The following is a 72089-nucleotide window of genomic DNA, read 5'->3' as shown; positions in this document are numbered from 1 at the left end:
GCACCCACTGCATCTCCATAAATTTTTAATACAAGCAGAAATTGTTCTTAAAATAATATCTGAACCAGTTTCGTTTAAGGAGGATATACTTGATTTATTTTTTCATAGTAGATATGAAAATAAAATCTGAAATTGCTTTTCTCTCAATCTGTTTTGCATAAATTTCCTTGTGGATAGATTTGAAGTTCTCACCTAACCTTTGCAAATCACAGTGAGAACAAGAGCGCGATAAACATTGTTTTGGGAATTCAAAGCTCTTAAGATTGTAGTTACTGAAAGAATCACAGAGGAAATAAAATTCAAAGATAATCCTTTGTAAAATTGTTCTATGTACAATATCAGGAACAGTAAGTGCTCACCTCTATTACGATTTTTAGCTAGGGTTGATTTTGTCTCCCAGAGTACATTTTGCAATGTCTCCAGGCATTTTTGGTTGTCACAACTGGAGGGTGGGTTGTTACTGGGATCTACTAGGCAAAACATCTTCCAGTTCACAGGAGAGTGCCCAGCCCACAATATAGAATTATCTAGCCCCAAATATCAGTAGAGCTGCTATTGATAAATCCTAATTTATATTTTGAAAAACTGCTGCTGGTATTATGAAAATAAGTCTTGCTAGAGAACAGAGAGAAAACTTTGCTGTAATATGATTTAAAAAATCTTAATGGGTGTGGGCTTGATCATATTCATCAGTAATTTGTGGTGGGACAAATGATTCTGACCGTGTCATAAAGTTATTTATAGGCAGACATGTGTTCTTTCCTTTTATGATAATTCAGGCATACCAGCATTGCAGGAGCAGGAAAAGACAGCCCTGATGTGGTGACTCTTCATCTAAGACTTTACAGAGAGATGAGTGGAGAGTAGATACCTCAAGATGGCAGGGGGAAGGTGGGAACAGACTGGTAAATGGGTGCATAAGAAGAAACAGGTGGCACATCAGCTAGTTAAATATGTTTCAATTTAAATCAGATTGGTTAGCAGCAAGTTGCTCTATGTGGCAATTTGGTCAAAGCAACGATAGGGCCAGAAATAAATTCTCCCAGTCATAGTTTATTCTTTGTCTTAGTACTAATAATTATAATTGCAACAGAAAATAATCTTCAAAAATTATATGCATCTTTAATAATTTTTCATGAAATAAATGTACAATGAGAGGTATGATAATGTAAGACTCCACAACATTCACAACTGAGTCCGATGTACAAGATGTACAAGAAATAGCTCACTTTTATATATTTGAATCAGTTAACTAATCTTCAACCTCAGTTAATCTGGGGACCTTCCCCACCCAATCTCTCTCCTCCAACTGGTGCAAAGCTTCCATGATCCAAAGAAGAAAAGTCCATAGAACCAGAAAATTGGAGGACGGAGGATACCACTCGTGCTTCGGCACCTAATAATGCTGATTAAAACCAAGACACCCATAGGCTACATGGTCCACTCAACATCACAAACTGTGACTAGAGAGTGGGGGGTCTAAAGCAAGGCTAGGGTCCAATGAAGTGGATCACTTCTCCCAAGGTGCATACACAACCACAACTTGAAGCTGGCTCCCTTCCCAGGATACCAACACAAAATGATGTACAGCTCTCTGTTGCTCATGGGAATCCAGGCACACATCCCTGATCCCTACCTGAATGTCATTTAATAAGTACAAGAGAAGGAAATGTGATCGTTGAAGACTTTTAAATTACTGAAGGTGATCTATGTCTCTTATTCCTTGTACTTTCCAATCAAACATAAAAATATTACTAAATAGGCAGAGGGGTCATCATTGGCTTTAAATATTTTATTTAATAAGTTAGAGGGAAAAATACAAACTTTTAAAAAATGACAGATTTTTATCTCTGTTATATTTTTATATTTCCCTTTTTGTGTTACAAATGCATCATCATAGAATACCCAAAATATATAGAGCTAAAAATATATATCCATAATTCTATCTACCCAAGGACAATTCCTGTTAACACTCTTATGTATGTCCCTCCACATTTGATTCTGTTCATAATTGTAACAGCTTATATTGAGTGAATGCTTATATGTTCCTGGAATAGTCTGCATGCTTTTATATTTTTCAAATACTTATAATCTTATGAAGTAAGGGTTGTTATTATCCCCATACATCAACAATAAAACCAACATCACAACAACAAATAGCGACTACAATAATCCTTGGGGGAGTGTGTATCTGATTTCCAGAGTTACCACATTATAATTAAAAATGTCTAGTTTTCAACAGAAAAATTCTGATACATTCAAGGAAACATGAAAGCATAACTTTAATGCTCATATATACGAAAAAAAAAATTGACAGAAATTGTCTTTGAGCAAGCCCAGGTATTGGATTTACTAGACAAAGACTTTAAATCAGCTGTTGCAAATATGTTCAAAAAACTAAAAAAAAAAAAAAAAGAAGAAGCCATCTAAACAATTAAAGGAAAGTATGAGAAGGGTGTTTCACCACATAGAGAATATAAATAAAGAGACAGAAATTATTAAAAGGAGCAAAATGGAAACTTGATCATTGGCGCCACTCAGGCAATGCTGAACTGGGATAGAAGCACAACTGTTGGTTATTGGAGCCCATGATTTTTAGCCACTGTCTATATATTCACCCACACTATGCACACATACATACCTACACATATATACATAGAAATATAATTTGTTTCTTTCTAAGAAATCTTATAAAAGTTTGGAAACCTAATTTGATTTATTAGTTAAATCTGGCAATTGCTAGGTATACCTTTTATTGCATCTTTTTCCTATATAGGTATATATACCCTTACATTTGCTCTAACACAATATAGAACAGGAATAACTGACTAAAATTGATTTGAAAAGTAAAGGTGAAAACTTACATAAAAGTGTTACCACTTTAAGTTCAGGAAAAGGTGACAAAACCACAATATGGTTTCCTATGTGTATGAAAGCCAACGAATATATAGTTTAACCTTTCTATCAAATTGTTTTGATAGCCAACATATATTTGAAAGAAATTTAATTTCCATAAATAGTTTTTGACCAAATTTTCTAGGATCCAGATCACTTATAAACAAACATATTAGATAACTGAAGGAAACATTGAAGAAAGTCCATTCTTTGTGCTTTTTTTTCTTTATGGAAATTACTGATTCAGAAGCTGTAAGGGATCTAGAGCCTGGGCAAAAAGCAGCAGCTCAAAGCTTTTATCAGTTTCATAGGACTTAGAGAAACACGTTTGGAGTTAAGGACAACCAAAACCAAACCAAAACAAACCAAAAACAAACAAAACGCAGGACTTCACCTCACACAATTCTGCAGAAGACAAAATTGCAAAGAAGTGAGCAAAACTTTTTGCACTATTTTTCACCTTGAAACTTTCATGATTCTGAAACCACATGGAATGCTTTGTCTTTGCCTTTTAGCAGTTTAATTAGGATGTGCCTAAGTGTGGCTGTTTTTGTATTTATGCTGCATGGTATTCACAAGTTTTCCTGATTGTAATGGGGTAAGCCCTGAAAACAAGAGTCCTTCCTCTCACTTAGAAAAGATAAGGAAAAAGGAAAATAAAGTCAGAATTTGATGAAAAGCCTATCAACACTAAAGCAGTTCATAGCTAATGACGTCTTATTTTCAATGAGGTGCTCAGGAAGAACATCTACAGTGAAAAGGTGTTAGTGGAGGTATAAATTCTTGGAGAAAAGTATAACATCATGAGGAATTAAAAAATGCACTAACCAGGGATGAGTGAGAGGACCCCACAGCTGCCCTGAAGGTGCAGATGATGGGAGAACCTGAGTCCGGAATGGCTCTGACAGCAGCTCTTCACTTCTCTCCAGCATGACTCAGCATCCCAGGAATGGGTACCTCAGTGGGGAAAGTGCAAGGCAGGGAGGGAGATTCTACAGGGAGGTGGATTATAGAGCCTTCATGAGAATGAAGTTGCAAAGGTGAGGCGAGAGGCAGGTGGTTAATGGGAGAAGTACAGCCCAGAGAGGATGAAGGCCTAGAGAATGTAAGGAATCAATTTCAGCAGGTTAAGAGTGGGTTATGGTACATGGGGCAAGGGCAAAGAAAGGGGATTGTTATCATGGCAGGGAATTTCAGATCTGTTTCTTTCAAGGTGGAGCCATCCTGGGTAATGGCATCATCTGTGGTGTGGCCATGCCATTTGAAGACAATAGACATCAGGGGATAGTTATCACTGGAACTGATATCATGTCATGAATGTGGAGGCCCTAGTAAATCTGGTGCTGGCAAGGGATGAGGTGGAGGCAAGAACGTTGAACCAGGGTGGCATCCCCAAACAATAGAGGAGTAGTGAATTGAGGAGTAAGCCATGGCACCACTGGAGAATAAAGAGGGTATTGTCACGTGACATGGGATTCTCAAGAGAGAAGTGGGAAGACGATGACGCAATATGCTGACACTGTTCGCTGGCAGCCAGGAGGAAGAAACTTTCCCTCCTTCCTCCAAGGTGGGGGAAGAATTCAGGTGCGGAAGCAGCCTCCAGCAAACCTTGGGGTTTCTGTAAAAGTGTGATGGCTGAGGGAGCAGTTTAGAGAGGGTAAGGGGTTTCAGGAGATTTCCGTAAAATAGAGTGCTGGGCTTAAGGAGATGGTGGGGTCTCAGAAACAGGTGACCTGGATAGGGGAGAGGACTGGAAAAGGTGGCTGTCAGGATCCCAACTGAGGTGGGCATCCTTTGTGCCTGATCCTGAGGGAGACGAGTGGGAAACAAACAAGAAGGATTGGAACCAACCCCCAGATCATTATTTTATCTCATTAACTGCATACAGAGTTTTAGTTCTGTTTTTCTTTCTGAAAAAATGTAGTATCTACTTCTGAACTCCTTTCAAGAAACTAATAAATTGTTCTGTTTTTCTAGTTTACAGTGATGGTCCAAAATCTTCCCCAGATATAAGACAACACAGGGAAATGTCCTCCCGAGCACTGGAGGTGGTACCTGTGTTTCCAAAGAGAGATTCGGGCTTTCTGTATAATTTTTCTTCTAAAGAGTTAAAAGTATTAAATTGATCTATCAAAGTGCTAAAAAATAAGTTGAGAGATTTAGGGCTGTTTTACACAGCAAAACACATAAAGAGTGGGAAACGTTTCCATATTTAACTCAAGGTAAAATGGTATGCAGGTCTAGGTTGACATTATGAGACATTTGTAAGAGATTATCGTTACTTTTGCCTTTAAGTGAAGTGGTTGGTCTTTAAGACTTTATCATAAATGTTATAAAACCTAATGGTTTATAAAATTAAAAATCTCAATTCAGAAATTATAAGATACTGTGTACTTGGCACTATCAATTCAATAAATCAAAACAACCAAGCCCATACATTAGAATTTAAATATCTTACCTTTTTCCATTTTAGTGATTGAGTCAAGCTATGGAAAACACAGTCTCATTGTTTTCATTTAACATTTGAAATATCACCAACTCCTGGTAGAAAACTGCTAAGCAAATTAGTCTGCCAGTTCTAGACATATGCCAAAACAGATGTTGGCATTTTCTTGTTATATAAACAGTAATTCTAATGTGTTTATATCAATAGATTTTCTCTTTCTTTCTTTTCTTTCTAACTTGCAGATTGTCTTTTATGGAATTTAAGAGTGCTTGATGTTAAATTATCCACCTCTGGGGCTTTGACCAGATGAAAGGGAAGGACAGTAAGGCAAGGTGGTGCTGATCCTGGTAGCTAGTGGGAGGGACGGTCAGGGACTCTGAGATAAAAACAGGTGGGAGCTGATGGGGATAACATAGAAGCATCCAAAGAATTCCCAGAACCCGGGGCGCCTAGACACCAAGTACGTTTGGCTCTACAGTGCTCCCCACCCGGCATTTAAGGATTGCCTATTCCTTAAACCTCGCAGTTCATGGTCTTTCCCACGCTACTCACCCCCAACCCCAGCATCCTTGCCTTCTCTCTCTTTCCTCTTCTCTTTGCTCTGCCTCTTGACACTTGCATTCTGTGTTTAAGTGAACCAATGAATTTGCAGTAGGTCAATTCAGTCTAAGAGCTGTCTCACGGTCATCAGATATGGGATAAAAAATGAGGTTGCATCACCCACTTTGGAAGGCTCTCCTGATCTTTTGGAGTCATGAGATACAGTCTAAGTTAGACCTGGTCCTCTCTGGGTACCCTTCCCAGAAACCTCTCAGGCAGAACAGCTTCCTTCTGTCTTTTCTCGATTTGCTCTCCTGGTCATCCCTAAGCTGAGACCAGCACTATGGGCCCTCATAATGCTGATGCACCAGAGATCTGACCTGGGAGGAGGGGAGAAGTGTGCCTGATAGAGGGTTTGCCTCTGCCGCTCAGGACTTGTGAGACCTGTGTGCCATGAGGGTGTGGGCAGCAGCCCCTTACGGGACAATAAAAATCCACTCTGATTAGAACATCAACCTGAGCCGCCTCCTCTCGAAGCTTCAGTCACGGACCCTGGCTCTTTCTAGGGCAAATCCGGTATGCGTATATGCCCCTTCCTTTCCTAGGTCTTCTCCAGCTGTGATAGCACAATGTAGAATCCATTACACTAACCCTGTCATGGTCCGATGGTCTTCCTTGATCTGCATCCCACATCTGTCCTCAGAGCAGCTCCACAAGGGACTCGCTGCTTGTTGGACACGTCTGCATGACACATAGGCCATGAGAGAGGTAATCTGAACATTTCTTGATAGATATTTCCTAATTGAATAGCTCCCAGTACTTAAGTTTCTAGAGTGAAACGTGAACTTCATGTCTTCGGATAAGAAATTGAATGGGGCTTTCATTTCACCCCAGGATGAATCCTCATCACTGCAGATGTAATCAGGCTTCAGGGCAGTGGTGTGAAACGTCAGATCTTGTGCTGGGGTGACCAGATGTCCATCTAGAGTACATACGCTCTTTTATGAATAAACTCTAAAGACCAACACAGACGTCCTGATAATTACTCTACAGACACTGACAAAAGGCATCCAAAGATGTCACTGACTGGTTTTGCATGAGATGCAAATTCAATGAGGAATGAAATCCTTAAAAGAAAAGAGAAAAAGAATCTGAAGTGAGCATGAGTCCAGTGGATATGGTTAGAATTGGCCTCTAATGTCAGGAGAAACAAGAGAAAAGGAACAAAGAAAACAAAGTAAATCCTTAGCCAATAGAGATTTAATAAAAACAGGAAAAGTAGAGAATGCCAATTTTTGCAAAATTAATATATCATAGAACTTTTGAGGTTGACATAGTTGTGGGTAAAAGATGCTCAGGGGACATAGTTTATTTAGACGTGCGACATTTCCTCCATATGAAGGCCTTTTGCTAACTCGCTCACAAGAGACTAAGGAAGATGCAGTTCATAGAGAGCTAAGCAGGAGCAGCTGTCTGTGAGGGGGAAGAAGAGTCTGATTGAACAGCCAGTTCCTAGAGTACGAAGGTGAGGAGTGAGAAGTCACTGGGGTTGTCATGATGGATGGTGTCAATGCACTTTCTAACGACCTGGGGGAGGGCACAGGCTTCAGGGTGGCCAAGCCTGCTAGGAGCAGAGCGGTGTTTCAGAGAGAAGGGACCACGGGGAAGAAGAGAGAGGATACCTAGATCCCAGTACATCGTAAGAGAACGCAGAAGTGATTGCAAAATAACCAAGCATGTATTGATGCACGTGGGAAGGCATCCTCTAAGCCGTGGTCCAGGCTGGGGCATCCCCATCAGTTCAACCTCCCAGGAGAAGCTCCTGGCCTCAGTGAGATCAGCATTTGGCACCACCTGGGAAAAGTGTGTCCGTGGTTAGAAACAGCAAGAGGACTGCGGTTCTATTAAGAAAAGAAGAATCTAGAAAAAAAGCCAAATGCTCAGAGCAAGACCAGCCTCCATCAGTTATGAGGTCCATGTCTGGCTTTGCTTCTGAGTGGATTTTGACCTGAATAAATTTGAGGGAATCTGAAAACCAACTTGTACCAGCAAAGTGCCTGGAGCAGTAGAAATGAAGACACCCCTGCAAGTCTCGGCTTGAAGTGAAAATACACTTTGTGCCTGAATCTGCCAACCTCACTATGCTAATAGACGTCGGAAAGCTCTGTGCTCCTGGCGTGGGAAGTGCCAAGGAGAGGAGACGGAGTCAGTTCAAATCCACAAACTTTTATTAATTCTGGAGACACAGCACTGATACAAAGGAGTAAAGGATTCAGTTCCCTGCTCTCAAGAGGATCACAGAGCAGCTAGGAAAAATAGACCTTAGGACTGAACTATCCCTCCGTGGTCAGAGTTATGCCCTGTTAGCGTGAGCCGCGCAAGATAGGAAGCCTGGGGAGTCGGGGGTGGGTAATTGGGAGCTTCAGTGTAATTTCCTACACTGTTTGGTCTTTGGGGTGAATTCAGGTCTAGGGGCTATTTCACATTTTCATAGTTAGAGAGACTATGATCACATAGTCTGAACCATTTTTTCCAAACTTTTGTTACATATATTCAGTATTTTTTCAAAATTATTTAACTTATCTTTTTTTTTTTTTTTATGTTAGTTATTAACTTTAATTGGGCAGCTGCCTATTACCCATTTGGTTACATTTGTTTACTTTTTTTTTTTTTTTATTAACATCTTTATTGAAGTATAATTGCCTTACAATGGTGTGTTAGCTTCTGCTTTATAACAAAGTGAATCAGTTATACATATACAATATGTTCCCATTTCTCTTCCCTCTTGCATCTCCCTCCCTCCCACCCTCCCCATCCCACCCCTCTAGGTGGTCACAAAGCACCGAGCTGATCTCCCTGTGCTATGCGGCTGCTTCCCACTAGTCATCTATTTTACATTTGGTAGTGTATATATGTCCATGACACTCTCTTACCCTGTCACATCTCACCCCACCCCCTCCCCATATCCTCAAGTCCATTCTCTAGTAGGTCTGTGTCTTTATTCCCGTCTTGCCAGTAGGTTCTTCATGGCCTTTTTTTTTTTTTTTTTCCCTTATATTCCGTATATATGTGTTAGCATACTGTATTTGTTTTTCTCTTTCTGACTTACTTCACTCTGTATGACAGACTCTAACTCCATCCACCTCATTACAAATACCTCCATTTCATTTCTTTTTATGGCTGAGTAATATTCCATTGTATATATGTGCCACATCTTCTTTATCCATTCATCTGTCAATGGACATTTAGGTTGCTTCCATGTCCTGGCTATTGTAAATAGAGCTGCAATGAACATTTTGGTACATGACTCTTTTTGACCTATGGTTTTCTCAGGGTATATGCCCAGTAGTGGGATTGCTGGGTCGTATGGTAGTTCTATTTGTAGTTTTTTAAGGAACCTCCATACTGTTCTCCATAGTGGCTGTATCAATTTACATTCCCACCAACAGTGCAAGAGTGTTCCCTTTCCTCCACACCCTCTCCAGCATTTATTGTTTCTAGATTTTTTGATGATGGCCATTCTGACCGGTGTGAGATGATATCTCATTGTAGTTTTGATTTGCATTTCTCTAATGATTAATGATGTTGAGCATTCTTTCATGTGTCTGTAGGCCATCTGTATATCATCTTTGGAGAAATGTCTATTTAGGTCTTCGGCCCATTTTTGGATTGGGTTTTTCGTTTTTTTGTTATTGAGCTGCATGAGCTGCTTGTAAATCTTGGAGATTAATCCTTTGTCAGTTGCTTCATTTGCAAATATTTTCTCCCATTCTGATGGTTGTCTTTTGGTCTTGTTTATGGTTTCCTTTGCTGTGCAAAAGCTTTTAAGTTTCATTAGGTCCCATTTGTTTATTTGTGTTCTTATTTCCATTTCTCTGGGAGCTGGGTCAAAAAGAATCTTGCTGTGATGTATGTCATAGAGTGTTCTGCCTATGTTTTCCTCTAAGAGTTTGATAGTGTCTGCCCTTACACTTAGGTCTTTAATCCATTTTGAGTTTATTTTTGTGCATGGTGTCAGGGAGTGTTCTATTTTCATACTTTTACATGTACCTGTCCAATTTTCCCAGCACCACTTATTGAAGAGGCTGTCTTTTCTCCACTGTATATGCTTGCCTCCTTTATCAAAAATAAGGTGCCCATATGTGTGTGGGTTTATCTCTGGGCTTTCTATCCTGTTCCATTGATCTATATTTCTGTTTTTGTGCCAGTACCAAACTGTCTTGATTACTGAAGCTTTGTAATATAGTCTGAAGTCAGGGAGCCTGATTCCCCCAGCTCCATTTTTCGTTCTCAAGATTGCTTTGGCTATTCGGGGTCTTTTGTGTTTCCATACAAATTGTGAAATTTTTTGTTCTAGTTCTGTGAAAAATGCCAGTGGTAGTTTGATAGGGATTGCATTGAATCTGTAGATTGCTTTGGGTAGTAGAGTCATTTTCACAATGTTGATTCTTCCAATCCAGGAACATGGTATATCTCTCCATCTATTTGTATCATCTTTAATTTCTTTCATCAGTGTCTTATAATTTTCTGCATACAGGTCTTTTGTCTCCTTAGGTAGGTTTATTCCTAGATATTTTATTCTTTTTGTTGCAATGGTAAATGGGAGTGTTTTCTTAATTTCACTTTCAGATTTTTCGTCATTAGTGTATAGAAATGCAAGAGATTTCTGTGCATTAATTTTGTATCCTGCTACTTTACCAAATTCATTGATTAGCTCTAGGAGTTTTCTGGTAGCATCTTTAGGATTCTCTATGTATAGTATCATGTCATCTGCAAATAGTGACAGCTTTACTTCTTCTTTTCCGATTTGGATTCCTTTTATTTCTTTGTCTTCTCTGATTGCTGTGGCTAACACTTCCAAAACTATGTTGAATAATAGTGGTGAGAGTGGGCAACCTTGTCTTGTTCCTGATCTTAGTGGAAATGGTTTCAGTTTTTCACCATTGAGGACAATGTTGGCTGTGGGTTTGTCATATATGGCCTTTATTATGTTGAGGAAAGTTCCCTCTATGCCTACTTTCTGCAGGGCTTTTATCATAAATGGGTGTTGAATTTTGTCGAAAGCTTTCTCTGCATCTATTGAGATGATCATATGGTTTTTCTCCTTCAGTTTGTTAATATGATGTATCACATTGATTGATTTGCGTATATTGAAGAATCCTTGCATTCCTGGGATAAACCCCACTTGATCATGGTGTATGATTCTTTTAATGTGCTGTTGGATTCTGTTTGCTAGTATTTTGTTGAGGATTTTTGCATCTATGTTCATCAGTGATATTGGCCTGTAGTTTTCTTTCTTTGTGACATCTTTGTCTGGTTTTGGTATCAGGGTGATGGTGGCCTCGTAGAATGAGTTTGGGAGTGTTCCTCCCTCTGCAATATTTTGGAAGAGTTTGAGAAGGATAGGTGTTAGCTCTTCTCTAAATGTTTGATAGAATTCACCTGTGAAGCCATCTGGTCCTGGGCTTTTGTTTGTTGGAAGGTTTTTAATCACAGTTTCAATTTCAGTGCTTGTGATTGGTCTGTTCATATTTTCTATTTCTTCCTGGTTCAGTCTCGGCAGTTTGTGCCTTTCTAAGAATCTGTCCATTTCTTCCAGGTTGTCCATTTTATTGGCATAGAGTTGCTTGTAGTAATCTCTCATGATCTTCTGTATTTCTGCAGTGTCAGTGGTTACTTCTCCTTTTTCATTTCTAATTCTATTGATCTGAGTCTTCTCCCTTTTTCTCTTGATGAGTCTGGCTAATGGTTTATCAATTTTGTTTATCTTCTCAAAGAACCAGCTTTTAGTTTCATTGATTTTTGCTATTGTTTCCTTCATTTCTTTTTCATTTATTTCTGACCTGATCTTTATAATTTCTTTCCTTCTGCTGGCTTTGGGGTTTTTTTGTTCTTCTTTCTCTAATTGCTTTAGGTGCAAGGTTAGGTTGTTTATTCGAGATGTTTCCTGTTTCTTGAGGTAGGCTTGTATTGCTATAAACTTCCCTCTTAGCACTGCTTTTGCTGCGTCCCATAGGTTTTGGGTCGTCGTATCTCCATTGTCATTTGTTTCTAGGTATTTTTTGATTTCCCCTTTGATTTCTTCAGTGATCACTTCGTTATTAAGTAATGTATTGTGTAGCCTCCATGTGTTTGTATTTTTTACAGATCTTTTCCTGTAATTGATATCTAGTCTCATAGCGTTGTGGTCGGAAAAGATACTTGATACGATTTCAATTTTCTTAAATTTACCAAGGCTTGATTTGTGACCCAAGATATGATCTATCCTGGAGAATGTTCCATGAGCACTTGAGAAAAATATGTATTCTGTTGTTTTTGGGTGGAATGTCCTATAAATATCAATTAAGTCCATCTTGTTTAATGTATCATTTAAAGCTTGTGTTTCCTTATTTATTTTCATTTTGGATGATCTGTCCATTGGTGAGAGTGGGGTGTTAAAGCCCCCTACTATGATTGTGTTGTTGTCGATTTCCCCTTTTATGGCTGTTAGTATTTGCCTTATGTATTGAGGTGCTCCTATGTTGGGTGCATAAATATTTACAATTGTTATACCTTCCTCTTGGATCGATCCCTTGATCATTATATAGTGTCCTTCTTTGTCTCTTGTAATAGTCTTTATTTAAAGTCTATTTTGTCTGATATGAGAATTGCTACTCCACCTTTCTTTTGATTTCCATTTGCATGGAATATCTTTTTCCATCCCCTCACTTTCAGTCTATATGTGTCTCTAGGTCTGAAGTGGGTCTCTTGTAGACAGCATATATATGGGTCTTGTTTTTGTATCCATTCAGCCAGCCTGTGTCTTTTGGTGGGAGCATTTAATCCATTTACATTCAAGGTAATTATCGATATGTATGTTCCTATTCCCATTTTCTTAAATGTTTTCGGTTTGTTATTGTAGGTGTTTTCCTTCTCTTGTGTTTCTTGCCTAGAGAAGTTCCTTTAGCATTTGTTGTAAAGCTGGTTTGGTGGTGCTGAACTCTCTCAGCTTTTGCTTGTCTGTAAAGGTTTTAATTTCTCCATCGAATCTGAATGAGATCCTTGCTGGGTAGTGTAATCTTGGTTGTAGGTTTTTCTCCTTCATCACTTTAAGTATATCCTGCCACTCCCTTCTGTCTTGCAGAGTTTCTGCTGAAAGATCAGATGTTAACCTTATGGGGATTCCCTTGTGTGTTATTTGTTTTTTTTCCCTTGCTGCCTTTAATATGTTTTCCTTATATTTAATTTTTGACAGTTTGATTAATATGTGTCTTGGTGTGTTTCTCCTTGGGTTTATCCTGTATGGGACTCTCTGTGCTTCCAGGACTTGATTAACTATTTCCTTTCCCATATTAGGGAAGTTTTCAACTATAATCTCTTCAAATATCTTCTCAGTCCCTTTCTTTTTCTCTTCTTCTTCTGGGACCCCTATAATTCGAATGTTGGTGCGTTTAATGTTGTCCCAGAGGTCTCTGAGACTGTCCTCAGTTCTTTTCATTCTTTTTTCTTTATCCTGCTCTGCAGTAGTTATTTCCACCATTTTATCTTCCAGGTCACTTATCCTTTCTTCTGCCTCAGTTATTCTGCTATTGATCCCATCTAGAGTATTTTTAATTTCATTTATTGTGGTTTTCATCATTGCTTGGTTCCTCTTTAGTTCTTCTACGTCCTTGTTAAATGTTTCTTGCATTTTGTCTATTCTATTTCCAAGATTTTGGATCATCCTTACTATCATTATTCTGAATTCTTTTTCAGGTAGACTACCTATTTCCTCTTCATTTGTTAAGTCTGGTATGTTCTGACCCTGCTCCTTCATCTGCTGTGTGTTTTTCTGTCGTCTCATTTTGCTTATCTTACTGTGTTTGGGGTCTCCTTTTCACAGGCTGCAGGTTCGTAGTTCCTGTTGTTTTTGGTATCTGTCCCCAGTGGCTAAGGTTGGTTCAGTGGGTTGTGTAGGCTTCCTGGTGGAGGGAACTAGTGCCTGAGCTCTGGTGGATGAGGTTGGATCTTGTCTTTCTGGTGGGCACGTCCACGTCTGGTGGTGTATTTTGGGGTGTCTGTGGCCTTATTATGATTTTTGGCAGCCTCTCTGCTAATGGATGGGGCTCTGTTCCTGTCTTGCTAGTTGTTTGGCATAGGGTGTCCAGCACTGTCGCTTGCTGGTCGTTGAGTGAAGCTGGGTCTTGATGTTGAGATGGAGATCTCTGAGAGATTTTTGCCGTTTGGTATTACGTGGAGCTGGGAGGTCTCTTGTGGACCAGTGTCCTGAAGTTGGCTCTCCCACCTCAGAGGCACGGCCCTGATGCCTGGCTGGAGCACCAAGAGCCTTTCGTCCACACGGCTGAGAGTAAAAGGGAGAAAAAATAGAAAGAAAGAAAGAAAGAAAGAAAGAAAGAGGCTATAATATAGTGAAGTAAAATAAAGCTATTGTAAAGCAAAGCTATACAGACAAAATCGCACCCAGAAGCATATACATATACACTCACAAATAAAAGGAAAAGGGGAAAAATTAATATATCCTGCTCCCAAAGTCCACCTCCTGAATTTGGGATGATTCGTTGTCTATTCAGGTATTCAACAGATGCAGGCACATCAAGTTGTTTGTGGAGTTTTAATCCGCTGCTTCTAAGGCTGCTGGGAGAGATTTCCCCTTATCTTCCCTGTTCGCACAGCTCCTGGGGTTCAGCTTTGGATTTGGACCCGCCTCTGCGTGTAGGTCGCCTGAGGGCGTCTATTCCCCGCCCAGACAGGACGGGGTTAAAGGAGCAGCTGCTTCGGGGGCTCTGGCTCACTCAGGCCGCGGGGAGGGAGGTGTACAGAGGAGGCGGGGTGAGCCTGCGGCGGCCGAGGCCGGCGTGACGTTGCACCAGCCTGAGGCGGGCAGTGCGTTCTCCCGGGAAACTTGTCCCCGGATCACGGGAGCCTGGCCGTGGCGGGCTGCACAGGCTCCCGGGAGGGGCGATGTGGAGAGTGACCTGTGCTCACATACAGGATTTTTGGAGGCGGCAGCAGCAGCCCCAGCATCTCACGCCCGTCTCTGGGGTCCGTGCTGATCGCCGCGGCTCGCGCCTTTCTCTGGAGTTCGTTTAGGCGGCGCTCTGAATCCCCTCTCCTTGCGCTCAGCGAAACAAAGAGGCAAGAAAAAGTCTCTTGCCTCTTCGGCAGCTGCAGACTTTTTCCCGGTCTCCCTCCCAGCCAGCTGTTGTGCGCTAATCCCTTCAGGCTGTGTTCACGCCGCCAGCCTCAGTCCTCTCCCTGCGATCCGACCGAAGCCGAGCCTCAGCTCCCAGCCCCGCCCGCCCCGGCGGGGGAGCAGACAAGCCTCTCGGGTTGCTGAGTGCTGCTCGGCGCCGAGCCTCTGTGCGGGAATCTCTCCGTTTTTCCCTCTGCGCCCCTGTTGCTGTGGGATCCGCGCTGGTAGCTGCGGCTCGCGCCCGTCTCTGGAGTTCGTTTAGGCGGCGCTCTGAATCCCCTCTCCTCGCGCACCAGGAAACAAAGAGGGAAGAAAAAGTCTCTTGCCTCTTCGGCAGCTGCAGACTTTTTCCCGGACTCCCTCTCGGCCAGCTGTGGCGCACTAACCCCTTCAGGCTGTGTTCACGCCGCCAACCCCAGTCCTCTCACTGCGATCCGACCGAAGCCCGAGCCTCAGCTCCCAGCCCCGCCCGCCCCGGCGGGTGAGCAGACAAGCCTCTTGGGCTGGTGAGAGCTGCTCGGCGCCGCTCCTCTGTGCGGGAATCTCTCCGCTTTGCCCTCCGCACCCCTGTGGCTGCGCTCTCCTCCGTGGCTCCGAAGCTTCCCCCCTCTGCCACCCGCAGTCTCCGCCCGCGAAGGGGCTTCCTAGTGCGTGGAAATCTTTCCTCCTTCACGGCTCCCTCCCACTGGTGCAGGTGCCGTCCCTATTCTTTTGTCTCTGTTATTTCTTTTTTCTTTTGCCCTACCCAAGTACGGGGGGAGTTTCTTGCCTTTTTGGAGGTCGGACGTTTTCTGCCAGCGTTCAGTGGGTGTTCTGTAGGAGCAGTTCCACGTGTAGATGTATTTCTACTGTATCTGTGGGAAGGAAGGTGATCTCCGCGTCTTACTCTTCCGCCATCTTCCCGAGGCCCCCCTTAACTTATCATTTACCAAACATCAGAGAAGAAAAAATGTCAAAGCCCTCAATTGCACAAAATATCAGAGTACTATACTGCATATGTATATTGGCTTTTAAATCTTCCAAAGTGTACTTTGGCCCCTTAAAAAATAATACCCTCAAAATAATCTGGCAAGTTGTGAAAGGGAACTATGATTGTCCACTCGTGGGAATGAAGATTGTTCAGCTGAGTGGGCGGGCACAAGGGGGACTGCCTGGGCTCAACCTCTCTCTCTGCCACTTACTGGGACCTTAGGATGTTAATTGACCTCTCCGTGCCTTAGTTTTCCCTCTGCAAAATGGGGATAATTATAACACCTATAGGGACATGCTAATGATTCATTGAGTTGATATATATATATATAAAGCACTTAGAAAAATTCCTGGCCAGATAGGAATGTAATTTCAACAAAAGTAAGTTATTATTACTATCATTAGATTGAGCGTAAATGTAAATAATATTTCAAGGAGTAATATTTTATCAAAATGTCCTTGTGGCAGCTGGGAGCTTGTACAATTAAAAAGAAAAAAAAATACGCAGCTTTGAAGAGTGGAAGGATACTAGAAAAGCAGGAACAAACACATGTCAATAAAATTTGGGCAATGATATAACCTTGGGAGTCTTTAAGGGCTCTACAAAATCATAAACAAGTTACAATTCTCTATCGCAGAGTTGTCAATATCAAGGAAGCCATTTAGATTCTTCATTGTCCTGTGAAATACAGAGTAACCTGTCAGAGCAAAGCCATTTCCTGCCCTCCAGTGATGGAAGGACTTGTTCAAAACACATAACATTCATATAGCGTTTAGGAAGGAAGGCTTTCTCTACAACTAAGATAAAACTGTCGTTAATTAGTGGGTATGCCTCAAAAGAACAGTGTGAGATACTTTAATTCATTGAGAAATTATGGATAAGATAGCTGGGCTCAATGAGTCAAGATTGCTAATTATCTTAGACTCTGCCCTTGAGATCATCAGAAAGACATGAGTGCTTAAGGCCAGGTAGATTTGATTTGATTTTAGTTTAATTTGGCTTTTCTTTTGTCCTTTTTTTTTTTTTTGACAAAAGAGACAATGATGGAAGTTGAGAGTTTAGCAGCTGTGGGGTAAATAAATGACCTTTATATAGATCTGTTTTACACATTTATATGCTTTTTCTGGTTTTGAGGAGGAAGGCAGGTACTGGGGGGGGGGGAGTCTGGGCAGCCCTCGGGTGCTGAGGTTGGGAATACTGGCAAGGAGGGCTGATGCAGTGATGGGTCTATTTCCCCCTCAACCCTGGAAGTGAGAGCCCAGCTGATGTGATGCTTTGGGGCCGGCTCTGGAATGAACTCTCTCCCATGAGAGACCTGTGACTCTTTGGGGAAATTAAAACCAGTTTAGCTATCACAGTGAAGAGTGGTGGGGAGAATACTGTCTCCCCGCCTCTGTGCGGGCCCAGAGCTCTCCGTCCCCTGAGCCTTGGGGACCAGAGCAGTGCCCTGGGCGGGACCACTGGCTTTCTCCCGGGGGGGCGGGGTGTCGAGTGGTAGCAAGTGCAGAGGCAGCAGGAGGTGCCGATCTCAGGGAGAGCAGTGGTCCCAGGTGAGGAGAACGGGGCCCCTTCCTGCGGTGTGGCCACGGGTGGGCGTCCTGCCCTTGGACCCGGCCCGGGGCTCCCGAGGCCCTGGGGTGCAGGTGGCCACGGGCCGAGCACCTGCGGAGCACCTGAGGGCAGGAGAGGGCAAAGCGCTGAGCGCGCAGGTGTCCCTCAGCTGCGGGAGCGCATCTGCTCCAGCCCACCTGCTGCCGTCACGCTCGCGAAGGTACCCGGGCCAGAGAACGTTCACCGGGAAACCAGACGTGAATAGAAACGGGCGCGAGCGCGCTCCGGACGCACAGGAGGACAGCCGCGCATCGCCGGGCGCAGGAAGGAGTGCGGGCCGGTTCGTGCGTGATCACGACAGCACAGCCACGGCGCGTGCAGTGGGAGGGCCTGGAAACCCCTTCAGAGACGCCGGCACCACGTGGGAAACGCCTGGGTTGAGGACGGCCAGCAGGACGGCGGCGTCGGGCATCTCAGCAAGTTTCACAACTGCGCGCACCGAGATGTGATCGGCGTTCATCGGGAGATGCCCAGATTCGGCGCTCTTCTCCTTTCTTCTTCCTCCTCCCGTTCATCCCTAGGTCCCTGTCCTCACAAGAGGGGGACCGCGCGCCAGATCAGGTCGACCGACGGCGTCCAAGCGCCTCGTCCCTGGGGAGGGACCGGCACCTGCTCGGATAAACGTAACTCAGTAAAAGCATCCCGTTTACAGCAGCCGAATTTAAACACAAACCGACTCCTTCCTAGGAGCAATCTCATCGGAAGATGCCTTCCTGAAAATGCACATCTTTGTCTAAAGTTATGCGAAACTGGAATTCGTGGAGCTGGGGTGACTGCTGGCCCCGGCAAGCCGGCCACTCTGCGGCTGCTGCGGGCACAGGAGCGGCGAGGGGCGGTCAGAGCGATGCTCACAGCCCCGGGCGCCTTGAAGGAGGAGAGGCGTCGGGCTCCGCTGTGAAGTTGCCGGGACCAGGGAGGGGGGGCCCCTGAGAGATGGGGCCCCGCGGCCACCTTCCCAGCAGGTGGGGACTGAGCAGAGGAAGGGCAGGTGTGACAATCGGCGGGGGTACGTCTAGGCAAAGCAGCGAGTATTAGCTGGTGAAAGGAGGAGAGGATGCCTGGGGCACTTCGCAGTGAGGCTGGGAGGGAGGAAGGAGTTTGACGGGCCAGAGCGTCTCTGCGGAGCAAGGTGAGAGGAGAGAGAAGTTAGAGAGATCGGAGGGGCCCGCCACGGACGGCTCTGGGAGCCTTTGTCAAAACCACAAACAACGCAAAATGAGTGGCCTTATTTTTTTGTTTGTTTTAAATTGTGCAGCTCCTTTCTTTTTAAAATAAAATTTATGTGAAGCACAATTAGAACAGTTAAGAGTGGAGCTGGTACGGAGAGGCATAGGGAGACCTGCTTCTTCCGAGCTCTCACCCATGGCCAGGGCCGCAGGTACCGTCCAAACCCCCAACCACACGGCTGCCCTGGGAAGAATCGGCGCCCGGAAGACATCACCGGGAAGGGATGGTCCTTTCATAGACCCGGAGGCAGCAAACGCAGCACAGCTAGGGGAAAACGGCTTTGTGATCGAGAGGGAGAGAAAGAAGGAGGGAAGATGGGTGTGCTGAGAACACGGAAGGCCCCTTGGGCAGGGGCTGGGCATGTGTTGGGCCCTCGGTCCTTGGCAGTCAGCAAACGTCAGGTTGCCGGGCCTGGAGACCAGGACGCTCACCAGGGTGAGCTCTCAGTGCTTAGAAAACAGCCAGCCGTCCTGTTTATCTTAAAACCCATCACTGTGAACTTTACAGTGTGGTCAGGTTATTTTCTGGAAGCTTTTCAGAAAACAATTTTCAAGAGTGTAATAAAATGAAAATGGGACCTGGGTAAGAGCAGGTCCTCTTGTGGGACTGCATGAGATGCTGCAGCTTGTGGAAGTGGTCCTTTGTGAGGGAAGGCCACCATCATTTGGAGCCAACAATTAGTTGTTATCCAACCGAGGAGGACACAGAGTTTTACCCACTTGGCCCAAGTTTAATCCCACTAATATATATATAAAAAAAGATTAGATGTTGGGAAACAAAGGAGAGGAAGGGATTAAGGGCAAAAATCCAGAGCCCCTCTCAATCCTACATTCATCCTTCCACAATTGGACATTGATGTTTACAAAACTTTGACAGCCTGAAGCAGCAAACCAAGTCAATGTGTCTGTCTCAAATGCGTCCATTGGAAAGAAGGTTGCGATTTTTGTCTCTTTTGAGAAGTTTATTGTGTCTGCTAAATGACATTGGATTTTCTCCTTTGTGATAGGAAGGGTTTTGAGGAGAGAAACTATCTGCTGTGGGAAAGCTGCCTACATTGCTTTTGTATCACCTCCAAAGTATTGTGACCAGTGTGTCCTAGACCTAAGCCTGCCATTTCCCCGCAGCTCACTCTACTAAGACTCAAAGAATAGCTTTAAGAAAATAAAAATAAAAAGAAATTCAGAAAAAGTTTGGCTACCTAACACTTTACACCCAAAATGTTTATGAAAAAATGCCTAACGCCCCTTCAACTAAGTTGTATTAAAACGGAAGATTTTGCTAATTAGCATTAAGGCAGACAGTACTGAGCTTCTATTGATGAAAGCCTCTTGCTTTCCATGTTTAAATTACGGGTGTTTCATTGACTCACACAGTTGAAATGAAGAGTTAGCAAAGTCTCAGGAGAGTGACCTCAGGTAGATTACTAATTCACATTTAGGTATATGAAACTTTGGAATTTCATATGTATTCTTTCTGTAACACAGCAGATACCAATTTTTGCTGTAAAGAGTTGTTCCATTTATTTTGGACACTCTGAAAAACCAAGACATTTTTCAATAGATTCACATGAAGTCTCATTTAGACCCAAATCCTGTTGTCAATAGATCTTCCAGCACCCATGGTAGCCGTGAGTCTCTGGGACCATCTCCCTTAGACAAACAGCACTGTGAGAGTTCTAGTCCAAGGGAGACTGTGCTGGCCTGGAATATATTTCTCTTCAACCTTCCACCAATGGGCACATGTCAAAACCTGGCCCAGGGGCTGGAGAACCACTTGGCCCAGGTGGCGCAGTGGTTGAGAATCTGCCTGCCAATGCAGGGGACACAGGTTCGAGCCCTGGTCTGGGAGGATCCCACATGCCGCGGAGCAGCTGGGCCCGTGAGCCACAATTACTGAGCCTGCGCGTCTGGAGCCTGTGCTCCGCAACAAGAGAGGCCGCGATAGTGAGAGGCCCGTGCACCGCGATGAAGAGTGGCCCCCGCTTGCCGCAACTAGAGAAAGCCCTTGCACAGAAACGAAGACCCAACACAGCCATAAATAAATAAATAAATAAATAAAAATTAAACTTTAAAAAAAAAAAAGAAGCTTGAATTCTAACTCAGGCATGATGTTTCTTAAAAAAAACAAAACAAAACTGGCCCATGCTGAATAAATATAGTCAATGTAAAATTAAAATGCAGAGTTGAGATTGCAAGGGAAAAAAGCCACCACAGGTGCCTAAAAATGAGGGGGGATTTAAATGCAGAGCCTGAGTTGGCATTGAGTATATTGTACATGGGATATCAGAAACAGATATTGTCTTAATACCAGGTGTTCAATGTCCCTGCAGGGACAATATTCTCTTGATCTGGGTGGAACTGGAAATAAACTTTTTATAAAAGGCCAGAATATAAGGACTAGAAAAACCTCTGCTCACTCTTTAGGGATCCAGTGCCCATGTGGAGCTCTAGTTGTAAGCTATGTTTAGAAAATAGAAACCCATGAGAAAACAGAAAATCCAGCCTGTAATATGCATTGGTTTGGGGTTCTTAATTCATACTACATGTAATCGAAGAGATTAGTACAGAAATTATTGTTAAAAACTAGTCTATATAAAGTCTGCCATGGACCTACCAAAACATGGCTTAAAAGCAAGATTCAGAAGAATCAGATTGATCTAAAGTAACTGAACTGAACGCCAGAACTGAAGTCCAACACTCTATAAAGGAATATTAAAAGATAAAAAACCGAATCAACATCATAAAATAACAAAATAAAATAAAACTCATAATTTCTAAGATTCATTCAAAACTACTAAACATGCAAATAAGCAGGAAAATATGACCTCAAACCAGGAAAAAGAGCAATAATTAGAAATGAGAGAGATGCTGGAATTAATTACCAGACAATGTTAAAGACCTATTATAAATATTCTTCATAGGCTCTAGAACATAAAGGAGGACATGAATACAATGAAGAAATAAATGTAAAAAATTTATAAAGACCTACATGGAATTTTCAGATTTGAAAAATGCAATACCTGTGGGGACTTCCCTGGTGGTGCAGTGGTTGAGAATCCGCCTGCCAATGCAGGAGACACGGATTTGAGCCCTGGGCCGGGAAGATCTCACATGCCGTGGAGCAACTAAGCCCATATGCGTCACAACTACTGAGCCTGTGCTCTAGAGCCTGTGAGCCACAGCTACTGAGCCCGCATGCTGCAACTACTGAAACCCACACGCCTAGAGCCCGTGCTCCACAACAAGAGAAGCCCGCGCACTGCAACGAAGACCCAACACAACCAAGAATAAATAAATAAAATGATAAATTAAAAAAGAAAAATGCAATACCTGAAATTGAAAATTTATAAGCCAGTTACCCGCTGCAGAAGAAAAAACATACTAATAAAAATTATCCCAAATGAAACAAAGAGAGAAGAGGTTGTAAAAGAAATAACAGAACTCTGGTGGCTGGTACGAAGTGGTTGTTTATAATTGCAGTCTCAGAGGAGAGGAAAGGAAGGGGAGAAAAAAGTATTTGAAGAAATAAGTGGCCAAAATATTTCCAAATTTAGTATAAATGATAAACCTACAGATTCAAGAAGGTCAACAGAACCCAAGCAGAAGAAAAATGAAGAAAATCACACCAAGGGACATCATAATCAAATTTTTAAGAGACTATATTAAAGCAGCTAGAGAAACAAACACATTACATACAGAGAAACAAAAGTAAGATAGGAGTAGAATTCTTTCCAGAAACTATGTAAAGCAGAAGAATATGGAACACCATTTTTAAAGTACTGGAGGAAAAAAGCTATCAAGATAGAATTCTAACTTTAGCAAAGATATCTTTTACAAATAAAATAAAGGATTAAAAAAATTTTATTGGAGTATTTTTGATTTGCAATGTTGTGTTAGTTTCAGGTGCACAGCAAAGTGATTCAGTTATACATATACATATATTCATTCTTTTTCAGATTCTTTTCCTGTGTAGGTTATTACAGAATACTGTATTGAGTAGAGTTCCCTGTGCTACACAGTAGGTCCTTGTTGGTTATCTGTTTTATATATAGTAGTGTATATATGATATCACTCATATGTCAGAATCTAATTTAAAAAATGATATAAATGAACTTATTTACAAAATAGAAATAGACTCACAGATTTCAAAAACAAACTTATGGTTACCAAAGGGGAAACATGGAGGTGGGGAGGAGGGATAAATTAGGAGCTTGGGATTAACATACACACACTACTATATATAAGGGATTTTTTTTTCAGACAGAAGCTGAGAGAATTAATTACCAGTAGACTTGCATTAAAAGAAATGTTGAAGTTCTTCAGGAAGAACAAAAATAACACTAGATGGAAATACAGATCTACATAAAATGAGGAGGCATGCCGGAAATAGTATGTGGGTAAAAAATAAGAGATATTCTCATTTTTTAAACTCATCAAAAGAAAATGAGTGTTCAAGTCATAACATACTGAAGGGTTTTAACATGGGTAGAATAAAGAGGGATGACAATGGCACATAGGAAGTGAAGGTAGGAAATTCAAGTTACTGTTGTAGGTCTAGAAATAGGACCACACATATGTGCTCACACGTGACACAAAATTGTTGGTGATAAAACAAAATGGTATATAATCACTTTAAGAAAAAATGGACAGTTTTTTATAAATCTAAACATACACTCATCATACAACCCAGTGATCCCTCCTAGTTACTCAAAGAGAAATGAAAACATATGTCCAACCAAAGACTTTACATGATTGTTGATAGCAGATTTATTAATAATCTCCCCAAACTGGAAATAACCCAAATGTCGGTCCACTAGTGGATGGATTTACAAATTGTTGTACATTCATACAATTGAACACTACTCAGTATGAAAAAGGAATAAACTACATGTACACACAACAACATGGGTGAATTTCAAAAGCATTACACGACATGAAAGAAACCACACGCACACAAATTACACGATGTATAATTCCATTTTTACAAAGTTCTAGAAAGGGCAAAACTATGGTGACAGAAAGCAGAATAGTGTTTGCTGGAGGGTAGAGGGAGTGGTGAAGAAGATATTGATGGTAAGAAGCTCAAGGAAAATTTTTTGGATGATGTAAATGTTCTATATCTTGTGATGGTAGCTACATAAATACAAATAAACTTATTGAATTGTATGCTTAAAACTGTTGAATTTTATTTTATGTAATTTATAGCTCAAAAAATTGATTAAAATATCTAGTCTAGAATTAATATTAGGTGTCAAGGCAGAGGCAAATATCTCACAGTGAAGCCTCCACCACAGGGAGCAAAAGTGTCTCTAATTGAAAATGGGCAGAGCTGGAGTGTGGACGAGGGCAGAAACCCTCCAATCTGGGTTTTCAAATGACTGCAGAGGAGAGAACTCCCTGTACTCCCCTCCTGACCTGGAAGGATTTATCTGAGCAAAAATACAAAAAACCAGAAACAAACATAAATAAGAAAATATAACTTCAGTGGTGCTTGAACCATGGATTTATACAGATAGATATAAGCAGCTTTACGGACATGTAATTGATATAAAAATACCTGTACATATTTAATGTGTACTATTTGATAAGTTTTGACATATACAAATACCTGAGGCACCATCATCATAACCATGGTAATAGACATAACCAACACCTTCCAGAGTTTCCTTGTGTCTCATTTTTAAAAAAAAATTATTCATTTATTTATTTATGTATGTAATAATGCTTAGCATGAGATTTAGCCCCTTAAATTTTGCAGTGCACAGTAGTGTACTGTTATCTGTAGGCCCTGTGGTATACAGCAGATCTCTAAAACTTATTCATTTAGCTAAACAGAAACTTTATAACAATTAAACATCTTCCCATTCCCCCCACCACCCAGCCCCTGGCAATAACTATTGTATTCTCTGCTTTGTAAGACTGACTATTATTGATATTTCATAGAAGTGGAATCATGCAGTATTTTTTCCTTCGTGATTGCCTTATTTCACTTAGTGTAATGTCCTCCAGGTTTATCCATGCTGTTGCAAATGGCAGGATTTCTATATCTTGAGGCTTCTTTTTTGAGGCTGAATAATATTCCATTGTATGAATATACCACAGTTTCTTTATCCATTCATCTGTCTATGGACGCTTTAGTTGTCTCTGTATCTGGGCTAATGTGAATAGTACTGTGATGGACACAGAAGTGCAGATACCTCTTTGAGATCACTATTTCAATTTTCTTGGATATATACACCTAGAAGTGGGGTTGCTGGAGCATATAGTAGTTCTATTTTTAATTGCTTGAAGAACCTCCATACTATTTTCTATAGCTGCTACACCATTTTAAATACTCACAAACAGTTGGGATATTGGAACCCACAATGATTCCAATTTCTCCACATCCTTGACAACTCTTGTTACCCTTTTCTCTCTCTCTTTACCTTGTAACCATCCTAACAGGAATGAAGTGGTATCTCATTGTAGTTTTAATTTACATTTTCCTGACAATGAGGTTGAGCATCTTTTCATATACCTATTTGCCATTTGTGTGCTTTCTTTGGAGAAAAGTCTGAGTCCTTTGTTTACTTTTAATTGGGTTATTATTACTATGATTTTTTGCTGTTGAGTCATAGTAGTTTGTCCCTTGTCATAAACCTATGCATGTATGGTCAACTGATCTTTGACAAGGGTGCTAAGAATACGCAATGGGGAAGGGATACTCTCTTCAACAAATGGTGTTGGAGAAACTGGATATCCACATGCAAAAAAATGAAACTGGACTCCTACCTTACACCATACAAAATGGATTAGAAACTTAAACATAAGACCTGAAACTGTAAAACACCTAGAAGAAAACATAGGGGGAAAAGTTCTTGACATTCATCTAAATAATGATTTCAGGGATATGACACCAAAAACACAAGCAACAGAAGCAAAAATAGACAAGTGGGACTACATCGAACTAAAAATCTTCTGCACATCAAAGGAAATGATCAACAACATGAAAAGGCAACGTACAGAACAGGAGAAAATATTTGAAAACCATATATTGGAACCATTTCTTAAAGCAGTTAGTTTACCTTAACTCTCACTGAAACATCATTTAAAATTTTTCTGTAGTTCTACACAACATGCATACTAAGAATTTGGATACTGATTTCTTTTAAAAGAAAACTAGTGTTTTTCAATACTATTGTTTATTCAGTAAGTGTCCTTTTTATATCTATAGTGACACATAATGTTAAAAATAGCTGACTTTTATAAGAGGAGTTTGGCCTTACTGAACATATATATTTCTAAATGCTTGCCAATAAGAATCAAAGTTCTTTACAAAAAAATGCATATTATTTTTTATAGAGAAACATTCTATGTCATTGATTCAAACTCTTCAAGGTCACAGAGTCTATCAAGAATTCCAGTACTTTTTTTTTTTTTTAAATTAATAGCTACTTTTTATTTATTTATTTATTTATTTATTTTTAGCTGTGTTGGGTCTTCGTTTCGTGCGAGGGCTTTCTCTAGTTGCGGCAAGCGGGGGCCACTCTTCATCGTGGTGCGGGGGCCACTCTTCATCGCGGTGCGCGGGCCTACTCACTATCGCGGCCTCTCTTGTTGCGGAGCACAGGCTCCAGACGCGCAGGCTCAGTAGTTGTGGCTCACGGGCCCAGTTGCTCCACGGCATGTGGGATCTTCCCAGACCAGGGCTCGAACCCATGTCCCCTGCATTAGCAGGCAGATTCTCAACCACTGCGCCACCAGGGAAGCCCTCCAGTACTTTTAATGTCAAGCCCTTGTGAAAATCACTCTTGGCTTCATAGGAATTATGAATTGATGGGTTCATAGAAATTATACATTGATGAGAAATGAAATATATAAGTCTGCAGAATTCTCTGAGAATGACATTTCTTAAATACCACTAAGGAAAAAATCTTTTGAATAGTTAGGCCATGATTTGAAGATTTAGAAATACCAATTAGTAAACCTTTCAGAGGCAAATATATCTCACCAGGTTTGCACTCACCAGTGGCTCTGGTGACTTCACAGCATTCAGCTTAGATAAAACAGAACTGAAGTTAAGTCACAACTTCAGGGGGGGAAGCACTGGTACCCACATGTGGAAATTAATTAAAATCATACCAAATATTAGAATCATTCTGACGTTCATTTAGTAAAGTTATATTAAAACATCAAATTTTAAAAAGTGGAAATAATGGTAGGTAAAGTTGGGAAAGCAATTTTGAATAAAGATCTTTGGACCAGAAATGAGCAGATCCAGCTCTATCCCTAGACCAACCATTGTGAGATCCTGGACAAATACCTTAGTGTCAGTTTTTAATTTTTGCAAGTTCTTTGTGTTTTTCTTTCAAAATATTCCTTCTCTTTTTGTTTTATGGTGCACTATCTTTCTTTATTTCTCTGATGCAGTTATTTATTTTTTACATAATTCCATTTTGCTCCCTGAATTGTCTCTGTAGTTCTTATTTTCTATTTGTTGCCTTCCATATTACCTTTCATGGTAGAGGTTTTCTTCAAATCTTGGGTCTTTATTGATTGTCTACTCATAGTCACTAGCGAGTCATAAATAGCTACTGGGAAGTTCTGTGGGTAGGGACAGGGCTTATTGAGTGGTGGGCTTCACCACAGGATAATCATGCAAGAGCCCAACTCTTTAAGAGAAGAACTCTCCCAGCTCCTGCTTAGGCCATAAGGTCTTTTCCCTGTGCTTTCAGAGTTAAGCCAGAAAGGGACAGAGATGACTCACCATTTTATAGTAGACTTTCAAAATGCTCATCAAAAGTTAGTTAGTACAGGGACTTCCCTGGCGGTCCAGTAGTTAAGACGCCGCGCTTCCAATGCAGGGGGCGAGGGTTCGATCCCTAGTCAGGGAACTAATATCTCACTTGCTGGGTGGTATGGCCAAAAAAAAAAAAAAAAGTTAATTAGTACAATAAAGATGGCCACCAGGTGACTGAATAAACAGAATGTCATTTAGTATTTTAAAAACACAGATTCTGGGAGTAGCAGCTACCAACAAAATATCCGGAAATCTGAGTTAATAGATCTACTTTGCATACTTGATACTAATAAATATTTACCCATTCCTCCTTCTTCCCGGACAGAGGGAATTGGCTGATGATTGTTAAGGGGACAAAGGGAGATGGATGAGGGAAAGTGAAAGGTACGGTGGAGGGGCTGGGAGACATCGCTGTGAGGGCAGCAGTACTTTCAGTTCTTAAACGCTCTTCCGGTTTTGGATTTAAGGAGCCCAGAAGTTTGGAGATGTTGCTGACATCAAAGAGAAATGAGCTGCTTGCAGCCTGAAGGCAGTCCAGTGGGGCTCTGTCCTAATTGCGTGGTTTGCGGCTCCGTAGATAGAATAAATGCTGAAGAAACCAACACTTAAAAGTGTATGTGCTAAAGGCATAGATACATTTTGTTTGTTTTGAACCCAGACAAAGTGTTTTCTAGCTTTTTATAGGGAATTTTGTAGCAGTGTTGATGTGGCGCTTGTACATTTCGGCAGCTCCAAAGCCTTGTGCTAAAATAGCTCTATCTTCCCAGGACAAGTAATTAAGCTGTACAGAGAGGGTTGCCATTGCTTTCCAACTCCTTGACAGCTAACATGCCTGGAAACGGCAAATATCACCATTCATGTGCTAACAGAAAAGCCTGTTTTGATTTCCAAACATCACACGCTGTTAATATGAAGTGCTTACACATCAGTGAAATTTGGTGAGAAGTATATTTAGGAAAATAATATATTTTAATGCTTTTATAAAAATATTTTCAATAAACTATTTGGAAGGCCTTTCCATATATATTCTCTCTCTCTATATGAAATATTCTCTTATTGCTTCTGTAATTTTATACCATTTAAATACATTTCAATGCATACATTTTATTAAAAACCTTTTAAACTGACTATGTATTTAACATTTTATCAATTTTTATGAGCTCAAAGTGTGAGTCAGTAACAGAAACCTAAGAAATGGTGGCTTAATGTCCTGCGGGGTTTCAGTTTCATATAATTAGTCCAGGGCTGGTGCAGCAGCTCAGCCATGCCTTCAAGAACCAGGGCTCCTTTAGCCTCCTGCCCCTGGAGGTTTTCTCTCCTGTAGACAAAAGACAGCTGCTCCAACTCCAAGTATTATTTTGGCATTTTAGAAAGGAAGAGAATGAGGGATGGGAATTAAAAGAAATCAAGGAGAAAAGGGGGCCCTTTACCAAAGCAGGACCTTCTCAAAAATCTGCAACAGGCTTCTGCTTCATCTAACTGACTAGCATCAGGGAGGTTTGGGAAATGCAGCTTTGTACAGCTGCACGCTGTGATCCAAACACACTGTTAGTGAGGAAGAATGTGGGGAAGGAGAATGTGAAGACCGAGAGCCAAGCTTGCCAAGCTGTGCTTCCCCCTGGAGGGGGATGATGGTCAGCCTTCTGATTGGATTTCTTAGGGTAAGGAGGCCATGTTACTGAAAATGGGGTCTCACAGCTTTAAAACCAATACTCAAGAGGCCAGGTTGGTGGAAAGGAAAGTTTGCTTTATTTCAGAGGCTGGCAACCTGGACAGAGGGGAGAGGGGGAAGGGCAGACTTTTATCCAAAGGCTGACTCCCCCCACTGCCAATCAGTGGGCAAGAGCTTTGAAAGGGGAGTTTCGGGGGTTTATAGGTGGAGGGAGGGGGCTTCATGCAGAAACAGCACAGTCAGCTCTGATGGGCATCTTGAAATTGGTCCTGCGGTGATCTGATCAGTGTCATCTTGATTGTTTTAAGTACGGTGACTCTTCAGTTCCAGGGTCAGTTTATTCCCATTTCTTTGAGGCTGGTTCTCAGAACTGTGGCAGCTTATGTCATGGCTATAGCCTGGTCGTCATGTAGTTAACTTCTTCCACCTGGTGGGGTTTCAGTATCTAGAAGACAGTTCACAGGATACGGCTCAGAATGTTATCTATAACCCTTGAGGAGGAACTAAAGGTCCCTGGCTTTGCTTAATGACTAAATGATTATTATTTGGTCTTGTTTGACTGTTTTCCTTTGTTTCTGTATTTTCTCACTTCTCTGATTAAACTTGTTCTTTGGCTAAAGTTTTTATACAGGCAAAAGTCAGGCTGAGGACATGGGGGGAAGGACCATAGGGTCCTGTTCTGTTCCGGCTATCCATATGGGTTCAAAGTGCTGCCTGACAGGTACTTTCCTTCCTGACGTTAGAGCAGGCATATTTTCCCATTTAAGTGCCCATAGATATTCTTCGAATCACCTTCAGTGTCTATATTAATTTCCATTACATGAATACTCAATCCCCATTTTGGAAATTTGGGTGGTTTCCAACAGTCACTTTATTTTTTTTTTAGGTTGCCATATTGGGTTTTTTTTGTTTTTTTGTTTTTTTTGACATCTTTATTGGGGTATAATTGCTTTACAATGGTGTGTTAGTTTCTGCTGTATAACAAAGTGAATCAGCTATACATATACATGTATCCCCATATCACCTCCCTCTTGCATCTCCCTTCCACCCTCCCTATCCCACCCCTCTAGGTGGTCACAAAGCACCGAGCTGATCTCCCTGTGCTATGCGGCTGCTTCCCACTAGCTATCTATTTTATATTTGGTAGTGTATATATGTCCATGCCACTCTCTCACTTTGCCCCAGCTTACCCTTCCCACTCCCCGTGTCCTCAAGTCTATTCTCTACATCTGTGTCTTTATTCCTGTCCTGCCCCTAGGTTCTTCAACAGTCACTTTTGAAAACAAAAGTTCGGTGAATGTCTTTGTAGACATATTTTTGTGTACATCCATGACTTGGTTCTTAGGATTCAGTCCTGTAAATGAAGTTATGGGGTCAAATTTATGCATCTATGTCATGCTTTTGGTGTCATTGCTAAATTGTTCTTTGACAAAGTTCTCTCCAGCTGCAGTGTGTCAAATTGCTTACTTCCAAGCGTACTATCAGCTTTATGGGGATTATGTTTTTAACGTTTGCCAGTTTCACTGGTGAAAATCACCTAGAATTCTGAATGACTCTGAGAAGATAAGTGTATACAGTTTGCACAAGGTGAGGCCCATGTAAATGGACGGTGTAAACCTCTCAACCGAGGGATCATAGGAGCCGCTGGGGGCAGTGGCATGATTGTGCAAGAGTAAGTAGTGGGTCCCTCCCCGGTGCAAGTCCCCACTGTGTTGGTGATGGAGAATCAGTCCTTTCCCCCCGAGGACACCCCAGTGACTTCTGGGGTGCTCTGTGTGTCCCCACAAATAAGCCTGCCTCCTGGTGGGCCAATCACCACTGGCCCACGAGCTCTGCCTGCAAAGCCCCTGGAGGACCCTCCTGCTGCCCCAGACTCATAAGGACGCTGTAGACCCCTGGGAGGTCTCAGAGCTGCCGGACCTCCAGGCTGCAGGCTGGCGCTGGGCAGAGGCCAAGAGAGAAGGCGCCTTACCCCTCACTCAGAGGTGGCCTTAAAGCATAGAATTTTCAAGGAAAATTCTCCGCATGAGCCTGTGCAGCTCAAGGTGGAGAGGCAGGGGTGTTGGGGCTGGAAGCTTGATTCACGCACATGCGTGACTGTCACATGGAACCTGGGCTGCCGCCTTAAACATCTACATGTGACCTTTGCATGTGACCTGAGCTTCTTCGCAACGTAGCGGCTGGGTTCTAAGGGTGAGTATCCTGACAGAGAGAGAGCCAGGCCCAGAAGTACCACTTCCACCACATCCTATTCATAGAGATGGTTACTACAACAGCCCAAGTCCAAGGGAAGGAGAACTGTGCTCCAGCTATGTGTGGGGTGCGGCAAAGTCCTGGAAAAATACACGTGAGGCCAGAAACATGACTGCAGCCTCAACTGGAAAATAGCATCTACAACACTGACGAGTCAGCACTATTACCTGCGGGTTGCCCCCAAGCCGCCCCATTTCAGGGGACTCTTTTCCGCTCCTCTGATCAGCAATTTTCCTCTAAATATAGGTTCTAGAATTTGAGTCACTTATGGGGTAATTGAGGGCAAATAATGACAACACAATGAGTTCCAGCGAAGCACGAATAACGCTTTAACGTGAACACAGTTTCAGAATCTCTCACGCAGCTTCTGCGGGAATGTGCAAATCGTACAAATGTAAAATCACAAGCTTCTTATTTCAAAGTCCAACGTGATCCCTGGGAAATTCTCTCTGAAGTTGCCATATAAGTCTACTCCGGCTGCCATAGCAAGAAACCACAGACCTGACGGCTGACAGAACAGAAATTTATTTTCTCACTCTTCTGGAAGCTAGACATCTGAGATCAAGGTGTCACAGGGTTGGTTTCTTCTGAGGGCTTCTTTCCGTGGCACAGAGATGATCGTCTTCTGGTGTCATCACGTGATCTTCCCTCTGTGTGTGTCTGTGTCCTAACTTCCTCTTCTTATAAGGACACCAGTCGTATTGAATCAGGGCTCACCTTGGTGACTTCATTTTACCTTAATCACCTCTTAAATGACTCCATCTCCAAATACAGTCACATTCTGAGGTCCTGGGACGAGGATTTCGGTGTATGAATTTTTTTTTAAAAAGCTGTTTATTTTTTAATTTTTATTTTATGTTTTAAATATTTTCTTGGCCACGCCGTGAGGCATGTGAGATCGAACCCATGCCCCTTGCATTGGAAGCACAGTGTCTTAACCACTGGACCACCAGGCACGTCCCTCAGTGTATGAATTTTGAGGGGACACAATTCAGCTCATAAGTGTCTCCATTGTAGAAAGTCTTATGACAGTGACCTCGTAGGATACTCTGGGGTCACATTTCCATCTGCCTTCTGGACATTTCGAGTTTGATAATCTTCCTTTACTGACTCTCTCTTTATCCTGATTTTTCTGTTTCTATTTATACTACTTTGGTCTCTCCAGGCACCAGGACAAAAATGAATAAATAAAAAGCAAACAACAACAACAAAATCCCAGACCCTCAGTGTTAAACGTGCTTTCTTTTTCTACCCCGTTTCTCACTAAGTCCTAATATTATTCCTCTGAAGTGATTCTCACTCTGCCCCTTCCACTTCCTCACCCCACTTCAGGCCTTTCTCTGTCTCACCCTATGGCAGGATTATTTCTTTTCTCCTAACTGTAATTCAGTGATGTTTCCGGTGCAGTGCTTGACTTAATACTGCCCTATTCTTTCCTTTCCGAAGTGTGCTCTGAACATCCTGTGATTCTGGGGGGCCGTGTGGGGTCACTATTGCTTTTCACAGACCATTTCCTGACTCCTTCTGGAAACATGATAAGATGGCAATTTCTGCCTCTTTGACCGTGAATGTCATAATTGGCTTTGACCAATGGAATGTGAGAGGAAGTAACCAAAGTTACTTCCTGGTGGAAGTCTTAAGACCCAGTGTGTCATTTGCCATGCTTCTCTCTTCCTCTGCCCCAGTGTCTGGTAACAATCCCGAGGATGTCTGCTGCATAGGCCTGGGTCCAGGGCAGAGCCCCTCCATGAACGGCGGGTGTAGCCTGGGCAATGAAGAAACCTTTACTGTTTAAAGTCACCATCATTAGGGGATGGTTTGTTAGGTCTGCATATCCCAGCCCCACCCACTTACAACAGACTGTCCATCACGGGTCCTCACCTGTCCACCACAGGGGTGTGTCTATGGCCCAGGCTGACTAATCAATTACCCTTCTCCTCCAGGGCTCAGTAAGACCTGGCACCCTAAAGGGACCAACCTGAGATGGATGGGAAGTGATACTAGAGAGAGAATATATCTTCCCTTCTGAGCTCCTAGGTGGTAAATATCACGTAAGCTTAGAGTGACAGCGCCTCCTTGCCTGCCACGTGCGGAAAATGTGCCTGAGAGAAAAACCAACACAAAGGAAAGCAGAACGAGGAGATGCGGGGCAAAATCTCTCACAGATTTCTGGTGACGTGGCTTTAGTATTTGGACTCAGAAATGAACACAACCTCTGGACTTTGTGTGGTAGGGATAGACCTTGCTTTGTGTTTAGAAGTGAGAGCTGAGGTTCTTATTCTCAGACCCCCATTAATTCTCATTTCCCTCCATCCCCCACCAATAAGACAAGTCTGTAAGATTACGTGTAAGTCTATAGATCAGGTGTATGACTCTTCTAGATTACTCTTTCTAAACTATCCGTTTCATCTATGACTGTCTTTTACTTAAGTATTTCCAATGTCTCCAGCTTTTTGCAGAATGAACTGCTCAGTCCGAGCTCCACCTTGGACATTGCAGACCCTGACCTGCTGCTGTGCTCTCCGCGCTCGTAGCCCCTGTTGCTCTGCAGGACCCTCATCCTTCGGTCAGAGCACTTTGTTCGTAGGTCACTTGAGCATCCCTTACACTGCACTGCGTCCATCCTTCTGCCCATCCTCTTCCTTCTCTGAAACATCCTCAACTCCATTCAGAGAACTTACACCTCTTCTTCCTGACTCAGATCAAAAGCCTAACTTCCAATAAGGCTTCTTTGGTTTCTAATCTTGACCTTGGGAAATAACGTGTATCTCCCATCGGCTGTAAGAACAGCTTGATGTATTAGGAGGAAGTCAAAACCTGCATTTCTCAATTGCTGACCATGGTCTTGGTGACTTGAGTTTGTGCCTTTGTTGGTTAATTTGGAGCACTATTACCCATCTTCTTCTATTCTGCAGACTTGCTGAGAAAATCAGCAAGAGTTTATGTTTAAGAACAGACTGTGTAGACTGAGAAGTTTCAGCAGTACTTCTCTGTCACTGTGTGGTTTGGTGGTTATTTGTGTGTGTATCATCTCTCACCGATTGTAACTTTTCCAAGGAAAGATCAAGGTGGCCTCGTCCTTAAAGTACCCCATAGATCAGTGTCTTGAACACAAAAGGGCTTTAATATACTCTACTCCTTCAAAAAACAAATCATAGAAGAATATGGTTGAAAGACAGCTGTATCTAACTGCACTTATACACTCTAGATTTTAGAAATTTGTACCATTAAAGAAAACTTAATTCCAATGAAAGGTTTACAAAAGTTTTATAATCTTTAGGAAAATGATATCTTTGGCAAAATCGATGTAAAATATCCCTATACTTTACAGTGACCGCTTTGAAATATGTTTTGGTACTGCTACTTTGATTTCTGTCATCTTATGATTTTCTCCTGGATTCGAGATAATACAATTGATATGAACTAAAAAATATGTATCTTCCTAAAATAAAAAACAGACAAAAATTGCATTCACAACTTAATTCCAATAGTTACTTGGAATCTCAGATTGTACTGCACTGGGGAACACCCCTCCCCTTTGTGACTGTCAGGAATAAACTCTATGGGTCTTGGCTTCTGTGCTCTGGAGAAGAATAGAAATCTTGGGATGGCATGTGCTTTGTGCTTCCTCAGTCATACAGTCATTTATGATCATCTATGAGCTCCTCAATCATAACAAACTTCTGACTGCAGCTGCAAACATCTCATTTTAATTGTCTTTCCAGACCGAGGCACAACCTTTACAATATTATGAAACTCTTGGAAGCCGTGTTTATGGTGTTATGAATCTCATCTTGACCTGTGTTGGTCCCTAATGTTTTTAAAGAACAAAGTACCACAGCTTGCATTGCCTTTGGAGCTAATCTGGTTACAGCCCCATCATTCCACCCCTGAGGAAACTGAGGCAGGAGTGGCAAAGTGACCTTCCAGGTCCCAGGTCTCGCTCGGGCAGAGTTAGGGCTGGGACCCGCTCTTCTCTTAAATTCAGTGTCCCGGGATGGGGTCTCCTGAGTGTGCATGTGGCCTAACACACACTGTAGCAGCCTGTGTGGGAGGGTCTATGCCGGCTGTCTCCCTTCTATCAGTGTCACTCAGGTGCCTAAGTTCCCCCCTCTCGATTCAGCCAGGCAAAGGGCACGAAGTGCTATGGGTTGCATGAAGCCACAGACACCCATGCCCCATGCTTGGGGCTGTCATCATACTTATCCTAGTTGCCTACAGACAAGACTGATCTTCCATCCGGATTAAAGAGATGCATCGATACACTTGTTCTTTGGGTTGTGCACAAGTCTGTGAAGCTCTGTTGCACTTGATGTGGGTTTGGAGGATTTTAGGGAACCAGGAGTGTTGAAGTAAAGAGATGCCTGTAGACTGAGCCAAGTGTATTTTATCAAAAAAGCAGAGAGCAGATCTGTGGAGCACAAGTGTGCCTTGCGACAAGTAAAAATATCAGCTTTTTTTTTAAGTTCTGGAAGAATTTTATCTCAAATAAAAAGGATCTGTTCACTGACAGCTGTTGCCCTGTTGATGGGATGGGATTAAAGCATCCGTGAGAATCCTGGAACTAGGCCTTTCACATTCAAGAAGCCACTGTGGAGAGTGAACCTCAGAGAGTCAACCCCTGTCATGGGGGCTGTTTGGGATCTGAGATGATCACAGACTCTGTCCTGCAGAAGCTCATACTTTATTATGTGTTTATGTAAGAATACCAGGGAGACATTGATAAGTTCCAGAAGAGTGGTAAAAAGTGATGACTTAATTCAGAAGGGGGCCAGCCAGCTTCCCACTGGGTCCTGAAGAAGGAAGGAAGGAAGATCATTTCTTCTCGTCCTTTGACTTCAGGAAACTGGCATAAGTAGCTTATTAGAAGGGGCTAACTTCACACCATGTGCTTTCCTGAGACTCAAGTGGGGAAGAAAGTTTTACCTGCATTCTAATTTCAAACATGGATGCTCATTCCAGTTCTAGAAAGCCATCGCTTCGCTTAAATATAGACTCTTCTTATATGGAAGGTCATGTGTGAGCCCGTGCATTAAAATATTTTGTGGTAAATAAAAATTAATTCTTAAAATTAGGGAGTCCATCATGCCTTAATTGATTTAAGAGACTTTTAAACTTTATGAAAGTTGATAACAGTGATGTTATCTGAAGCTGGATTTTAAGAAAACACCTTAGATCTTGGCCTCCTTACCCTCAACCATAAGTGAACATTTCTTAAGCTCTTATGATGATTTTTATCTCATTTCCATTGGGAATGTCCATTGTGTTAGATCCAAGGACCAACATTACTGCTGAACTGAGAATAATGAGAGAGCCAACTGAAGAAAGGAAATGACACAAGACAGCTTTAGCTTGTAGACTATTTTTCTCTCTATTGAATATCTATTTTCCCTCTTTTAGACTCTGTTCTTTATGAAAGAAAAGATTTTATCTCACTTATTCTTACATCCATTATATCTAACATGGTCTGTGGCATGCACAGCAGGTCTTTCCTGACAACTAGATTCAAAATGAGTAAGTGAATTTCCTGGCGGTCCAGTGTTTAGGACTCAAAACAAGTAAATGAATGAACAGGGACTTCCCTGGCGGTCCAGTGGTTAAGACTTTGCCTTCCAATGCAGGGGGTGCGGTTTCGATCCCTGGTTGAGGAGCTAAGATCTCACATGCTTCGCAGCCAAAAAAACCAAAACATAAAACAGAAGCAATATTGTAACAAATTCAATAAAGATTTTAAAAATGGTCCACAAGATATAATGAGAATCAAAATATATATTAAAAAAAGTAAATGAATGAATGAACAAACGGGAGAATGTTCATCCTTTCTACTTCTAATAATGAACCATTCCATGTGTTGAAATCATATCCTAGGAATGCCTATCCCCACATCACTTGAATGTGAACAAAATGTAGGCTGATGTTTTGTGACGACCACTCTAACTCAGCACACTGCAGACACACGGGTGGAATTCACCGTGATGGCACAGGTAGTGGGCAGTATCTAGCCTTTTGTAGATAAGGTAGGGTATCATCAGGATACTCTAAATCTAGTGATTTTTGTTTAACTGAAGGAAAAGAGAATGAGTAGCAGAAAGCAGATGTGAAAATTGAGGGGCTGGAAAACCTGTGAACTCAGGTGTCACAGAGGTAAGAACTAGATAACAATGAAGTAGGTAACATGGGATGGGATTGCTCGGGAAGTAAGCATGTTCCTCTCACACGAAAGTAACACAATTATTCACAATAGGAAGGACACCGTTATGTGTTAGAGAAAACTCATCATCATACATTTTGGGAAATTAAATGTCCAGGCTTGGCTAACACCAAGAGCATCTTGACTCCCACTCCATCTTCATCACTCTGATTCGACACCCCAGGTGTTCAACCAGATCTTATTTTGTATCACTGTTTCTAGTAAATTAAGATACAGTGAAATTAAATTGTCTTCAGCAGGACCCACAAGAACCACAATTTCAGCCCAGCACTGAATTCTGAAAGAGTCTGTGTCTCATGTTTTTGTCTATGAAAATGGATATGGTGATAGTGCAAGTGAGGACATCAAATCTACGTGCTACGTGAAGCTAGGGGATTAGAGAGAAATCTAAGTCTAATGGAAACAATAAAAATAAGTCATCATTAAAAGCAGTTTACAAATAACAATGGTCATAGCAACTTGTAATAACTGCATCAAATAGAAACATTTATTTGGTAACCTTGGTTGCAGCAAAAGAGCATGAAGACAAAATTGTGCAGTGACTCCAATAACATTAATCTGTGCACAGAAATAAGATGGACCAAAGGACAGCCAGTAAGTTTGTGTTGGACAAAACAATGTCCTCCTCTCCCAAAGGGCCCACATCGTAGTCCCTGGAACCCAGGGATATGTATGTTACATGACAAAGGGGAATTAAAGTTGCAGATAGAATTAAAGTGGTTAAGTAGATGCCCTTAAAATAAGGAGATTATCCTGGATGATTTGGGTGGGTCCAATCACAAGGTCCTTAAATATGGAAGAGGAGGACAGAAGATGTCAGGGTTGGAGAGGTTTGAAGATGCTACTCTTCTGGTTTTAAAGATGAAAGAAGGGGCCATGAACCAAGGAACAGGCAGCCTCTGGAAGCTGGAAAAGGCACGTAACAGTTTCTTTCCTAGAAGGAAGGCAGTCCTGTTGACACCTCGATTTTAGTACAGTGACACCCATTTTGGACTTCTGATCTCCAGAACTTTAAGATAATAAGTGGGCACTGTTTTAAGCCACTAAGGCTGTAGAATTTGTTATGACAGCAATAGGACACTAATATAAAGATGTTTTCATACAATTGTAGAATGTATATAGAACAAATAAATTACTTTCAAATAAATTAAATAAGAAGGAGCAGACTAGAGTTAACTTTTAAACATAACTTCTAATATCTGGTCAACCCTGAAATGACTGAGGATTGTGTCTGGAGGGCACATATTTACTCACTTCTGAACGAAAGACTTTGCGTGGGTGTGGAGGCCGCTGCAGTGAACGTAACACAGCTGGGCTTCGACAGAAAACGTACAGAAGTGAAGGCTAATTGAGCCTTAGGCTTGGGGGAATGTGTGAATGTGTATAGGAGAAAACCCTTTTCCCACTTCTGCAACTCTAAAAAATAGAGAAAAAGTTGATGGAAAATTATGTTGAAAACTCCAAGTATGGGAACTATTTACACTTTATTGATATAGTATTGAATAGCAAAAACACATTCACAGAAGTTCTAAAGGAAAAAAATCAGAGAAAATCAGGCATAATGTAAGTTTACTTGCATAGTTCTCCAGTGAAAATGAAAGACAGGGCAAGGGTGAGTCATGTGTTAAAATTCTTGTTCTGCCCCCCAGAGACAGGCTCTCTCAGCTCTAATTTCGAGCCAACACTTGGGGGTACCCAGTTCCTGTCATACAGGGGTCTTTGCCTTTTCCAGGATAGATGAACAGCTTGTTTCTAGCGGAAACCCGAAGTATGGAGGAGACCATTTGCAGTTTCTACTCAAAAAAAGAACACAGAGTGAGGTCCGCACCCTATATAGGGAAGCGGGCTCTGTTATCCCGCCACGACTGGATTGTGTTCAATTCTTGTTTCTACTGGGTATTTTAAATCTTGACCCTCTCTATATGTAGACATGTATCAATATCTCCATCTTTCTATGTATATGGAGTGAAGGGCAGGGCCTTTGACCAGAAGTTTGATCTTATCAGAAATGACGATTAGCCTGTGGGATGTCTGGCTTTTTGGAGAGAACTTGGGGAATGTTTTTCTGTGGTTCATTAAGTTGGGAAAGAGATGTCTTGATCTTTTTATTTTATGAATACATGCAGAAATGAAAAGACTTGAAGAGCCAGCAACGGTGTTTCAGCAAGACTGTTCTCCAGCTAAATTGGATAGTGAAGAAAGTAGAGCCTTGAATGGTGGCCATCCAGTTTCACATTTTGGAAGGAAGGAGACAATGTCATCTCCTCTATGAAAATGGAGGCACAAGAACGCAAATCAGTGTAGAGCTCTGTTGTAGCATATTGTACCATCAATTAATATGAATACATTAATAAGGATTCTTTTTGTTGGTTTTGGAAATTTTTTTTTCTTAAAAAAAATATCAAACAGTTTTCAAGTTTGAGAAGCATGGCATAACCTAAAAGAGTACAGTTTTCAACCAGGAAGCCTAGGTGATCCTTTTTTTTTTTCTATTTTTACCTAGCTGTGTGATCTGAAATGACACAACTAATCCTTTGTTATTTAAATGTTTTTATGCTAATGAAACTAATAGTCTCTTATTTAAGCCACAGGGAACTAGTCAGTCTGTATGCATATGTTTGTGCAAATTATACATCCTGATATTATGCGGTGGGAGTCGTCTAACCTCAATTTCTTCATTCATAGACACTGCTTTTCCAAATATTGGGTTGGACAAAAAGTTAGTTTGGATTTTTCTGTAAGATGTAACGGAAAACTTCAACGAAATTTTATCCAACCCAATACTTTCTTCTCCATCTATCCTATTGTATTCAACATTGAAAAAACAATTTAATTTTTACTTATCAAAATGTCCCTTTCAACTTGAAAACCCAGATTAACATGCCCCTGCTTTTATGCTATTTTTCCCCTTTAGTCAGTGAAAGTTCCTTGAGCTTATGAGCTAAGCCTACTATTTCGTACTGTGGGAGTATTTACAGTAATACTAAGCACATAGTAGATGACCAATGAATTGTCTTATCTAGTTAGCAGTAGCTTCGGCAGCAGTAGTAATTGTGGTGACTGCATAGATATTTTCAGCAATTTCACTGTTTTAAAGTTTTCTGCTTAACTCTTCCTAGGTTTTATTTTAACTAGAGAATTAGTGAGGCGATTTATAAAATATTCAACATTTGTGTTGTGTTTTGCCAAGAAAGAAGCGATCATTTTTATACAGTAGAATTGCAAAGAAGACTTTCTCCCTTTATACTCACTAAGTTGCAAAGGTAAGAAAATAACCTATATCAAATTTATTCACTCAGTTTAATTCAGATTTACACATTTATAGGTGATATTAACATTGGCTTTAAGTGATAATATTTAAGTGAAGAAACAGGAGTTTATGGATGACTAAGAATTTTTCAGCTTTAAGAAATAGAAATAAACTCTGGTTAAATCAAGGATACCGGAAGTTTTTATAAGGCTATGATTTAAATAATAAGATGAAAGAGGAAAGTGAATCAGCAGGTTCAGCATCTCCAGAGACCTCTCTGGGATGCTCTGGTCCCGAGTGTCCTCAGGGTATCATTACTGGGTAAGTGGGGTGATGGATTTGGTTTGGTCCACATGCATCCAATAAAGGGAGAGTTCCTGAAAAAGCTGTTACTAAAAGAAGTGGTGATGGATGGTGGACTGCAAAAATGACATATGTCCTTTACAGTAAATGGTCAGTTTCCAACAGAGAAGAGAAATTATCATGAAAGCATTTACAATCATATGTTTTTAATTTTGGAAAGCAAAGTTCCATTAAACCACAATGGATTTTAACATTAAAAGGAATTTTAAAAAGAAATTATATTCTGTACAACAAACTTAGTTTCTTATGCTGCCCCCAAAGCAACAAGAAGATAGTAGGTAAGAAATGTTGCATATTTTTATGACTTTGACATAAAGAACTTTTAAACTGCTGTATCTGATAATATTTATTCAAATTGCCTTCAGTGAAACAGACCAGCAATTGCTGAAGCATCATAAAAGGAAGGGAATGACACCTAGCCACTAAGTCATAGGAAAAGACCAAGTGGCAGCTCTTTTGCCTAATGAGATGTCTAGTTTTATTTTGATTCTTATGGATTAATCTGGGGGAGGTAATACCACGTAAGGGAAATTAACAAATAGAAAGCTTTCATGAGAAGTGAAAGCTGTACTGAAAGAATCTTAAGAGATAAGGGTCTAACAGTCTAAACCAGGAAAGGGTAGTTTTGGAGGAAGAATGTCAAGAGTAGATTTAATGCAGGGACATCATCTTCCTTGTTCATTTTAACACCCAGATCCCAGAATAGTTGTTACATTGAAGGCATGCAATAAAAAATGCAATGAAATGAATGAAATAATAAATGGAAGGTTGCTGAAGCACAAAGTGCTAGGGATCCAAGTGTGATCTTCTAGGCCTATCACTGAAACTAACTAGCTGTATGGCCATGTTCCACATTGACCTTTTCTAAGACTAATTTTTAGATGATGAGGTTGAATTAGATCACCTCCAAAGTCTTCCTCAGAGAAGTTAAGTAAATGAGCAGCACAATCATCATACCTCAGGAGTTCTCCTCCAGCAGCTCTTTTAAATGCCACATGTCACCAGGCACAGGCAAGTTCAAAGCAAGCTTACATAACTAAGGAAACGTAAAATCTTCTCTCCCTTTTTCCATCCAGGTGTGGTCCCACTTTCCTTGCTCTCTGCTGCTGATAGTAAAGAGTAATGTATTAGTCAATGAGGGCTTGAATTGAGTACCCTTCAATAGTGGACTTTTAAAAATTAGAAGTGTGATGTGGATATCTGAGTAGAGGGTTCTGTTCAGCTTTCTGTGTCAGAGAATCCCATGGTTCTAGCTACTTCTTCTTCCTAACTCTGCAGGGCATGAAGTCCCCATTGGTCACATTTTCCCTTGAATAGGGGTCACATTTTCCCGTTTCTTTGTAAGTCTGGTAATTTTGGATTGTGTCTTGGTCATTGTGAATAATGTGGCATAGAAATTCTTCTGTTATGTTCCTCTGGCAGGGCTTGATTTTTTGGTTTTCACAGGCAGTTAACTTGATTGGACTCAAACTCCAAACACGGTCTTCCTCCTGGTGGGTAGCAGCCAAAATCTCTGTTCAGTTCTTACAACATTAGCTGTGCTGCTTGTGATCTGTGTGCACAGGAGGGGTTCGGGACCAGTAAGAGCTTTGTGTGGACTTGATATCCCAAATCTGCAGCTCCCCATCTGAGTCTCTCCTTTCAGGGATTTTCCTCCATCACCTTCTAGCTGCTGTAGTTTCCCCGAACTCTGTCCTCTGATTCCTCAAGCCTGTAATACAGCAGGTTTCTATGTGAGTTTTAGACACCTTATAGGCAGGTGACTAAAGCCTGCTCTCAGGTAAAAAGCTTTAAAAAAAGAAAAGGAAAGAAGAAAGAAACTTGAACTTCACACTATACTATTTGTTTCCTTTGGGTCACCCTCCAGTTCCTCTAAGGTGTTGTTTTGTGTATTTTGTTCAGATTTTATGTAGAAATATTCAAGAGGGTTGGTCAGTGTGAGGTATTTGGCCATAACCAGAAGGTGAACTGCTGAGGCATATCAAGGTTAATTATTTCAGAGTCTAAATAAAGTAATGGATTTGAAAGGAGTAGAGAGGAAAGTTTTTCTCCCTCTCCAGAGATGTGCCTACATTTTGTATATTAGTACTGTTTCAGATTGAACTTCCAGTTTTGGGGCTTTTGTTTTGTTATAAACAGAAAGTAAGACAAAGAAGAAGAAACCGCTGGGAGGACCAGGTTTCCCAGGTCTCTGGAGCAGAAATTCAAAGGGAGTTCCATCCAGATCTGTAATGTTTATGAATCAGATAATGGAAGTGGTGTAAATATACCCAAACAAAAAAGGTAGATGAATTGTCTCTTGAGTGCACCTGGTGTTCCCTTTATATCTCTCCGGTGCACTCATGAACAAGGGTCATTTGAAAAGTCAGACCTTCACAGGCTGTGCTGAGAATGGAGGAAATCAGGTGTCTGGACTTGGGACACTGGGGACCACAGATGAATTCAGGCTGGTCAGACACGAAGGGTAGAGTGAGACCCTAGTCATTAAACTAGGACACTTTTGGCACTAATAGTAATTACTCCAGGATGATTGGTTATAAACTGGGAATGGCTTGGACTGTGTGACATGTGATCATCCACTCCTAGGTTCATCTCTATTTCTCGTCTCCAACCCTCCACCAAAGCAGCAGGGGCCCTCAACTCAGAATGTGTAGCTCTTCTCTGGAACAGCCCTGGTTGGTTGACCCCACCTCTGTGCAGACGCTGACGGCTTCATTTCTTACCTTTGCCACGTCATAGCCTTCTGCGGACCTGGGGTCCATACAGACCTCTTGTCTCTCTTCCTATGATTTTCTCTCTACAGGCTGACAAGAATTTTCCCCAGCAATGAAGCTCTTACTCATTTCCTGGACCAAGGAAGCTGGAAGCTTGAGTTAAGTGCAATCCTACCTTTTCAAAATTTCTCCGCTAACCACTTACTGGGGACAATTGGTGCACATTCGTGTCTTTACCATAATGTGAAAAAACATGAATCTAAGGCACAGATAACAGAAGTGAAATTGACTCTCTTATCCCTGATGATTCCCAAGGGCGGTTGCTGTGTGAGCAGCTTAGGAACCACTATTGCATTTCCAAATTGTGGATCTCCATTTACATTACACCCTAATATTCTCCAGTACTGGTAAATATAATCCCTAGTCGTCTTTGACTCAGCCTAGAATATTTTACAATTTAAACAAAGGAAGTTATTTGAAAATTTTTTTCTGTTAACAGGTTGCAAAATGCAATCCAGTGTTTAAGTAGTTTGCATATGTTCATAATTCCTTGGCGTCCCTAACTTTCATTCTGTGTGGCTGCAGACCTACCACAGCAGAAGAGAACCAAGCACTTTAACCTTTGAAAACGTAGAGTCTTATGATAGCAACAAAATTCAAAGAGGCATCTAATTAGAATATTTGTACCAGCCAATTTTTATTCCGCTTCTGTTCTGTATAATTTCCCAATTATGCTATTTCATTCAAATTATTTTACTTTTGAATATTTAAAGGATATCAGTTTAAAATCTATTTATTCAGAAGGGGCATTAAAAGGTCTTCAAATTAAACTTTTAATTGAGCTCCTTTCCCACTTGATTTTACTGCAGATTTTAGTACTCGAGTTGTGAGCTCCTGCCTGGAAGGTATTGTTCATTCAGTGCACTGTTGATAAAATGAATGAGGAAGCCTCAGGGGGGCTTGAGACACTCTCTTTCTGGGCAGGTATGGGCCCTTCCCTACCATGGCCTTATATTCAGGAGACTCATGCATTCAAGTTATTTGCTTGGCTGTAGACCTTTTGGTTAACCCTCTGCTGTAGAAGTTGATTTAATATTCTGAAAAGAAAGACACAATGAGAGAGAGGATTGGAGTAAAATCTCCAATAGAACGGGAAACAAAAACCAGACAGACAGGCCGGTCTCAGTTACTTCTCAATTTCCAAATCATGCAATTACCACCAACCTCCAGAGCTCAGGCTTTGGGGTCAGATGACCTGAATCTTATCACTGACTCCATCACTTACCCTGTGGGTCAGATACATTATCTGAACTGGTGAAGCCTCGGTTTCTTACTCTGTAAAATAGAAATTTTCACAGCAACATATTGGGATTAAATTAGATTAAATAACGTAATGAATGTTACATGCCTGTGCCTGCCATGGAGTAATGAGGGACAATATATATTAATAACTGGGTAAGGGCCAGACCACATGTAAAGATAGAACTCTGACCCACCATCTGTCACAACCAGCCCAGGAGGCCTTCTTGTAGGAAGTCAGACCACTGTCTCTAGTGACTGATCCCGGAAACCAAACGATAACTCCTGGAACCATCTGCCCTAAATTAGCAGCTGCCCCAATTTTTGTCCTGCTTCCAATTTAGGACGAGTGAGAGAAAGCAAAATGTGCACCCCTAACCAATCATACAGGATGCCCTGCTTCTACTTAGCGTACCTCCGTCCCCCCCAAGGCCAACAGCCTCCAATCAGGCCATACCTGCGCCGTCCCTTTTTTTTTTTCCTGTAAACATTTCCCACTCCTCTGCCTGCCTTTGAGTCTCTGCCAAAACACAAGTGGTGGTGAACGACTCCCTTGCTATGGCAAGCTCTGTGTAAATAGCTTGTGTCTTTCTCATGTGGATTATCTTGGTGTATTTCCATAGTATTATTCAATAAATATTATGAATAACAATAAAATGATTGTTGAATTAAATAGGAAATCAATGAATACATCTCCAGACGACTCAGACTTATATTAACTTAGCTCATTTTATGTTCCGATTTTTCTTGATTTTACTAGAATTATTATCTTAAATTCATTTCACTTTGCTTAATCTTGATTTTCTAGGTAAATTATTGATGGGAATTTTGTCCGGTTTACATGCCCTGTTATTGGCTTGCTCTGCTGGGTAACTTTACAGTGAATCTACCTTTCTCTTCTAAGATCCCAGCGCCCTGACTCACTGTCTGAGATGGGACCACATGCAGGAGGAGACAGTGGCTTTCACAGCAGATCGGGTCCTATCCGTTGCTTCTCCTGATCTTTTAGACTTGTCACAATGCTCAGGGGGAAATTGGTTTGGGCTGTTGAATATATTCTTCACAAAGCCCTGTGGATTTCTTGGCTTAGTCCCTTGTAGTTGTACAGTTGTGTACAAATTGATTCTTTCATGATTCATTCCAGTATTTCTAATGGGTATTGAATTTGAGCTAGTCATGTCTAGATTTCTGAAGCTTTTCCTTTTAGAGATTTTTTCCTCTTAGGTGAAGAAAATGCATCACTTTTCTACCCTTTATCAATCTCTTGGATCCTGTCTGCTTTTGCAATAACTGCTGAAAAGCCAGTAGTTAACTTCCGTGGTCACAATTCTTAGTGGCCCCATGGTTATCTTAGCTATAAATGTTCTCGGTGACACTATGGAGATGAATCACAGATACACACGTTGCAGAAGACACCCCATGTCTGACCCTTTCTATTCTGCGACTTCCCAGCTTACAAACATCCAGAATCTGTAGGCCTAGACCTCTGACCAACTGTAATGCACAACCTCCTATGAACAAGATCAAAAAACAATTTAGTTATCATGTAATCTGTTACACAAACTTCTTCAGTCCCTAAACACACAGGAAAGAAAGACAAAACAAAACAAATCACTGAATGTGGTTTCAATAGTGTCAATTAAATGGGGATAAAATGAGGATAATTTACAGCAATTTAGTTAAATTGTTGTGCTTAACAATGGGTGGTCTGGCACAGAGCTAGTTAGAAGCGGAAACAATACAGCCTGTAATTTTACTGTTAATTTCAGCCTTGACAGATACTAAGTTTAAGCAGAGGAAGTTCTGACTGGGGGGTGGGGGGAGAGAAATGACATATTTCAGGCTACCATGAAAGGCAGTGGTGAGAGGATATAGTTACATATTCATTTTTTGAATAGTTACATACTCATTCAAATGAAACATAAAGAACACTGGATGGGATCTGATGCAGGATCAATAAAGAATCTTAGTACCAGCACATGGTGGAGGTATTTTTGTGTTTATAATAATCATCACTGGCCTCCCTGGGGTCATCAATATCCTGTAGAGAAATTAGACACTGTTCTGATTTCCTGTGATGAACACAGTATCAAGGGAAATAGTGATGCAGTATCTGAAGCTCTGTGCGTGAGCCTTCATCATGGCTTCTGTAAGTCATTCCCCCTCCACACTGCAGCTCTGGAACCCTTTCTCTCCTGGTTCACCCTCTGCCATTCTCCCACCCACTCTCCTACCAGGACACCCAGGGAACACACACTTACAGCACTGGCAGCTGTACTAGAGCCGTTCTCCAGGGGCTCATCTGACAATCCTAACACTGCCACACACTAGTCAGACAGTGTTTGAGGATTTCCCTCCAGATTGCTCCCCCCTCTTGGCATCATAAACATTACAATTTTACATAACTTTGACCCGTATCCAGTGTCAATTATTAAATAAAAATGAATCTGTTAAAATAGATAAACAGCAAGGACCTACAATATTCAATATTTTGTAATAGCCTATAATGGAAAAGAATATCTATCTACCTATCTAACTGAATCACTTTGTTGTACACCTGAAACACTGTAAATCAATTATACTTCAATAAAAAAAAGCCAAAAAAAGAATATGTAACTATATCCTAACCACTAATTGAAAGAATTGTAGAAGACTCTGAAATTGGTCTACCCAATATTTATCACCACTCTGCCATTTCTAAGGAAACCCTGATTTTGTTTGGAGTTCAGCTAAAAATCTCAATTTCCTAGGCTTCCTTCCAGCTAGCAGTGACCATGTGACAGTTCTGTCTAGTAAGATAGAATCAGAATCTTCTTGGGTGAGACTTTTCTCTGAGAAAAACGGAAAGACTTAGCTGGCATAGTGCTTGGCCCTTTCACTCTCATTTTTGCTGCCTGGAATGTAAGATGTGGTGCCTAGAGGTACAGCAGCCATCTTGTAAGCATGAGGATGAAAGTCACATGGCAGAGCAGGAAAGTAGAAGCCTGGTTCCCTGGGGACAGTTTGTAGATACTCTTCCCATTCAGGACTGCATGCCTCTAGTCTTCACATATCTGAAAGGAAGGAGATTCAGATAATTAACTTCTTTAAGTTTGTTATTTGCAGCTGAAGGAAACCCTAACTGTTACTGAATTTTCAAAATATTCCAAGGGAAAATTGAATGCCAGGAACCTTAGTAAACACCATGAAAGATACCAATAAAATTGGGCCATAGGCACTTTTGAGAGACAAAACAGAGAAAGTAACCCATACACACACACACACACACACATGCATGTGCACACACACAGACAGAAACACATGTTTTTCTTGTTTTCTTTTGATATTCAATCACTGGGTATTAAGACTTCACATTGGAAAATACTTCAAAAATGTTAAAATAGTACATTTTTCTCTTTATTCCACTTTTCAGTAAAAACAGAGGAAGGATGGTATTAAAGTTTCCCTAGAAATTTTGTATCAATGCCAAAATTAGAAAGAACTAACACCCTGGTGGTTTTCTTTATTGTCTTATGGCTGGACCAAGTGACTTTCTATTTTGCTCTGTTATTGTAATATTGCAAAGATCAGTGAACATTGACAATTGAAGCATGAAATGGAGGCCAATTTTATAAATTTGGGCAATTGCCATTGGAGGCAATAATTGCATAACTGCCAGGCTTCCTCTAAAGTTGGAACCAGACTATCAGATTTCATGAGAAATAAATGAGTTGCTCTACACGAATATAGTGCTTTATATATGTTTAATCTTGTTAAGTCATCGACAAAATATACTGATCATGGCAGATTGTGACACAATCACATAAGACTCATGGATTCATTTCACTACCAGAATAGATGAATTTTGATCAAACTGGAAACAACGTGGAATCTACATGAATGAGATTTTGCTTTTTCTTTTTCATTCACGCTCACCGCCTCTTCTCCAGGAATGTTTTATGAGAGTTGTCGAGGCAGAACACACAACATCTACATGAGGGATTCTGTGTCTCTCCTTTTTCCTTAGTGTCACAGGCCCAATCACTATTCATGGAAAAGAAAGATCTGCAAAATAAAAAGCTGAAGGATTAAAGCTAGGCAGAGTGTTAATAAACAAACAAAAAAATTTTAAACCACAGAAGAGATGTAAGAGGAAACTTTCAATAAGGATGACTTTTGATTTGACTCTTAATCATAGATTTATTTAAAATAGCAGTTCAAGATACAACATAACCCTTCAGAGACCTTAAGCCTTTCAGTAAAGCTACAAGGAGCTGATATTTAAACAACTTCATCTGCCTGATGTCAACTCAGAAGGAAAAGTAAACGGGATCCTAAGGTCACCTTTATTCATTCATCTGAAAACAAGGATGAAGGAATTAAAACAGAAATACAGTTACTACTTTGGAATTGTTTCTGGCACAAGGTTTCTAAAAAACGGATTCTAGGCTTCTGAATTATTGCCATTGTTTAAATGGACTTTTGTCAAATTATCTGCAAAATTTTAAGTTACAAATAACACAACAGGAATCATTTTTAAAATAATGATTATCTTCGATAATAATGTCTCAGGTTGAGTTTCCCAGAAGCAGACACTAAGATTTTAGGATGCAAGATGTTCATTTGCGTGACTACCTGTGAAAGAAAAGGGGAGAGGCAGGATTGGGCAGAGGGGAGGTGGTAGGGTGATGCCACCTGAACAACCCTCCCACCCTGGTGGGAGCTCAGGAGAGGAATTGCTGGCTGAATGGGTCAGGTGTTTATCTGCCTCCTGCTCAGTCTCTAGATGTGGGAGCCCAGAGAAGGGCATGGCTGTGGGCGAGGCAGCTCCCTGCAGCAGAAGCAGACCCTCTGGACTGAGGTCTATAACAGTTGTCTGTGTGCCAACACACTACCCACCTCTGGGTGGCAAGTCCTTCCTTTTTTTTTTTTAATTAAAAAAAATTTTTTTTTAAACATCTTTATTGGAGTATAAATGCTTTACAATGGTGTGTTAGTTTCTGCTGCATAACAAAGTGAATCAGCTATACATATACATATAACCCCATATCTCTTCCCTCTTGCGTCTCCCTCCCACACTCCCTATCCCACCCCTCTAGGTGGTCACAAAGCACTGAGCTGATCTCCCTGTGCTATGTGGCTGCTTCCCACTAGCTATCGGTTTTACATTTGGTAGTGTATATATGTCCATGCCACTCTCTCACTTTGTCCCAGCTTATCCTTCCCCCTCTCCAAACCTCAAGTCCATTCTCTACGTCTGCGTCTTTATTCGCAAGTCCTTCCTTGAAGAGGAACCTGGGTGGTGCGTCTTTGTGCTTACGGAAATGAAAGATTCAATGTTAAAATTCAACAGTGTAAATTTCCCATGCCTTATATTAACCAACAGTTTAAAAGAAAGTGTGCCCTAAAGATTACACACACACACACACGCACGCACACACACGGCACAAAAACTGTTAAAAATAATAAACAAATTCAGCAAAGTTGCAGGATACAGAATCAACACATGAAAATCAGTTACATTTCTATACACTAACATAAACAATCCGTAAAAGAAATTAAGAAAACAATTTCATTCATGATAACATCTAAAATTTCCTGTACCCAACAATTCCAATGTGTGTTTAATTCTTTGACACTAGCTGGGTGTCCTGCAATTCAACTCAATTCCGACACTATTTACTTGGACATAGCATCAGACCCCACAGGTTAAGGACTCAGTTCTACAAGACTGCCCTTCCCCCAACTCAGGCACCAGTCACTTAGTCCAGGTTGTTACCTGTGTTCCTGACCAACTGGCTATAGATTGGAGGCTCCCACGACCATCTCCTTGGGTTTGATTAATTTGCTAGAGTGGCTCACAGAACTCAGAGAAACATTTTATTTACTAGATCACTGGTTTATTGTAAAAGGGTATAATTCACAAGCAGCCAGTTGGAAGAGATGCATAGGGCAAAGTATGGGGAAAAGGCACAGAGATTCCCTGTCTCCACCATGGGAGCTACTTTCCCTCAGTCTCCATGTGTTCACCAACCCAGAAGCTCTCCAAACCCTGTCCTTTTTGTTTTTTATGGAGCCATCATTACTTAGTTATGATTGATTAGATCATTGGCCATCGGCAACTGATTCAACCTCCAGCCCCTCTCCCTTCCCTGGAGGTCAGGGGGTGGGACTGAAAGTTCCAACCCTCTAATCACATGGTTTCTTCCCCTGGCAGCTAGCCCCCATCCTTAGGTGAGGTCCTAAAGCCACCTCATTAGCATAACAACAGATACCTTTTATCGCTCTCTTCACTTAGGAAATTTCAAGAGTTTTAGAAGCTCTGGGCTAGAAATGGCACAGAAAAAAGAAGACCAAATACATATTTCTTTTTATAAATCACGATATCACAGCATCAAAAAGAATACAATAGTTAGAGATAAACTTAACCAAGAAGGCAAAAGAATTGTACAGTTCGATCCTTGAACAACTAGAGGGATTGGTTCCAGGACCCACCTCAGATAACAAACTCTGAGCATGCTCAAGTTCCACAATTGGCCCTCCATATCTGAGGTTCCACATTCATGCATTCAACCAATGACAGATTTGTAGTACTGTATTGAAAAAAGTCTACATGTAAATGGTAAGTATACAGTGAACTTCTTCCACCTGGTGGGGACTTCAGTATCTGCAAAACAGCTCAAGGATATGACTCAGAATATCATCTATAGCCCTTGAAGAGGAACTAAGGGTCCTTGACTTTGTTTTATGGTTAAATTATTTTGTTTTGCTTGACTGTTTTCCTTTGTTTCTGCATTTTCTCACTTCTCTGATTAAATTTGCTCTTTGGAACTTGGGGAAGGCCTAGGAGCCTAAAGCTTTTCTACAAACAAGGGGAGGGGGACACGGGGGTGGGGTTTGCCCCTGAGAAGTTTCCACAGTCTGTTTGGTTTCAGTAGAATTTTAAGGAAGGTTATGGTGGGGGAAAAGATCCATGTGAGTAATGAGAGGGATGGGTAATGAGAGGGATATATAGTGTCAAGGGCTTTATTTTTTGGAGAGAAGATTCTTGAGTAATTTTTAATGCTGATGAATAGACAGAGAAGGTGAGGCTGAATATACAACAGAAAGAAGATAATTGATAGATCAGGGTGCCTAGGAAGTGAGAGGTGGTGTGGATGAGCCCCTGAGCACTGGGGGAGAGGTTGAAGGTAACAAGACAGGGTTATTTGTTTCTGGTTAACAAGGGGCAAGAAAAAAAAAAAAAAGGAACTATGAATGGAAATGTAGGTGAGTTTGTAGAACTGATGCTAGAAATCTGACATAGATCAATGGCTAATATCACAGAGAGTTTAGAAACAAGAGCTTCTACTGAGAAGTACATGGAACTTTTAGGAGAAGGGGAAATATTTGAAAGAATTATCACAGAGAATGGGAAAATGAGTTGGTTAGAGCTTAGAGATGTCAATGAATTATAAGGGAATGAAGTCTCCTTTCCATTCTGGTTTGTTTTACTCTAGAGAGAATTTTCTCCTGCAGATTTCTATGTTCATCATAAAAACATACCATCTTGTTTATTCACAAAGTTTTGTAATGATTGTGAATGAAAACATTAGGAAACTTCCCTCTGAATATGATGTGGCTTATCTCTCTACTGATTATTGCTTTTCCTATTTACTGTTCCTTTAAGAACCTGGTAAAGTTAGATGGATAGCCCAGAGGTTTTATAAACACATGTATAACAGACACAAAAATTGAACACATGGAAAAACTAATAATAATACATTTCAATCCCCCTACTTTTGCCTGGGAATAAAAATGACAGGAAAAGTCATGTTTGATCTGCATAATTCAATGTATAAGAAAAAAGCAATGAGTAGCAAGACAGTTCAAAATAGTAAGAATAAGCTTCATTGCTGAACAACTTTATAAAAATATGACTGCTTACATTCCAGTCAGTAGTATTCTAACTTCCATGTGGCCCTTACTTTTTATAATTGTTGATTTATGATTATTTGGTTCATGTACCAAGGAGACTTACATAAACGCATGTAATCAAGTCTTTGGCTGTGGGCATCTGTTCTTCACTTACTACATTGTCAGACTTTAAAGGAATTCTGGACACAAAATTTTCGTTGGGTATATATATTCAGAGCATGTTTTCCACTGTGGCTTTTCACCTTCTAGTATTCAACAGAAGTTCATAATTTTAACGTAATCTAATGTAGCAATATCTTCCTTCATAGTTAACACTTATTGTGTTCTATTTAGGGATGTTTAGCCTATTCCCAAGGTCAAAAAATATCCTCACATGTTACTCTGTAGAAGCTTTATTGTTCTTTTATCACTTATAACTAGAATCTACTTGGAACTGACTTTTGTCTATGGTGTAAAGTTGAAGCCAACATATTTTTTTCCATGAGAATGTCCATTTGACCCATCATGAATTATTCAAAAGACTGTTCTTTCCCCCACTGTGGGTAAATCTTCTTTCATATTTTGTGTTTTTGTTGCCCTGTATTTTCATTCCCTAGCTGTTTCAAAGCCAATAGAATATTATTATTATTGTACACAGTCCATATTCTTTTAGATTTACCCACATATTTATGATTTTTCTTGTTTTTCATTACTTCTGTTGCCTTTATTCTTCCTTCTGGGATCATTTTTTAAAGGGGGTATCTTAATACAAACTCTACCAGATTTTATTTGTCTGAAAATGTCTTTATTTTGCCTTTATTTACAAATGATATTTTTAATGGGTATATATCTAAAGTGACATTTATTTTCTTTCAACACTTGGAATATTGCATTCTCAGATCTCCTGGCCTAACCTGTCTCTGTTGAGAAGTCTTCTCCTAGAAAATACAGGAATGAGTGTAAGGGATATATGGGGCGTGGTGAAAAGATTTAACATATATTGAATTAGAGCTCCAACACAGGAGAAGAGGAGAAATGAGGATAAGCAATATTTCAGTAATTAAGACCTAAAACTTTAAAAAACTGATGAGAGATATCAAGCTATAGATTAAAATATACAATAACTCCTACACAAACTTTGAATGAAGAGAAACAACCAAGGGTTAGCATGGTAAAATTGACAAAAACTAAACAGAAAAATCACAAAAGAAGTCTTTGATTTGAACACACACACATGCATGCACACACACACATACAGATAGTTATTTTTGTTTTTCCTCAGCCTTTCTAGTTGTTCTTAATGGGGGAATTGTCTGCAGCAAGCAAATGCACAATTACCAAAAATAAGAAAACACACTGATAGGTTTTAAAAAATACAGCCAGGTCAATATGAAGTCAAATAATAGAGAGGTACCAGGATCATTTAATACGCGCACTACTTTAATGCATCCTTTATCCCTTCGTCCACAGAACTTACACTAGCTCCTGGAGCGGAAGGACGGCAGGTCCACAGCGAGTAAGGAGCAGTCAGGGGGCTCATGCTACAGCAGAAGAGACCAGGACTGGGAATCAGAAAGTCTGGCTAGAAGTTGCCAAGCGTGAGCTTTGGAACCGTGGTGGAATCACCATCTTTTCCCCTTCACCTATGAAATAGAGCCAGTAACTACTCTTCCTTTTCCATGATATTGATGTGCTCATCAAAATCAAAATGAGGGACTGATATGAGCTTTACATAAACTTTGAAGAAAAAGGGAATTTATAACTATGATTTTTCTCCATATAATTTTGTTATTCAGCATAGAAAACAGACATATCTATATGAGTAAACAAAACTAAATTTATTATTTGAGTAATTTTATATTATTTATAGAACTAAAGCTACTTAAAATGCCCATTTTCCCCCCATTCCTCAAATGTACATGAATTGTAGGGGTCCAGAGAGAATATAAACTATTTTGACATCATTGACCCTAAGTTGGGTGGCTTAAGTTACAGTTGGCTCTGACCAGTCAGAAAATGTGAGAGAAGCTAAGATTATCTATATTCCAGGTCTGTCTTCCCTTTCCTGAGAGAGGGCACTTCAGGAGGGCGTGGTGTCCCAACAAAGTCAGTGCTGAAGCTCTTGGGAAGTCTGAACCACCACCATCTGGACCTTGGGATGATTCAGCAGATTACTGGATGGTAGAAAATCACTCATCTCCTTGGAACGAGTTGATTCTTAATTATTTATCAGGTTAGCCACATTTCAAGTTCCAGAGAAGAGACATAATGCAAATACATAACATTATCAGTGTTGTCACTATCAGTCTATTTCAAATAGATTTGGTATAAATAGGATCTTTAACATTAGCAAAATATAGCGGTACTACTGGTTGGATGTAATGGTGTAAACTATAATTTATTTTTATATGCACATGGGTGAATGGAAGATGTATTACAAAATGAATCCATCACTTCACAAGTTGAAAAGAAAGGAATTTATGGAAACATTTGCTGTGAAAAAATCACTTAAGAAGGTGAGGAATTACAGAAGGCTTATATGGTCCTTGTGAGAGAGCGGGCATCCTCCCTTGCTGTCAACTCTTGAGAACAGAGTATTATGAGAGCAGATAAAAACTGAAAGAGAGATACTTTAAGGGGTATTAATAATAAAGAAGAGATGACAAGTTGAAATGTGGTGGTGATTGAAACCTGAAAGTATTGTAATTCCAAAGTCTGTTGGTTGGCATTTTATTCGGAAAACTCTATCTGGATTTACTGATGTTGCTACAGTGTAAAGTTTCTTTCATAACTGCTGTCCTTGGAAAAATGGTCAAAGTGCTATTTTTATCGTGTTGAAGTTAAAGTTGTGAAAACCTGCCATTTCTTATAAACTGATAACACACTTCTCATTAAGGCAAATGAAAGAAAAAGAAAAAAGAAAATAGAATATAAAATCGAAGTAGAGATATAATTAAAATAATTAAGGTAAATTAAAGGAAGAAAATATAAATATTTCTATGAAAGTCACATAGAAAGTAGGGAAACTTTAGAAAAGTTCCAGAGACAAATAACAACTTATGATATTGAGGTTGAAGTGTAACCACAAAATGTTATTAGATTCAATTAATACATGAGAAATACAGTGGTTAGGGAAATTGTTTACTATTGAGTAAAATAGTAACCATTTTTCTCTTCTATCCCTAAGAAATGGGTTGTCTTCATTTCTTGCTGTGAAATTGGTGGAATTACATTACTCTTCCTGTGAGAAAAAGAAAGAATTATCAAGACACTTCAGATCGACTTGCTAATGATTTTCAAAAATTATCAGCTTATAACGCATATACATGGAATCTAAAAAAAATAGGGTTCTGATGAACCTAGGGGCAGGACAGGAATAAAGGCATAGACATAGAGAATGCACTTGAGGACACGGGGAGGGGGAAGGGTAAGCTGGGACGAAGTGAGAGAGTGGCATGGACATATATACACTACCAAATGTAAAATAGATAGCTAGTGGGAAGCAGCCACATAGCACAGGGAGATCAGCTTGGTGCTTTGTGACCACCTAGAGGGGTGGGATAGGGAGGGTGGGAGGGAGACGCAAGAGGGAGGGGATATGGGGATATATGTAAATGTATAGCTGACTCACTTTGTTATACAGCAGAAACTAACACACCATTGTAAAGCAGTTATACTCCAATAAAGGTGTTAAAAAAAAAATCAGCTTAGCAAAAGTTTTTATTTAAAGGGATTCACGTTATTTCATACTCCCCATCATACTATTTCCTTCTTCATACAGGTAGGTGACAATGCAGCCTGGCTGTTATAATAAAATAGGTAAGCAAAACTACCTGGCCATTCTACCTGCAAAATATATCCCGACTCCAGCTGCCTCCTTCCCTCCCTCTGGGTCCAGTCTTCCCTCCTCCCCTCCCAATGCCCAGGACGTTTTCCTCCCCCCTCCCCTCCCAGTAGTGAGAGGCCCTCCTCCCCCTCCCTTCCCAGTAGTGAGAGGCCCTCCTCCCCCCACACACCTGGTGGCAGGGATGCTGTCCTCGGATGACCCACCTTCACCCACCTGCTCCCCTCCTGTGTACTCTGTGCAGAGCAGCTGGAGTGACCTTTGCAGTCCTTGACTGGGTCCTGCCATTCCCCTGTGACAGCTCCCCATGGATTCCCATTGCACGTGGGTTAAATTAAACAATCTCTCATATGCCCTCTCTCCACCCCAACTCCCGACACCCCACCCCCCCGGCTCTCTAACGTCCAGCCACGGTGGCCCATTGTCTTAGCTGAGGATGTTGGGAGAACTTACCCCTCCCCTTCCCCAGACCACCCCAGCCTCACCTGCCTCCCTTCCACCCACCCTGCCCATCTCATCACCTGCCCTTGCCCTTGACCCTCAGTCTAAATCAGTCCCCTCCAACCCCTGAGATACTCTTTTTCACAGCTGCCTATTCTTTTTATTTATAGGATTTACCACAGTTTAAAATAATACATTTATTAGTTTTCTTTGTGTTTAATACCTGTCTCCCTGCTTGTTGGTGAGCTCTTTGAAGGCAGGAACCAAATCCCTTTGGTCCATAAAGGTGTACTTTTTGCCTAGCATAGGGCCCAGCACCATTTCTCTAAATATTGGTTGAATGAATACATGACCCAGAGTCCGCAGTCACTTTAGCCCGAATTACCCATGAGAATCCAATGATTCTTTGATGTTAAAATCTAATTCTCTTCAGACATATTGTAAAATGCTTTTGCTTGTTGCTTTAGAATCCCACAAACGTCTGTGAGGTTAAAAGGATAGTTATTCCCATTTTACAGATGAGGAACTTGAGGTCAGAGATAATAAAACTTAAGTTACCTAGAAAGTGGCAGACTCTGGACTTGAGCCCAGTTCTGTTGTGTTCAAGTCCAGTAATATTCTTCACAGAAATGACCTGTTGTTCAGTAAATACTGATCACAGTTTAATTCCTCTTCTGGCCCTACCGTCAAAGCAACACTGTGAGCACCTTGATACATGGATAAGCCAGAGTCCCCACAGTAATGTTTACTTCCTAAGCAGCTCCTACAAATTCTGGTGTCCTGGAAGCCTACAAAATGCTAAAGGAAACCAAAGTATAGTAATGACTCTCTGCCAGACGCTTTGAATACAATATCACGTTTCTTTCAGCAATGAAGAGAGAGGTAGAATTCTCTCCTTGCAGAAATGGGAAAAACTGATGCTAGAGAAATTACAGAAGTTGCCTCTGGTCACACAACTAATAAATATAAGTGCTGGGATTTGAATTCATGTATCTGTAACTTACTCCAAAGCCATGCTTTCCCCACTGAACAGCATAATATTAAACCTCAGAGAGTAACCCTTTGTGTCCCCACATCCCTCCAAGGAAACAAACTACATTGACAACTTAACAAAGAATTTTTATTTCACATAAATATTTATATGCGCATTGCCCCCTAGATTCCTCAGCAATACTTACTAACTTTTATGCATTTAGGTGCTGATAATTCATATTTTTTCCCCAGAAAGATGATCATTAATTTTGATGACATGTGAAATAAACTTGAATTAGGGCTAACAGACAGGTTACATTAGTCTGCTCAGGTTGCCATATCAAAACACCACAGATGGGACTTCCCTGGTGGCACAGTGGTTGAGAATCCGCCTGCCAATGCAGGGGACACGGGTTCGAGACCTGGTCTGGGAAGATCCCACATGCCGCGGAGCAACTAGGCCCGTGAACCACAACTACTGAGCCTGCGCGTCTGGAGCCTGTGCTCCGTAACAAAAAGAGGCCGCGATACTGAGAGACCCACACACCGCGATGAAGAGTGGCCCCCGCTTGCCGCAACTAGAGAAAGCCCTTGCACAGAAATGAAGACCCAAAAATAAAATAAAAATAAATAATAATAATAAAATAAATAAATAAAAAAACAACAACAAAAACCCACCACAGATTAGGTGGTTTAAACACCAGAAATTAATTTTTTAGCAGTTCTGGAGGTCAGAAGTCCAAGGTCAAGGTACCTGTAGGGTTGGTTTCTGGTGAAGCCTCTCTCTTTGGCTTGCAGATGGCACCTTGTCTCTGTGTTCTCACATAGTCTTTTCTCTGTGTGTGTGTGTGTGTGTGTGTGTGTGTGCGTGTGTGTGTGTGTATGTGTGTAGTGGGAGAGAGATAGAGGGAGAGATATCTCTGTTGTCTCTTCCTTTTCTTATAAGGACACCTACCACGTTGCATTAGGGTCCCACCCTTATGACCTCATTTAACCTAATTACCTCCTTAAAGGCCCTATCTAAAATTGGGGGTTAGAATTCAACATATACATTTTGTAGGAACACAAGTCAGTTCATAACATATGCCCAATTTGCTTGTATTTTTCTTGTTTGGGACTTTCTATGGGTATAACAATTGCCTTCTGAACTGATTGCCTGCATTACTAGGACCTGTTTTCATGATAACAGACGTTAAAGAGATGCTTCCTGAAATGTTACATAAAAGTAACCTAGCTTTGGAGAGTTTAAGTGGACCATGCTTATCGTATTCACATTTAAACCCTGAAAATTCTTTCTATGTCATTATTTTGGGGAGAGGTTAGCACTGGGGTTCTTCAATATTTGTTTCATCACATTCTCATTTGTAAATTTGACGAAATGGCATCTTCAAGGGTTGATTTCATTTTGGAAACACTCTAGGATTTTTGAGAAAATTTTTAATATTCAACATCAGTAACCAATAATTAAAATTAAATTTATTTAAAATGTTTAAATTAGATTCCTGAAATTTGGGCATTGTCCTTTTAATAGCAATTTATTACTTCAAACTAGTTTGTCACTGATGCCTTCTGGCATTATTTTGAACTTGCGCTCAAAGAGCAAGATGATTATTCAAATATTTTTCCCCATAGCAATTAAAAAAGACATAGTTTGTGGTGATAACTAAATTATTTCTGACGTGATGCTTTTAAATACAGAGGACACAGAGGTTAGGAAGATCCTTCTTGTTTCTATATTATCAGTCTATATACCACCTCATTGAGGAAATTGTCTCAATCCAAGAAAGAGTTCTAGAATGTCACTTAACATGCTGGTACTGCCAAAGACATATGACCCCTGTCCTTAAGTAGCTTACAATTGAGCCTGAAGGAAAAGGCATGGTCATATATAACCATGAGACACATCCTTTTAGTAACAACACATGTCCTGTTACTAAAAGCCTTTAAGTAAGCTTTGTCTTTCAATGGAAAATTTTCAGTCATATTAATAATTCATTGTTTTAAACACTGGATAAAATGAGATATTCAAACAGAAAATATTCAAATTCACTTAAAAAAATTGTGACCAATTCATGGTATGCTATTTGGTTTGCTAACTATTGAGTAATTAGTTCACTGTTTTAGAAATCTGGGCGCTAAACTGAAATGCTAAGACTGTGTATTCCCTCCCAGCAACTAGCATGCCTTGTTAGATTCTGAACTGGTTTCATATCATTCCGTGAGTAGGATTTAAACCAGCATGTCTGCTCTAGCAGGCCTCAATATGCTGAGAATAAAGTGCCTGTGTCACAAAGAAAAGGAAACCCACCCTTTTGTCATAAATACTCGTCAATCTGTTTTGCTTAATATATATTACAAATTTCAATCATTTATTCATCATTAAAATTTTGCTGTATTTGAACGCAAATGTTAGGTAGTGAGAATAGTACAGAATGATAGGAGATAAGGACTCTTTCCTCAGGAGCCTACAGTCTATTCAAGGATATTGGATATATACACAGATGTCTATGGTATGAGGAAAAGAGGGCAAGTTCCATCAGAGAGTCTATACGACAGGAAAGTCAGAGGGAAGAAAGATTGACTCTGCCTGGAGTGTCAGTTTCCTTTTGGAAGGAGGAGCAATGGGTTTGTCCTCGGAGGATCATGTTAGAGCGGGACAGTTCTTTCCCACTCCTGATGTTTCCTTCTACGTGGGGAGAGCCCGGTTCCTGTAGCACCCTGACCTCTGTTTCCCTTTCCTCTCTCCGCCCTAGGATTTACCACATTACTGAAATGGTAATTGGGAACGAGTGACCTGCTGGCTAAACTCCTCCCCGTTCTTCTCTTGGGAGTGAGCTTACCTGTAGGCAGTGCAGGTCTCCTCCGCTCCTTCATGGTATCTTACCTGGGCAGGTGGCTCGGAGTCCAGAGACCTGCCCAGTTTATCATCACCCATGATTGCGGGGATTAATTGGCCGTCCCATTTGGCCTTTACTTGAATACTTTTCTTCTGCCTTAATCTGTAGTAAAACCTGCCAGATGTCCACCGAAATTCATCCTCTCCTTCCGTGAAAACGGGACAGTAGCCAGGCGCCTGGCTGAACTACATTTCCCAGCCTCCTTTGTTGTTGGATGTTTGCTGCTCTGGTGAGGGCGTCTCAACATTGGGTGCAAGAGGTAACAACACCAAGGCTTTTGAGGACTGCGCATGTTTCCTCTCCACTCTTTCCTCTTCTGCTGGCTGGGTGCAGATGCAGACGATGCATTTAGGAATGAAGTGCTACAAGCTGGAAAGATCCTGGGTCCTCTATCACTGTGGGGAGAGACACTGCGCATGAACAAAAGCATGTGCCTGGAACTGCGATTTTTACTAAGTACTACGTAATTTTTACTATGTGTGTGTGTATGTATATGTATTTATGTGTGTGTGTGAGTGTGTATATAGATACATTTTAGAAGTTCAGAAGTGATTACGATTCCATCCCAGTTTAGTCCTGTGTTTGCAGGTCCTGTTGGTTTGAGATAATAGTGCATGGAATAACACAAAGATCACCATGGGGTTCAATACAAAGGCCCCTCATTTGAACAATTTTATCGATTAAAGTAAATGACAAAAATGCAGCAGTTAGGTTATTTCTGCCCTCTCAAAATCACTTCAATTGCTCTGAATTATCCTGTTTCTGAAATATCAGGAACATTTTGGTGACTTGCCACACAATCGACCCTCACAGTGGCAGGAAGCGGCCTGGCTGGGGTGTATTTGTGTGCTCTGCACAGCCCTGCCTGCTGTGGCTCTGAGATAGAGGGCTGTGTAATGTTGCTGTTGTGCGGTCAGAGCTGGACAGCTGAAGTCTGCAAAGAGCAAGTGTGAGACCTGGCTCTGCGTCTTACTAGCTGCACCACTGTGGGTGAGCTGCCCTGGAGGCTGGAATTCCAAGATCAAGGTGTCAGCAGGGCTGATTTCTTCTGAGGCCTCTCTCCTCAGCCTGTGGATGGCCATCTTCTCCCTGTGTCTGCACAGGGCCTTCCCTCTGTGCATGTCTGTGTCCTCATCTCGTCTTCTTGTCGGGACCGCAGTTTGCATTGGAGCCCACCCTGTGGACTTCATTTTTACTTTTTATCTTTTTAAAGACCTCTCTCCCAACACAGTCACATTCTGAGAAACTGGCGGTTAAGACTTCAGCATATGAATTCTGCGGGGCTAGGGGGTCACAGAATTCAGCCCCAAATAGGCACTAAGGCTGGAAACTGCCTGGTGGGTTCTAGAACCAAATGGGACCAGTGCCCTGGGACAGAGGAAAGGATGGAGAGCTTAGAGGAGACAGGGGTGGATAGGCAAAGGCAGGTCAAATCAGTTGGGAATGGGGTGGGATGGAGGACTCTGGTTTCTCTTTGAGCAGGAGAACAGTGGCTGGAGTAGTGACAGGGTCTGACTTGGGGTTCAAAGTAGCCCCTCCATTCTGTAGATAAAAGACTGCAGGGGGTCTGAGAGAGAGCAGGGAGGCCAGCCAGGAGGTGGTCACTGTTTGATTCCATCCTAGACACAGTAGCGCAGTAGAGCTTGGACCACGAGCCTGCAGTGGATGCAGTGGGCGCTGGTGAACTGGAAGTGGGAGGTGTGAGAGAAAAAAGGAGTAAAGATTGATATTCAAATGAGATGGAGAAGACAGTAGAGGGATTGGTGTGAGCCTCATGTGGGTGTCCTGAAGATGACGAGATAACACAAGCTGTATTAGTTTCCTATTGCTGCCGTAACAAATTACCACAAGCTTAGTGGCTTCAAACAACACAATTTATCTTACAGTTCTGGAGGCCAAAAGTCCAAAATCAGTTTCACTGGGGCTGCCTGCATTCCTTGGCTCATGGCCCCTGGCTCCATCTTCAAAGTGCATCACTCCAATCTCTGCTTTTGTGATCAGATCTCCTTCTCTGATTCCGACTCTCCTGCCTCCCTTCTGATTACATTGGGACCATGCAGATAATCCAGGATAATCTCTCCACATCAAGATCCTTATCTTAATCACATCTGCAAACAGCTGAAGATCCTTATCTTAATCACATCTGCAAAGTCCTTTTTGCCAAGGAAGTTTACCTATTGACAGGTTTTAGGAAATAGGATGTAGACATCTTGTAGGGGACATCATTCTACCTACGATACATATAAAATCCTTAGAAAATCCTGCCATGTGCACAATACCCACGTGTCATATGCTGTTAACTTCCTACTTTTTGTTAAAATGCAAAGGTTCCTATTCTCTTCTCTCCAACAGAGTCGGCAAGATTTCTGCAAGCCTGCCAGGGAAGGGATTTCACGTTCTCTGTGACATACTTCTATCTGCTCTTCCTGTAACCTAGTATCACACAACTTAGATTAACAATTAAGTATGTAATCTAAATGTCACACGTCTGACTGTACTGCATTCAGAATTTATATTAAGCTATAAATACCACCTCTACAAAACCACAGTATTCCAAAAACCTATTAAAACTTTTATGCCATTATATCTAATTGTGTAGTTTTTACTTTTCTTCAGGGATGAGAAGTGTTCTTTGATGTCTGAATTGAAATGCATTTAAATCAAGAATGCAATTATAAATGTTTGATAATAACAATATATGGATGAAACAGTTGCTTGTCAATTTGATTTGTAAACCTTTTTAAGGCATAGTAGCTAACCACAAACCAGACTTTGATTGCATTTTGCTAAACCAGGACTTCTCCATTTGGTCCTTACAAATCACTGTATTCTTGGTTTTACATGCTTCTTGCCAACAAATGCATGCTATATGAATGATAATTTTAACTAAACAATGAATTTTCCCATAATTATCTTCTCTTGCATCATTCAGAATAAATTTAGTTGCTCTGTGATAAATGTTGAAGTAAATATCTTCAAATTGGGCCGTTTTGCTTCCCATTTCCTAAGGTTTTAAATTCATTAAATGACTCTTTCTTTTGTTCCTTTCCAACAATAAAAATGAATCTCTGCAATAAAGACACACACGTGTGCTAGCCAATAACTTTTGGCAAAGGATATGTTATGGCAGCATTTTACCAGGGGGATGGAGTTGGAGGGAGCCCACCATGGGCCTCTTTCACTCCTACTTGTCTTGCTGAGTGGGTCAACCTCTTGATGCCCTGACTGTTCCTTCACCTGGCCACTTCTCAGGATTGCTGTGTTTATTCAGCTTGCAATTCTGAAAAATGAGATAACACAGCAAAGGACATACCACCTGGTGGTCCTTGCTGCACCCAATCTCTCTCTGATTTGGTGGTGCCAGAGGACTAGCTTGCTTCCTACTGACACTAGAAGTGACAGATTCCCTAGGCTCAGGGTTCTTCTCGGTTATGCGCCATTGTACACGCAGTCTTCCCCTGGACTTTGGCGTCACTCAGTGGGATTTGGGCCTCAAGGAAGCAGCAGGGCTATGGGCATAACCCTGCTGCTGCTTTTACTGTGAGTAGTAAAGTTCTTTGCCTCTGACCTTGGGATTTGTTGTCTTCCGTCAGCATCCACAGAACATGGTGGGCTGACTTATTAGTGTGTCTTCATTTTGGTGGGAATTCTCCTCCACCCTGCCAAACTGTCAAGGTAGGATAATGTCCTGCCTTGTCCTACCTTACAAGAGGACTTGTCCTGAGAGGCCATTGCATTGAAACCTTCCCCTCCAATGGGCCACTTGTCAAGTTGGCATGGGCTGCAGGTGCTGGACGTCACCCAGCTGGTTCAGAGGCATCTAGTGGCTGGAAGTGGCTTAAGAGAAGAACTATAGAGTCCCTAACAGGACCTCAGAGAAACCCCCTTACCCAGTCTCCCTCACTTGGAAAAGGAAGAAGAGTCTTGGTCTTCTTTGTGATTGGGAGGGTAAGTACCCTCAGAGTACTTGGTTCATCTTATATCCCACAGAGGGCTAACCAGGTGCCTGCCCGGCAGCAGGAGGGTGGTCCTCCTCTGCCAGGACCACATGGCGGGCAAGTGGCAGGGCTGGGATTGGCCACGCTCTCAGCCACGATGCCAACAGTCTCTCTCATCACAATGAAGTGATGAATGATGCATAAAAACACAAGAAGAAGCCCGAAACCCAGCTCCTCTGGTTCATTTATAAAATAATGTATGTTTTAACAAAAATAACACAAGGGATGAGGATTAATAATTTTGATTGGAGAATTTTATTTTGTGGTTCATAAATAGACACTTCTAAAGTCAAAAAGGTATGCCTTCTTCAATTCTATAATGTCTAATAAATATTGTCCTGTTCAGCTGTCAAAGTAAAGAGAGAAAATGAATTAATTAGTCCAATCCTTTACTGGGGGATAGATGAGGGGTGAAAATATCAAGGAGTCGAGAGAGAGGCCCTATGTTTCTGTGGCCACTGAGAGAGAGAGTGTTGAATTATGCCTGGCTGTCCTCAGGACACCTAGTGTCTAGTTAGTGAGAAGACAGACACCTGTGTTTAAGTGACACCGTGGGTGCAGGTGTGGACCAGGACAGCCAGGAGGGAGAGCGGGACACACACAGATGCTCAGCTGTGAGGAAACCCCAAGTGGCTGCGGCAGTGGGGAAGCCAAGATGCAGGCAAAACCTGTGAGGGAGGAAGAGTGGTGAGGACAGAGGCACAGATGGGGACCGTAGCACGCAGCAATTGGGAGGTGCTACCGAGGGGGTCTGGAGAGAGTGGAGGGCTGATTAGGAGAGAATCTGAAGATGAGACCTAAAGACTGAACAGAAGCCAAGGCGAGCAGGAGCTTGAGTATTAGACTGAGCGGACAGTAGTTTTTTAAGTGTTGTGAGGAGCAAAAAAGGAAGAAGAAAAGGTGGAGAAAACAGTAGGAAACTAAAGGAAATCGTATACTTAACTATCAGCCACTACAGTTCTGGGTGTTACAAATACCATCTAATTTAACTCCCACAAGTCTTAGGAGGGGTAACTTTATCTCCCTTTCACAGAGAAAGAAACTGAGGCTCAGATACTCAAATATGATTAAGTGCTTGCTCATTGGTAGTAGACAACTTTTTGAATTCCAGGTACGCTTGAGTTCTCACACTATTGGAAGTTGGCAGGTCCAAAGTTCAAGCAGACCCATCCAACTCCAAAATGTGAGCTTCTGCCATTATACTGTTCAGTGAAAAAGTGGTCTGATTTCAGTCCCTCTGGCATTAAAGTGCAGGCAGGTTTGAGTGGGAGAGATTGGAACAATGATGATATTAATAATAATAATAATAGTAACAATAATAACTACCATCTATGGTGCACACAGGTGTGCCAGCTACTATCTCTAGCATCTCTCATCCTTTCAGTAGTAACATTATATTCATTTTAAAGAAATAAGAGTCAAAGAGGTTAAGAAACTTGCCATGAATGATAATCAAGGCGAAGCTGAAAATTTGAACTTGGATCTGAGTGGCTCCAAAGCCATTGCATTCAATTCTCTTCATTGCATTCTAGGGCACTATTGACATATCCAGGTGAGATGTCACAAGAGCAGATACACAGTGGAAGTGGTGGGGATCAAAGCAATCACCTTACTCAGTTGGATGTACCGAGATCAGCCTCACCGTGCCGTGATTCTCCTTGGACACAGCAATAAAACTTCGTTTTCTCTCTCTTCACTCTCTTTACAGTATGGGGAAATGTACTGGAATCCCATTAATATGTTAATGAGTCTCTCAGAGTAGGAGAAAGGTGGGAGTCCTGAGTGTCTGTTGAAATCACAGTTCTGGCTACTAGCAGGGGAGAACCATTCTGGCCATGTTAATCAAAGATGGAATTTACGGGAACCCTCTCAGGAGCTCAGAGAAAAAGCTTGACAGGACTTGAGAACTAGACAGGCATCAAGGTGAATTGGGTACCAGAGGTCATGCCATGGGAAGAGTTTCGTCCACACAGCATCAACCCTGCCTCCTGGAGAAATATGATTGCCAACTGGCCCACCGCTTGAAGTCACTTGCTCAGGATATAAAGCCCAGGGAGAGGACATTTGAATGGCTGTACCTGAGTCAATTTCTTCCAACAGGTGCATAAAAACACTTCTATAACATGGTGCTCCTTCCATAGATGCAGAGATTTCACCAGTGACTTCGGGAAGATGTGTACTAGTAGGATAAGTCCCTTGGAGTCACGATCAGACCAGAATCATCATATCGTGAAGTCTGATGATAAGTATATTCATCCAGAAATTTTGCTGCTGTGTAGTTTGAAAGAGGGCCATGCACATACGTCATTTCCTCTTACTTCTGTAGCGGAGGTCCTATGGCTGGCTTCCAAATGGAACATGTTTTAAATCACAGCCACTGGCTGACTGTTAACAGTGACTTCAGGAAGTTACTGCAGACTGATACACTATTCTACTATTAATTCAAAGCTGTCCAGAAACTTACTTCCTCATAATGAATCAGATCAGGATGGAAGCAAGCTAAATTTAATTATAGTTGAATTTGTGTGAGTGCTGTCATTCATTTACACATTCACTGAGTCTTATGGAGTAATTTTTCTTACCTGCTTGAGCATTAAAACTGAGGAAGGGTCAAAACACAGACAGGGGAAATAACAAATTTGCCTATAATTAAGGCAACCTTGTCTCGGGACCAGGTCTCCTATTCAGAGTAAATTTCCCAGGCAAGTCCCCTGGGCCCTTCTCTTTATCAATGTCCAAGTAATTAGAAACAACCTGATTCTCTTAGCTTTGAGGGTCTGTGAACATGTGAGGGTGTTTCCAGCAGTTGGAAGGACAAACCCTCCTCTCACTGCTTAGTAAGGAATCGGGGAAGCCCTGACAAATTCCCTGGAGGGCCAAGGAGCCACTGGCCTTGGTACTGATGGGTTCCATTGCTCAGTAAAATTACAGGGGACTCAGGCTTTCTGTCTCTGCCGTCCCTGGTCCACAGTCCAGCTCCTGCCAGGGCTGGATCTCTGAAGGTGGAGTGGCCAGGACCTAAGGGTCCAGTGTTCCTAATTCATACTTGAGATGCACAGGGCTGCTTCTGGGCATTCCCCGGGAGAGCAACAAGAAATTCCTCTAAAGCTAGCCGCCAACTTTTTATATTTCATTGGTTCAGATGGTGCCATATCTCCACTCCATATCCAAACAGTGGCAATGGAGGTTGGCTGAATTTGATTGACTTAAATTATTCAAGGGGCACATGTGCAATTAAGAGTGAGTCTGAGTTAATATTTAAAATAATATTCTGAAGTATTGTATTGGTGCCTGGATTAACTAAAAACTTACTTCCTTATAATAAATCAGACCAAGTTGGAAATAAAATAAATTTAATTATAATTAACTTTGTGTGGGTGTTGCCATTCATTTACACATTTACTGAGTCCCACAGAATAATTTTTCTAATCTGCATGAGTGTTAAGAAAGAGGAAGCACAGAAAACACAGCCCAGAAAAGGGAAATAACAAATTTTTCTACCATTAAAGGCAAGCTGGTCTCTGGGACCAGGTCTTCTATTTGGATAAACTTCCCAGATTTAGTCTACTGGGTGCTTTCTTTGTCAATGTACATTGTCCACTTAAATTAGAAACAACCAGAGTCTTTCTTCTGTGAATCATTTGGGGTGTTTTCAATCACGTGAAACTACCCATATCTGCCTTGAACAGTAAGAGAGAGTCCAGGGCTCATGCGCTGGAAATCCAAGGCACCATCGTTTCAGTGTTGATGGGACCCACTGCTCTGCCGAGTCATGTGGGACCCAGGTTTTCTGTCCCTCTTCCATGCTTTCTGACCTACAGCCCAAATCTTCCCAGGTCTGGTTCCCTGAGCAAGGACGCTGCTAGGACCTGGGACTCCAGGATTCTTCATTCACACTTGGGAACCGGGAGGACAGCCCTGTACACTCTCCTGGGAGTTTCCTCTGGAGCCAGTGGCAAACCTCTCCTTATACCCCACTGGCCAGAACTGTGCCATCTCTATTCTGGAACCAATCACAGGAAACAGAAATAACTTCAATAGAAGAAGAGAAAAGAAATGGTCTGAATCTGATTTGCTTAGACAGCTAGGAGTAACACTTGCAATTAGGGATGTTATTGAGTTAATATTTAAAATAATATTTAAAAGAATACTGCTATCTGGAATATACTAAATTAGTAGAGGAAGGAAGGAAGGGGGAAGGAAGGAAAGAGAGAAAGAGAGGAGGAAGGAAGGAAGGAAGGAAGGAAGTCAGCTTCTTATAAATCACCTAAGCTTCCTAAGGAGGATTATGCCCAATAAAATTAGGATATGTCAAGGAGGAAAAATAGAGACACTGGTAGATAAGAATGAAGATAGGCAAATGTATATATCTACCTAAATATTTATTTCTATCTCTCTCTGTGTATGATAGAGTGTGTTAATTAAAAAAATAATATCAAGTACTCTTTATTTAGCTATTTTTTGGCGGTGTGGGAGCTTTACAAGGAAAGAATAGAGCATCACCACCCCCAACTCCTATATGAGAACTAAAGGCCTTCTTTCTATTTCTAAAAGTCTGAAATATTTGTACTGCCTTTCAGGAGGGTGAGGAAGAGGTGGCAGTTTTTTGCTTCAGGCTCATTAAGGAACACAATTATGCATTGTTCCAAACGGACGTTAGAGAGTTGAGGCAGCAGAACTAGAGTGCAGAGAGTGGGGTGGAAGGTGGCGATGGATCTGGGAAGGCTGGAACGCTCATCCTTTAATAGATAAGTGTTATTCAGATTTTCTATCTTCTCTTGTGTCAGCTTTGTATCAGGGAATTTGTTCATTTTACCTAGATTGCCAAATTTATTGACATAAAATTTTTCACATTATTTCCTTATTATTCTTTTAATATTTGTAGAATATGTAGTGATGGTCACTCTCTTATCCTTGATATTGATAATTTGTGTCTTTTCCTTTTATTTTGTTGATCATTATAGAGATATATCAATTTTATTGGCCTTTTTAAATAATCAGCTCTGGTTTCCTTAATTTTCTCTTATTTGTCCATTTTATATTTCATTTGTTTAAAAGCTTCTTTTTATTTTTTCCTAGCTTCTAAATTCTTTGCAGTTAATTTGCTCTTTTTTCCTAGATTCTTATGATAGATAATTAATTTTACTTCTTTTTCCATTTCTAATTTAAGCTTTTAATGCTGTAAAAATTCCTGCAACCACTGCTTTAGCTATATCCCACAAATATTGGTATGCTATATTTTCATTTTCATTCAGTTCAAAAGATTCTAATTTATTTTGTGATTTCTCTTTGATCCGTGCATTATTTCAAGGTGTGTTGTTGAATTTCCAAATATTTGGGATTTTTTCAGACATTGTTCTTATTTCTATTTAGTTTTGTTTTTGTTATATAACATTCTCTGTACAATTCATCACTTTTAAAGTTATTGCAACTTGTTTATAGAATTCTGCGACCTGCATAGCAAGGATAGGTCAACAACAGACCAAAAATGAAATGATATTTGTAGAATGGGGCTGTATAATAAATGATCGTGTGTCTTATTGGATGGCATTTGGGATTTATCTCATGTCAGGAGGAGATTTTGAAAGATTTTAAATGGAGAATAACATGATCAAACCTATAAAATTTTTAAATTAAATTAAAAAATTAAGATAGGAATAAAAAGGACATTTGTAGTTAGTGTTAAAATTTGAGAACAAGATTGTTCTGAAAATTTGTAACAGCAATCATCATAAATTATTTATAAAAGTGATATACAATAATCATTAGATTTAAAAAGAGAAAGGAAACAAAGCAAAATTTCTAGATTCCTTAAACAATAAGAGTTAAAGGCATCCACACAAAACAAGTTCTTCTCTTTGAAAATTAATATGTAAAATAAGCCCAGTATTTAAAATTAAAAATCTAATGGCAAAATGAATTAAAAATGAAACAATATATATCTGACTAATAGCCTCATCTTACATGCAGAATATCCAACCTTCCCCCCTTGTAAGATTCCAGGTGCTAATCACCAGAGATATGGTGCTTATAAATATGTTACCTGGCAAAGGGATTTTGAAGGCATAATTAACATTTCTAATCAGTTGACCTTAATATAGAGAAATTACCCTGAACTAGCTGGCTGAGTTAGAAGGTCATGACACATGTCCTTAAAAGAGATAGGCAGAAGGGGAAGTCAGATATTCCAAGCACTGGGAGAATTTGACAGCTGTCACAGGCTTGGAACATGGATGGGTCCAGGGAGAGGGGGTGATCCTTAGAAGCAAAAATAACAACCCCTCAGACAACAGCAGTGAGGAAATGGGAACCTCAGTCCTACAATCACACAGAACTGAATGTGGCAAACAACCTTATGAGCATGGAAATAGATTCTCTCCCAGAGCGCCAGGTAAGAACCCAGCTGGCTTGCACCTGGATTTTTGCCTGGTGACTCTGGTGACCATGTTGAGCCAACTGGACTTCTGACCTGTGGAAATGAGATAATATATAGGTGTGGTTTAAGTCATTATTTTCGTGGTAAATTCTTATGCAACCATAGAAAACTGTGGTTAACCAAATAATGAAATTGAGAAAGAACTCCAGTGGAAGAAAAAAAAAATACACCTTCTCTAATGTGTAAAACAGATTTTTCCTTCTCTGGTGTTCTGCTGGTATTGAG

General features: G+C 41.0%; 2 long non-coding RNA genes across 2 annotated transcripts in view; one reads left to right on the top strand and one right to left on the bottom strand.

The window, feature by feature from the left end:
• LOC309658447 overlaps positions 1 to 2361 on the top strand; it is a 13717-nt gene extending 11356 nt beyond the window's left edge. Inside the window, exon 2 of the long non-coding RNA XR_014262237.1 lies at positions 1 to 2361. This exon is cut by the window's left edge and continues 7208 nt beyond it. This is a non-coding gene — a long non-coding RNA (uncharacterized lncRNA).
• A 22919-nt stretch (positions 2362 to 25280) lies between these two features.
• Positions 25281 to 45180, bottom strand: LOC309657258. Its single transcript, XR_014261744.1, has 2 exons — positions 26601 to 45180; positions 25281 to 26247 (listed from the first exon to the last, which is right to left on the bottom strand). It is a non-coding gene; the product is annotated as an uncharacterized lncRNA (long non-coding RNA).
• Between the last annotated feature and the right edge of the window lie 26909 nt (positions 45181 to 72089).

The sequence above is a fragment of the Balaenoptera physalus genome, assembly GCF_965194825.1.
Source record: "Balaenoptera physalus genome assembly, chromosome: 3".
In the NCBI taxonomy this organism is placed as follows: domain Eukaryota; kingdom Metazoa; phylum Chordata; class Mammalia; order Artiodactyla; family Balaenopteridae; genus Balaenoptera; species Balaenoptera physalus.
The sequence above is the reverse complement of the archived record's forward strand: the minus strand, read 5'-3'. Positions and strand labels throughout refer to the sequence as shown.